This window comes from Triticum urartu, chromosome 1A, assembly GCF_056163025.1.
Source record: "Triticum urartu cultivar PI428250 chromosome 1A, HENAU_Tu73, whole genome shotgun sequence".
NCBI classification, from domain to species: domain Eukaryota; kingdom Viridiplantae; phylum Streptophyta; class Magnoliopsida; order Poales; family Poaceae; genus Triticum; species Triticum urartu.
In genome coordinates, this window is record NC_141873.1 from 93,933,089 (window position 1) to 94,005,177 (window position 72,089).

Below are 72,089 nucleotides of genomic sequence, written 5' to 3' on the forward strand. Positions count from 1 at the left end.
ATAGTCTTGATCACGAGGGTGCGAGATTGCTGAGTCCCTGTGGCTCACAGATTACTATTACACCAGATGCAGGGCCTGATGATTCCGCTCCAGGAGACGCGTACGAGCTCAAGTGGGAGTTCGACGAAGACTCTCAACGATACTACATTTCCTTTCCCGATGATCAATAGTGGTGCCCAGTTGGGGGTGATTGGGACCGTGTCGCATGTTGGGTTCTCTTTTATGTTGGCACCGTAGTCGGGCCATGAGTGTTTGGATGATGTAATGTTATTTATGTATTTGATTGACGTGGCGAGTGTAAGCCAACTATGTTATCTTCCCTTTTATTATTACATTACATGGGGTGTTTATGAAGATTGCCTAACTTGCGACATATGCCTTCAATGCGATTATGTCTCTGAGTCGTGCCTCGACACGTGGGAGCTATAGTCGCATCGAGGGTGTTACACCCAGCCTGGGTCCCATGAGGGCCTACCCCTGACGATTTCTGGGTCATGTGGGAAGGATCCCCCTATTGCCCACACTCACTTGGAGAGGTTCCAAAGGCCGTCGCGGAAAGGGGTTTTAAACCGTTTGTTTAGGACGTCGTTGTACCGGTGTTTGCTGATGCTAGAGTTGTTATGGGAAATTGTATGCGGCTACCGAAGGTTGTTCGGAGTCCCGGATGAGATCCCGGATGTCACGAGGAGTTCCGGAATGGCCCGGAGGTGAAGAATTATATATGGGAAGTCTAGTTTTAGTCGCCGGAATAATTTCGGGGGTTATTAGTATTGTACCTGGACCACCGAAAGGTGTCCGGGGGTCCACCGGGTGGGGCCACCTGCCCCGCTGGGCCAAGTGGGCTGAACAAGGGCGGGAACCAGCCCACTAGTTGGGCTGGTGCACCCACCCCCAAGGGCCCAAGGCGCCTAGGGTTGAAAACCCTAGGGGGTGGTGGCGCCTCCCACCTAACTTGGGGGGCAAGTTCCCCCCTTGGCCGCCGCCCCCTCTAGATGGATCTAGGGGGGCGGCCCCCTCTCCCTTCACCCTATAAATAGAAGGGGGGTGGGAGGGCAGCCGCACTCCTTCCCTGGCGTAGCCCTCCCCTCTTCAACACCTCCTCCTCCTCCCTCCGTAGTGCTTGGCGAAGCCCTGCCGGAGAACTGAAAGCTCCACCACCACGTCGTCATGCTGCCGAAGCTCTCCCTCAACTTCTCCTCTCCCCTTGATGTATCAAGAAGGAGGATACGTCCCCGGGCTGTACGTGCGTTGAACGCAGAGGCGTCGTCCGTTCGGCGCTAGATCAGATCTTCCGCGATTTGAATCGCCGTGAGTACGACTCCATCATCCGCGTTCCTTGTAACGCTTCCGCTTAGCGATCTTCAAGGGTATGAAGATGCACTCCCTCTCTCTCGTTGCTAGCATCTCCTAGATTGATCTTGGTGACACGTAGGAAAATTTTGAATTATTGCTACCTTCCGTAGCAGCCTGGAGTCCTCCAGCCGCTTCTCCACTATGTCCATATACTCGGCCATCACCCCTTCGCCGGCCCCTGAGCCCTTTAGCCTAATATGGACATTCGCCTACCTTTGAAGATCAGGATCTTCCTATGGTAGTGGATTCGGGGACGTCTTCCCTCTGGGGTAGAGGTCCTCAAGCGTAATGGACCAGGCGACGGGATCTGCCCCTTGTGTGGCATGGTGGAGGATGCTAATCACATCTTCTTCTCTTGCATCACAACCCAGTTCTTGTGGTCCTGCTTCCGCGAGACGGTCGGTAAACAGTGGTGCAACACCAACTTCCCCGACTTGCTTGCGGAGATCCACGCCTCCGCCCCTCGTCACTGCCATATTAGATGGTTGTGCGTTGGGGTCCTCGCCTGGACGCTTTGGACCATCTGCAACAAGCTTGTTATTCAGAAAGTTCCTCTTCGTTGTGAGACTGATGCAATCTTCAAAATGTGTGGTTACTTGCAGCTCTGATAGCCTCTTAGTCACCCTTAGGATCGGTACACCATCAACACCCTCCTCACCGATCTTCGCTCGATGGCCTTCCGCGTGGCGCCCCCGCTACCGCCCCATCCTCCAGAGCCCAATTAGCCTTACTGCTTGGGTTGTTGTGTGCGGATGTGTTTTTTGTTTTCAGGGCTTCTTGAGTTGTGCCCTCGGCACTAACCCTATTCGACACTATGTGTGTTGTGAGACTTTTGTGTGTGTGTGTGTGAACCTTGTTGGATGTTGTGGCTTGGGAGGTTTGCTTTATATACAAAGCGGGGTGAAATCCTTTTCGGAAATTGAACCATCTGCATTGACCATGGAAGATTTGGACTAGGTATAGATTTTTCCCCAATGTTTTTCTTGAGTTGACTCACATGGAAGACTGGGTGGATCTTGACATGTTATGGGAAATGCAATTTGTAAGCTGCTCTTCCTACTTTTTGAGTGATGAGAAAAGGCCCATATAGTATTTGTTCTGTAATTTTAAAGCTCCTCTAAAACCAAATATTGCTAGTCTGTAGGGAGCCATCTTCAAATAGACCAATTCTCCAACAGTAAACTCTCTTTCCATCCTCTTTTGATCAGCATATATTTTCATTCTATTTTATGTTGTCACTAAGTTTTCTTTCAACTACTCCAACATTTGTTGTTTAGCTGTTAGAAAATCTTGTGCCTCCTCATCTTCTGGTCCAGGAATAGCCAACTTAGTTATCAATGGAAGTGGTAAACCATAATGTGCTTGAAATGAAGACATCTTTAGGGCAGTGTGGTAAGTGGAGTTGTACCAGTATTCTGCCAAAGATAACCAAGAAAGCCACCTTTTAGGTTCAGTAGTAGTCATGCATTTGAGATAAGTTTCCAGTGATTAACCCTCTCTGTCGGGCCATCTGTTTGGGGGTGATATGTTGTACTACATCTTAATTCCACCTTCAGAGCAAAGAAGCTATCTTTCCACAACTTGCTAGTGAAATTTTTGTCGTTGTCAGAGATTATGAGCTTTGGAGGGGCATGTAATTGAAGGAAATATGCCCTAGAGGCAATAATAAAGTTGTTATTTATATTTCCTTATATCATGATAAATGTTTATTATTCATGCTAGAATTTTATTAACCAGAAACTTAGTAAATGTGTGAATACATAGACAAACAGAGTGTCACTAGTATGCCTCTACTTGACTAGTTCGTTAATCAAAGATGGTTAAGTTTCCTAACCATAGACATGAGTTGTCATTTGATAAACGGGATCACATCATTAGAGAATGATGTGATTGACTAGACCCGTCCGTTAGCTTAGCATTATGATCGTTTAGCTTACTGCTATTGCTTTCTCCATAACTTATACATGTTCCTATGACCATGAGATTATGCAACTCCCGAATACCAGAGGAACACTTAGTGTGCTATCAAACGTCACAATGTAACTGGGTGATTATAAAGATGCTCTATAGGTGTCTCTGATGGTGTTTGTTGAGTTGGCATAGATCGAGATTAGGATTTGTCACTCCGATTGTCAGAGAGGTATCTCTGGGACCTCTCGGTAATGCACATCACTATAAGCCTTGCAAGCAATGTGACTAATGAGTTAGTTACAGGATGTTGCATTACGGAACGACTAAAGACACTTGCCGGTAACAAGATTGAACTAGGTATGATGATACCGACGATCGAATCTCGGGCAAGTAACATACTGATGACAAAGGGAACAACGTACGTTGTTATGCGGTTTGATTGATAAAGATCTTCATAGAATATGTAGGAACCAATACGAGCATCCAGGTTCCGCTATTGGTTACTGACCAGAGATGAGTCTCGGTCATGTCTACATAGTTCTCTAACCCGTAGGGTCCCCATGCTTAACGTTTGATGACGATCTGTATTATGGGTTTATGTGTTTTGTTGTACTGAAGGTAGTTTGGAGTCCCGGATGTGATCACGGACATGACGAGGAGTCTCAAAATGGTCGAGACATGAAGATTGATATATTGGAAGGTTATGTTTGGACACCGGAATGGTTTCGGATGAGTTTGGGCATATACCGGAGTACCGGGGGGTTACCGGAACCCCCCGGGGGCTTAATGGGCCTACATGGGCTTTAGTGGAAGAGAGAGGAGGCGGCCAAGAGGTGGGGGGCGCCCCCCCCCCCCAAGCCCAATCCGAATTGGGAGGGGCCAACCCCCCTTTCCTTCTTCTTCTCTTCCCCTTCCTTCCCCCTCCTATTAGGACTAGGAAAGGGGGGAAACGTACTCCTAGTAGGAGTAGGAATCCCCCCTTGGGGCGCACCATGAGGGCTGGCCGGCCCCTCCTCCCCTCCTTTATATACGGGGGAGGGGGCACCCCATAGACACACAAGTTGATAATTGTTTTAGCCGTGTGTGGTGCCCCCCTCCAGAGATACACACCTCGGTCATATCGTCGTAGTGCTTAAGCGAAGCCCAGCGCCGGTAACTTCATCATCACCGTCAACACGCCGTCGTGCTGAAAAACTCTCCCTCGGCCTCAACTGGATCAAGAGTACGAGGGACGTCACCGAGCTGAAAGTGTGCAGATCGCGGAGGTGCCATGCGTTCGATAGTAGACCGGTTGGATCGCGAAGATGTTCGACTACATCAACCGAGTTTCTTAACGCTTCCGCTTTCAGTCTACGAGGGTACGTAGACATACTCTCCCCTCTCGTTGCTATGCATCCCTAGATAGATCTTGCATGATTGTAGGAATTTTTTGAAATACTGCGTTCCCCAACAGTGGCATCCGAGGCAGGTCTATGCGTAGATGTTATATGCATGAGTAGAACACAAAGGAGTTGTGGGCGTGGGTATATACATATTGCTTGCCATCACTAGTTGTTTCTTGATTCGACGGTATTGTTGGATGAAGCGGCCCGGACCGACATTACATGACCACGTTCATGAGACTGGTTCTACCGACGTGCTTTGCACACAGGTGGCTGGCGGGTGTCAGTTTCTCCAACTTTAGTTGAATCGGATTCAATGAACAGGGTTCTTTTTGAAGATCAAAAAGCAATCACTATACCGCGTTGTGGTTTTTGATGCGTAGGTAAGAACGGTTCTTGCTAAGCCCGTACCAGCCACGTAAAACTTGCAACAACAAAGTAGAGGATGTCTAACTTGTTTTTGCAGGGCATGTTGTGATGTGATATGGTCAAGACGTGATTATATAAATTGTTGTATGAGATGATCTTGTTTTGTAACACAGTTATCGGCAACTGGCAGGAGCCATATGGTTGTCGCTTTATTGTATGAAATGCAATCGCCATGTAATTGCTTTACTTTATCACTAAGCGGTAGCGATAGTCATAGAAGCAATAGTTGGTGAGACGGCAACGATGCTACGATGGAGATCAAGGTGTCAAGACGGTGATGATGGTGATCATGATGGTGCTTTGGAGATGGAGATCAAAGGCACAAGATGATGATGGCCATATCATATCACTTATATTGATTGCATGTGATGTTTATCCTTTATGCATCTTATTTTTCTTAGTACGGAGGTAGCATTATAAGATGATCTCTCACTAAATTTCAAGGTATAAGTGTTCTCCCTGAGTATGCACCGTTGCTACAGTTCGTCGTGCCGAGACACCACTTGATGATTGGGTGTGATAAGCTCTACGTTCACATACAACGGGTGCAAGCCAGTTTTGCACACGCAGAATACTCGGGTTAAACTTGACGAGCCTAGCATATGCAGATATGGCCTCGGAACACTGAGACTGAAAGGTCGAGCGTGAATCATATAGTAGATATGATCAACATAGTGATGTTCACCATTGAAAACTACTCCATCTCACGTGATGATCGGACATGGTTTAGTTGATGTGGATCATGTGATTACTTAGATGATTAGAGGGATGCCTATCTAAGTGGGAGTTCTTAAGTAATATGATTAATTGAACTTTAATTTATCATGAACTTAGTACCTGATAGTATTTTGGGATTTTTATTTCTGTGCCCCTGGTTCCTTAGCTCTACTCATTCATCCCCACTCTGTTAACTTTTGCTCACTTTTCCCCACTCCCTTGCCCGAAACCCTCATAACTGGTTATAACGGACGTTGTCGTCGGGTCAATGTCTTTGACCGTTAGCTGACGAGTGGGGCCGCATATACGTGGGCGCATGCAAGACCACGGTCGTGGGGTAGCACGTGTCCATGGACATGCCTGAAACATCCCATCATATAAAGAGGGCAACTACCACCATCGCCCCTACCATTTTCCCCCAAATCCACTCGCTAGCGCATCGTCTTCCTCTGCACGCCATCGTCGTCTCGCTCTCCTCCACTGCCTCCACCGCACCGTCTCACTCTCACCCACCGCATCCTCTTCCTCACCTTCATCACCTCCATCTATTAGATGGCCGACGCTCATGGCGATGCCGGCGCAGCGGCCGGAGATGTGGTGGAGCTACAGGGTCAGGGCGCGGTGACCGCGGATGTCGGTGCTACCTCTTGAGCACTGCGTTGGATTTCCTTGAAGAGGAAAGGATGATGCAGCAAAGTAGCGTAAGTATTTCCCTTAGTTTTTGAGAACCAAGGTATCAATCCAGTAGGAGGCTACGCGCGAGTCCCTCGTACCTGCACAAAACAAATAACTCCTCGCAACCAACGCGATAAGGGGTTGTCAATCCCTTCACGGTCACTTACGAGAGTGAGATCTGATAGATATGATAAGATAATATTTTTGGTATTTTTGTGATAAAGATGCAAAGTAAAATAAAAGCAAAGGAAATAACTAACTATTGGAAGATTAATATGATGAAGATAGACCCGGGGGCCATAGGTTTCACTAGTGGCTTCTCTCAAGAGCATCAGTATTTTACGGTGGGTGAACAAATTACTGTTGAGCAATTGCCAGAATTGAGCATAGTTATGAGAACATCTAGGTATGATCATGTATATAGGCATCACGTCCGAGACAAGTAGACCGACTCCTGCCTGCATCTACTACTATTACTCCACTCATCGACCGCTATCCAGCATGCATCTAGAGTATTAAGTTCATGAAAACAGAGTAATGCCTTAAGCAAGATGACATGATGTAGAGGGATAAATTCATGCCATATGATAAAACCCCATCTTGTTATCCTCAATGGCAACAATACAATACATGCCTTGCTGCCCTACTGTCACTGGGAAAGGACACCGCAAGATTGAACCCAAAGCTAAGCACTTCTCCCATTGCAAGAAAGATCAATCTAGTAGGCCAAACCAAACTGATAATTTGAAGAGACTTGCAAACATAACCAATCATACATAAAAGAATTCAAAGAAGATTCAAATATTTTTCATAGATAATCTTGATCATAAATACACAATTCATCGGTCTCAACAAACACACCGCAAAAAAGAAGATTACATCGAATAGATCTCCACAAGAGAGGGGGAGAACATTGTATTGAGATCCAAAAAGAGAGAAGAAGCCATCTAGCTAATAACTATGGACCCGAAGGTCTGAGGTAAACTACTCACACTTCATCGGAGAGGCTATGGTGTTGACGTAGAAGCCCTCCGTGATGGATGCCCCCTTCGGCGGAGCTCCGGAACAGGCCCCAAGATGGGATCTCATGGATACAGAAGGTTGCAGCGGTGGAATTAGGGTTTTTGCTTCGTCTCTGATCATTTGGGGGTACGTAGGTATATATTGGAGGCAGGATTACGTCAGTGGAGCAACAGGGGGCCCACAAGGGTGGAGGGCGTGCCTGGGGGGGTAGGCGCGCCCCCCTACCTCGTGGCTTCCTCCTTTATTTCTTGACATAGGGTCCAAGTCTCCTGGATCATGTTCGGTGAGAAAATCACGTTCCCGAAGGTTTCATTCCGTTTGGACTCCGTTTGATATTCCTTTTCTTCGAAACCCTAAAATAGGCAAAAAAAATAGCAATTTTGGGCTGGGCCTCCGGTTAATAGGTTAGTCCCAAAAATAATATAAAAGTGTATAATAAAGCCCAATAATGTCCAAAACAGAATATAATATAGCATGGAGCAATAAAAAATTATAGATACGTTGGAGATGTATCAAGCATCCCCAAGCTTAATTCCTGCTCGTCCTCGAGTAGGTAAATGATAAAAAAGATAATTTTTGATGTGAAGTGCTACTTGGCATAATTTTAATGTAATTCTTCTTAATTGTGGTATGAATATTCAGATCCGAAATATTCAAGATAAAAGTTTAATATTGACATAAAAACAATAATACTTCAAGCATACTAACAAAGCAATCATGTCTTCTCAAAATAAGATGGCCAAAGAAAGTTCATCCCTACAAAATCATATAGTTTAGTCATGCTCCATTTTCGTCACACAAGAATGTTCTCATCATGCACAACCCCGATGACAAGCCAAGCAATTGTTTCATACTTTAGTAATCTCAAACCTATAAACTTTCACGCAATATATGAGCGTGAGCCATGGACATAGCACTATGGGTGGAATAGAATATGATGATGATGGGGGTTATATGGAGAAGACAAAAAATGAGAAAGTCTCACATCAACGAGGCTAATCAATGGGCTATGGAGATGCCCATCGATTGATGTCAATGCAAGGAGTAGGGATTGCCATGCAACGGATCCACTAGAGCTATAAATGTATGAAAGCTCAACAAAAGAAACTAAGTGGGTGTGCATCCAACTTGCTTGCTCACGAAGACCTAGGGCACTTGAGGAGGCCCATTGTTGGAATATACAAGCCAAGTTCTATAATGAAAAATTCCCACTAGTATATGAAAGGGACAAAACAAGAGACTCTCTATCATGAAGATTATGGTGCTACTTTGAAGCACAAGTGTGGCAAAGGATAGTAGCATTGTCCCTTCTCTCTTTTTTCTCTCTCTCTCTTTTTTGGGCCTTCTATTCTTTTTTATGGCCTTTCTCTTCCCCTTTTTTTTAATTCCTCACTTGGGACAATGCTCTAGAAAATGATGATCATCATACTTCTATTTATTTACAACTCAATGATTACAACTCGATGCTAGAACAAAAGATGACTCTATATGAATGCCTCTGGCGGTGTATGGGATATGCAATGAACCAAGAGTGACATGTATGAAAGAATTATGAATGGTGGCTTTGCCACAAATACTATGTCAACTACATGATCATGCTAAGAAATATGACAATGATGAATGTGTCATGATAAACGGAATGGTGGAAAGTTGCATGGAAATATATCTCGGAATGGCTATGGAAATGCCATAATAGGTAGGTATGGTGGTTGTTTTGAGGAAGATATAAGGAGGTTTATGTGTGAAAGAGCGTATCATATCACGGGGTTTGGATGCACCGGCGAAGTTTGCACCAATTCTCAATGTGAGAAAGGGCAATGCACGGTACCGAAGAGGCTAGCAATGATGGAAGGGTGAGAGTGCGTATAATCCATGGAATCAGCATTAGTCATAAAGAACTCACATACTTATTGCAAAAATCTACAAGTCATCAAAAACCAAGCACTACGTGCATGCTCCTAGTGGGATAGATTGGTAGGAAAAGACCATCGCTCGTCCCCGACCGCCACTCATAAGGAGGACAATCAAAGAACACCTCATGTTTCAAATTTGTTACATAACGTTTACCATACGTGCATGCTACAGGACTTGCAAACTTCAACACAAGCATTTCTCAAATTCACAACTACTCAACTAGCACGACTTTGATATTATTACCTCCATATCTCAAAACAATCATCAAGCATCAAACTTCTCTTAGTATTCAAAACACTCATAAGAATTTTTTTACTAATCTTGAATACCTAGCTTATTAGGATTATTTAAGCAAATTGCCATGTTATTTAAGACTCTCAAAATAATCTAAGTGAAGCATGAGAGATCAATAGTTTCTATAAAACAAATCCACCACCGTGCTCTAAAAGATATTAGTGAAGTACTAGAGCAAAACTATATAACTCAAAAGATATAAGTGAAGCACATAGAGTATTCTAACAAATTCCAAATCATGTATGGCTCTCTCAAAAGGTGTGTACAGCAAGGATGATTTTGGTAAACTAAAAATCAAAGACTCAAATCATACAAGACGCTGCAAGCAAAACACATACCATGTGGTGAATAAAAATATAGCTGCAAGTAAAGTTGCCGATGGAAGTAGACGAAAGAGGGGATGCCTTCCGGGGCATCTCCAAGCTTTGGCCTTTAGGTGTCCTTCGATTATCTTGGGGTTCCATGGGCATCCCCAAGCTTAGGCTCTTTCGACTCTTTATTCCATAATCCATCAAATCTTTACCCAAAACTTGAAAACTTCACAACACAAAACTTAAAGTAGAAAATCTCGTGAGCTCCGTTAGCGAAAGAAAATAAAAGACCACTTCAAGGTACTATAATTAAATAATTATTTATTTATATTGGTGTTAAACCTACTGTATTCCAACTTCTCTATGGTTTATAAACTATTTTACTAGCCATAGATTCATTAAAATAAGCAAACAACTCACGAAAAACAGAATCTGTCAAAAACAGAACAGTCTGTAGTAATCTGTAGCTGGCGCGAGATCTGGAACCCCAAAAATTCTAAAATAAATTGCTGGACGTGAGGAATTTATCTATTAATCATCTGCAAAAAGAATTAACTAAATAGAACTTTACAAATAAAAATGGCAGCAGTTCTCGTGAGCGCTAAAGTTTCTGTTTTTTACAGCAAGATAACAAGACTTCCCCCAAGTCTTCCCAATGGTTCTACTTGGCACAAACACTAATTAAACACAAAAACACAACCAAAAAAGAGGCTATGTAAATTATTTATTACTAAAAAGGAGCAAAAGGAAAGGAATGAAAATAAAATTGGATTGCCTCCCAACAAACGCTATCGTTTAACGCCCCTAGCTAGGCATAAAAAGCAAGGATAGATCTAGGTATTGCCATAATAGTAAGATAGATCATTAAAAATCTTTTCATATTCTCTACGTTCGGCAGCAAGTTTTCTTTGAGACAAGCAAAAGTAATCAAAAGGGCTAAATTTAATGGGACAGAAGTCCCCAAGATCAACCTTGGAGGTATAGGTTCCTCCTTTGGCCCTTTTGTTGCACAACCAATTCATCATTATAAATATTCTTTTGACAGAACTTTGTGAGCCTAAACTCAAGAGAATATCCTAGTTCATTATTTCGAATGGCCAAATCATCATTAAGTTCAGAAATTCTATCAACTAAAACATTGTTAGGAACCCTTTTTCTAAGATTTTCATTGAAAGCAACATAGTCTAGGGATTGAAAACGCATTATTTCTTCTTGATAAAAAAGGATAGCCTCTATGGGAGGACGGCAAGCGTCCATCCTATAATGTGCAAAGATTTCTTTGGCCTCTTTTATTATGAATCTGAACTCATGAGCCAAAAATATCGTAGCGGCACGCTTAACAGAAGAATGCTCAATATTAGAAAATTCTAGAAAAATCCTTTGTATGCAAGGGTGCATGTGCATGAATTGTCTTTCAAGTTCAACTACAAGCATGGCAATAGCGTCTGCAAGACTACTAGTTCTATGAAGGATAGAACTACCCATAGAAGGCAAAGCACCGGCACAAGTAAATAAATCTTGGATAACTCCTTTTCCAATAATATTACCACTACCAATACGGAATTTTTTTGTATGTAATATAGGGGGTTCTTCAGCAGGAGCATTAGAATTTTTCATGATAGTATTATTGTCCATATCGACAATAATTTCCCCAATTTTAGACATAATGGCAGAAAGTGCAAAAGTAAAAAAGAGGCAAATAGAAAAAGAGAGGGAGGATAGAGAGAGAGGGGGGGCGAATAAAACGGCAAGGGTGAAGTGGGGGAGAGGAAAACGAGAGGCAATGGCAAATAATGTAATGCGGGAGATAAGGGTTGTGATGGGTACTTGGTATGTTGACTTTTGCGTAGACTCCCCGGCAACGGCGCCAGAAATGGCTCGTTGTCGGGAGTCAAATCTCGACTTGCGCGAACCTCCCCGGCAACGGTGCCAGAAATCTTCTTGCTACCTCTTGAGCACTGCGTTGGATTTCCTTGAAGAGCAAAGGATGATGCAGCAAAGTAGCGTAAGTATTTCCCTCAGTTTTTGAGAACCAAGGTATCAATCTAGTAGGAGGCTACGCGCGAGTCCCTCGTACCTGCACAAAACAAATAACTCCTCGCAACCAACGCGATAAGGGGTTGTCAAACCCTTCACTGTCACTTACGAGAGTGAGATCTGATAGATATGATAAGATAATATTTTTGGTATTTTTGTGATAAGGATGCAAAGTAAAATAAAAGCAAAGTAAAAAGCAAAGGAAATAACTAAGTATTGGAAGATTAATATGATGAAGATAGACCCAGGGGCCATAGGTTTCACTAGTGGCTTCTCTCAAGAGCATAAGTATTTTACGGTGGGTGAACGGACTACTGTTGAGCAATTGAAAGAATTGAGCATAGTTATGAGAATATATAGGTATGATCATGTATATAGGCATCACGTCCGAGACAAGTAGACCAACTCCTGCCTGCATCTACTACTATTACTCCACTCATCGACCGCTATCCAGCATGCATCTAGAGTATTAAGTTCATGAAAACAGAGTAACGCCTTAAGCAAGATGACATGATGTAGAGGGATAAATTCATGCAATATGATAAAAAAACCATCTTGTTATCCTCGATGGCAACAATACAATACGTGCCTTGCTTCCCCTACTATCACTGGGAAAGGACACCGCAAGATTGAATCGAAAGCTAAGCACTTCTCCCATTGCAAGAAAGGTCAATCTAGTAGGCCAAACCAAACTGATAATTCGAAGAGACTTGCAAAGGTAACCAATCATACATAAAAGAATTCAAAGAAGATTCAAATATTGTTCATAGATAATCTTGCTCATAAACCCACAATTCATCGGTCTCAACAAACACACCGCAAGAAAGAATATTACATCGAATAGATCTCCACAAGAGAGGGGGAGAACATTGTATTGAGATCCAAAAAGAGAGAAGAAGCCATCTAGCTAATAACTATGGACCCGAAGGTCTGAGGTAAACTACTCACACTTCATCGGAGAGGCTATGGTGTTGATGTAGAAGCCCTCCGTGATGGATGCCCCCTTTGGCGGAGCTCCGAAATAGGCCCCAAGATGGGATCTCGTGGATACAGAAGGTTGCGGCGGTGGAATTAGGGTTTTGGCTCTGTCTCTGATCGTTTGGGGGTACGTAGGTATATATAGGAGGAAGGAGTACGTCGGTGGAGCAACAGGGGGCCCACGAGGGTGGAGGGCGTGCTTGGGGGGGTAGGCACGCCCCCCTACCTCGTGGCTTCCTCCTTTATTTCTTGACGTAGGGTCCAAGTCTCCTGGATCATGTTCGGTGAGAAAATCACGTTCCTGAAGGTTTCATTCCGTTTGGACTCCGTTTGATATTCCTTTTCTTCGAAACCCTAAAATAGGAAAAAAACAGCAATTCTGGGCTGGGCCTCCGGTTAATAGGTTAGTCCCAAAAATAATATAAAAGTGGATAATAAATCCCAATAATGTCCAAAACAGTAGATAATATAGCACGGAGCAATCAAAAATTATAGATACGTTGGAGACGTATCAGTCGGCGGTGCGGGGAAACTCGCAACCGCTGCGAATGTGGCAGGCTCCGCCTCATCGCTGCAGAAGGTGACGGTGTCGAGCGGTGCAGTCCATCCCGATGCCCCCATTGTGCCGCCTGTCGTGGAGGAGCAGGTATTCATTTGCACTTGCTTAACTTGTAGAGTTAGTTCGATTGTGATTCATATAGCAGTTCAGATGGTTAGAGTAATTGGTTTGACGGATGGGCCGGGTTTTTTTGTATGGGTTGGGGTGATGGGGGTTTTTGGACTAGGGTTTGTTAGATAAATTGGTTGCAAAAATGCTAGCTAGATGTTGTGAACTATGATTTTAGGTGCTGCAATGATTGGGGTTTTCAGATTTGTTTTTAGATTTGGATAAATTCATTGCAAAAATGCTAAATGTTGTGAACAGATTGGGGTTTTTAATGCCATGATGCTTATTAGATTTGTTTTTAGTGCTCAAAGATTGGGTTTTTTAATGCTACTCAAGTTATTTGGTTCAAGTTATATTAGCTCTGTTGTTCACAATATGTCCACAATATGTAGTTATATCAGCTATGTTGTTCAATGTGTGTGCATGATAACCCACAAGTATAGGGGATCGCAACAGTTTCCGAGGGTAGAGTATTCAACCCAAATTTATTGATTTGACACAAGGGGAGCCAAAGAATATTCTCAAGTATTAGCAGCTGAGTTGTTAATTCAACCACATGTGGAAACTTAATATCTGCAGCAAGGTATTTAGTAGCAAAGTAATATGATAGTAGTGGTAACGATAGCAAAAGTAATATTTTTGGGTTTTGTAGTGATTGTGACAATAGCAACGGAAAAGTAAATTAGCGAAGAACAATATAGGAAAAGCTCGTAGGCATTGGATCGGTGATGGAGAATTATGTCGGATGCGATCGATCATGTAACAGTCATAACCTAGGGTGACAGAGAACTAGCTCCAGTTCATCAATGTAATGTAGGCATGTATTCCGAATATAGTCATACGTGCTTATGGAAAAGAACTTGCATGCCATCTTTTGTCCTACCCTCCCGTGGCAGCAGGGTCCTATTGAAAACTAAGGGAGATTAAGGCCTCCTTTCAATAGAGTACTAGACCAAAGCATTAACACATTGTGAATACATGAACTCCTCAAACTACGGTCATTGATACGTCTCCAACTTATCTATAATTTTTGATTGTTCCATGATGTCGGTGTACTAAAGTAGGGGTACCCTTAGTACCCCGAACTTGTGCACGGGCAGTCGCAGCGTCCCGCGGCAAGGCCTGCTAGGTCACCGCCAAGATCCTCCGTGGTCCCTTTGAAGACCATTCAAGAACAAAGTACTCAAGACAAGACCCCGGCAAGAGGAGCTTGCCGGGAAGAAGGCAAGACCCCGGCAAGAGGAGCTTGCCGGGAAGGCCACCAGAAGCGTCCCAAGGCCCCGGCAGGAGGCGCTTGCCGGGAAGGCCATCCAAGGCATTCCAAGGAACTTGCCGCGGCGCGCTACGCGCCCCGACAAGGCCCGGTGAGCGACAAGCTCCCGGAAGCGACAAGTCGACGGCCGCGGCAAGGCGCTTGCCGCGGCAAGCCCCCACTCCACGCCCGCGCTCCAACACATCCACCCACGTGTTGCTCTGGGGCTCCTCCCAAGCGCACGTGGCAGGAGGTTGTGCAGCTAGGGGCGTGCGGTGGCACGCAGGCGCTGACAAGACAACCATCGTGGCAAGACGGTGGCGTCCCTAGCGGTCCCTTTCGGTGATGTCTAGGTGACACAGACGGACATTTAATGCCCTTGTCCCCTGCCGTCAGGGTTAGGTATGATAACACTGTAGCGGGTAGCTGTGTCTACTACAGCACCTAGCTGCACCTATCCACGGCACCCTTTCCATTTTTGCCCTTGGCCCCCGTTGCTCTATGTCGGTAACCCCTTGAGTATAAAAGGAGGCCCGTGTGCAATGTAGAGGGGGATCGGCCATTTTGAGAGCCTTCGGGAGGAGGCCATTCCAACGCCCACAGTCTCGCTAGTCGCCGGTGTGCACTGTAGCACCCCGCGCTCCCGAGCTAGAAATCAATACCAAACCACAAAGCAGGAGTAGGGTTTTACGCATCCGTGCGGCCCGAACCTGGGTAAATCGCTCGCGTGCTTCGCCCCGATTTACTCCTCGCGCGACCAGCCGCCCGCGTGCTTCGCCTCGATCTGCTCTTTGCGCAACCTCCGCCCCCCGCCGAACCAAAAGGGACCCGGTCCGCCGGTCCCATAGGTGTCCATGGATCAGAAACCCCGGCATCTCTGGCGCGCCAGGTAGGGGGGCGTCGAAGTTGTGTGAATCAGATCCGGCGTTCTCGCGGGCTAGATCTTCATCTTCTTCATCGATCTTCACCATCTTCATCAACATGCCGCCGAAGAAGAAAGTTTCGGAGGCAGCTGCTCCGTCCGCGCCGAGCCACCCACCGCCGGAGCAAACGGATGGTGGGGCAGGCACCGGCGGAAGGGCACGCATCGACGAGGGAACTCACGGTGCTGCCAGGTCCCAGGGCAAGGCTGCGCTGCCCATCGGTGGCGTGGCTGGCTCCCACAACGACCGGGCGCACTCCAAGACCTCGGCGTCCGTGCATGCACCGCGCCCATCTCAGGAGGCGCGGGACCGGCAGCGTCATGGTACTCACGGTACCATGCGCTCGCTGGATCAAGATCGAGCTGGTGGATCCCGGAGCGCCCAGGTCCACCATGCGCGTCAACAAGCCGGCGCGAGCGAGACGCGGTCGCCTGGACGAGATACTGCTCCTTCTAACATAGTTAGAAGTCCGAGCTTATCCCGCTCCTCGCACCGTTCGCTACCGCCGCCCGCCACCGCAGCCGAAGCTCTGGCGCGAGCTCAGCTGCTCCTAGACTACCCTCCAGCGCCGGACAAGATCGACGACTGGAGGGCCACTATCCAGAGTCTCATCGGCTTTGCCAACGGCGACACTCCTCGGCAGCCGACCACATCGCAGCCGCAGCGAGTCAGCCGGGCACGAACCGGTGACGACAAGACCGGTGGGGGTGCAACCTCCGTGCACTCCCCACCCCGAAGGCCAAGATTGCCGACCCGCCGGATCCACCTCGACGGCGACTCCACCGCGTCGTCGGGTCCGCGAGCTCGTCGCGATCAACGCCAGGTTCTTCAAGAACGACAGCAGGAAGATGCTCGCACTCGTATCGAGCGTCGAAGAGAGGCGCGATGTCAGTCAGACCAGCACGCTGGGCCCTCTGTCGACATGCATGCGCCGGGAACCAGGCGACTTGCCGTACACGGTAGGTTGCCCTGCTTCACTCGTGAGCTGCGGCAAGTCCAGTGGCCCAGTACGAAGAACTTCAAGCCGGATGTGCCGGAGAAGTATGACGGCAAGTCGCATCTGTCAGAGTTCCTCAGCATCTACACCATCGCGGTGCAGGCTGCTGGGGGGCGGGACGACAAGATCCTTGCCAATTACTTCCCGTTGGTGCTCAAGCCCAACGTCAGGTCCTGGCTCATGCACTTGCCGGACAACTCCATATCCTCCTGGGCTGAGCTGTGCCATCAGTTTGTCGGCGCCTTTACAGGCGGTCACAAACCTCATGGCCAAGAGAGCGATCTCCATCTGCTCGTCCAGAAGGAAGGGGAGCCCCTGCACAAGTACATCCAAAGATTCAGCCGTGTACAGTACAACATCCCAGACGTCCACCCCGCCGCGGTCATCAGCGCATTCCATCAGAACATGCGTAACCGCAGGATGCGGGAGGAGATGGCGATGTGCCGGATTAGGGACGTCAGGGAGCTGTACGCCCTGGCCGACAAATGTGCGCGTGCTGAGGAAGGGAGGAGACTCCCCGGAGAAAAGACTGGAGCGGAAGGATCTGACAGTGAAGATGCTGCCCCAGCAAAGAAAAGCCGGCGGCGCAACAACAGGAAGAAGCAGAACAAAGAGCTGCTAGTCGTTGAGTAGTCCGGCAGCGAAGGTGGCGCCAAGAAGGCTACAGTTGGTAGCTCCGGCAAGGAGGTTGCCGCATGCACCAACTGCCAGGCCGTGGCCGCCGCCGACAAGCAGGACGGCTCCGACAAGCAATACTGCAAGATTCACCGCACCAAGGGCCATGACCTCCAGAGCTGCAAGAAAGTCGAGCAGCTCGTCCAGCAACAGAGGGCTGAGTACGAGCGGCGCGACAAGGAGAGAGCCCAAGGGCGTGCCGAGAAATCCGGCCAGAAGCGCACCGTCCAGGGAGAACGCCGCGGCAAGGCCAAGCAGCGGCAAGGAGACAGGCCTCCCCGCGGTCGCGACAAGGATGAAGACGACGACGACAGCGACGAAGACCTGGATGATGTCGAGACCAGCGAGCAGGAGTTTCAGAAAGCCACAGAGGTCTTGTGTGTTGACGGTGGTGCTTCTCTGCATACCTCGCGCCGCCGACTCAAACAGTGGGTGCGGGAGGTTAATGCAGCAGAACCACCTATCGAATCACGCAAGCTTCTGAAGTGGTCCAGCACGCCTATCATCTTCGACATTGAGGATCACCCCGATCGCACAACCGCAGTCGGGTGCTTGCCGATGTTGGTGTCACCAACTATCCGCAACCTCAAAGTCACCAAGATGCTAGTTGACGGCGGGGCCGGCTTGAATCTGATCTCCTCCGCTGTGCTCCAAAAACTCCAGATCCCCGACAGCGAGCTCGAAGAGACCGGCACATTCCAAGGGATCAATCCGGGAAGGAGCAAGCCGAAGGGGAAGGTCACGCTACCGGTAACATTTGGCAGCCAGCTGAACTTCAGGACTGAGAGGGTCACGTTCGACGTTGCCGACATCCCATTGCCTTACAACGGGATACTTGGCCGTCCAGCACTCGCCAAGTTCATGGCGGCCTCTCATTATGCATACAACATACTGAAGATGCCAGGCCCGATAAGCGTCATCTCTGTCCCTGGCGACAGGAAGGATGTGCTTATCTGTGCTGACAAGATCTACCGGGAAGCAGCAGCCACGGCAGATCGCCGTCCACTTGTCGGTGAAGCTCCCGGGGGCAAGAAGACCAAGGCCGGCAAGAGCTCTGATGCCCACTCCGGCAAGCGCACCTCTTCGGAGTGCTGTGCTGCCGTCGAGGACACACCATCGAGCTCCACCAGCAAGAAGACCAAGTCCGGCAAAAGCTCTGATGCCCACTCCGGCAAGCGCGCCTCTTCGGAGTGCTGTGCTACCGTCGAGGACGCACCATCGAGCTCCACCGGCAAGCACAAGAAGACGATGGCGGCTCCACCAGAGACGAAGAAGGTGTCCGCCAAGGAGGATGGCACTGGTGGTACCTTCACCATCAGTGCCGCGCTTGATCCTAAATAGGAAGGCGTGCTCGTTGCTTTCCTGCGGGCGAATGTCGACGTGTTTGCATGGCAACCGTCTGACATCCCCGGTGTTCCCAGGAAAGTGATTGAGCACCACCTTGCCGTTTGTCCTCATGCGCGGCCCGTCAAGCAGAAAGTCCGGAAGCAGGCGGTGGAGCGCCAAGAATTCATTGCGGAGGAAATCAAGAAACTGGAAGCAGCAGGCCTCGTCAGAGGAGTGCTCCATCCCACGTGGTTGGCCAATCCTGTAGTCGTGCGCAAGGCAAACGGGAAATGGAGGCTTTGCATCGATTTCACTGATGTTAACAAAGCTTGTCCCAAAGACCCATTTCCTTTGCCGCGCATTGACCAGATTGTTGACTCCACAGCTGGGTGTGATTTGCTTTCATTTCTTGATGCATACTCCGGGTATCATCAGATCTTCATGGCAGAGGAGGATGAAGAGAAGACCGCATTTATTACTCCATGTGGCACGTACTGTTTCGTACGGATGCCTTTCGGATTAAAGAATGCTGGTTCGACATTTGCAAGAGTAGTCCATATTGCTCTTGAGCCACAAATACACAGAAATGTGGAAGCCTACATGGATGATATAGTGGTCAAGAGCAAGGACAGAGCAACCCTGATCCAAAACTTGGACGAGACCTTCGCAAATCTGCGCAAGATCAGCCTCAAGCTCAACCCAGAGAAGTGCGTGTTCGGAGTTCCCTCCGGCAAGCTTCCCGGGTTCTTCGTGTCTCAGCGGGGAATTGAAGCCAACCCCGACAAGATCAAGGCCATTGAGCAAATTGAAGCACCAAAGCGCGTCAAGGATGTAAAGAAACTTGCCGGTTGCGTGGCTGCTCTCAGCAGGTTTATTTCTCGGTCTGCCGAGCGCGCCCTGCCGTTTTTCAAATTATTGAAAAAGGCAGGTCCAATGAAATGGACTCCGGAAGCGGAGGCTGTGCTGCAAGACCTGAAGAGATACCTGTCCTCCCCTCCAATACTTGTCGCGCCTAAGCTGCAAGAGAAGTTGCTGCTGTACATAGCGGCAACCAATCAAGTGGTTAGTGCTGCGTTGGTAGCAGAGAGGGAGGCAGATGATGAGCCAGCAACCGCGGCGAGCACATCCAGCGACAAGCAGGGGACTTCCTTGACAAGCTCTGGTCCCGACAAAGATGGATCTGCGCAGATGCATGAGGAGGCGCGGAAGAAAATGGTGCAGCGCCCAGTTTACTTTGTCAGTTCCCTCCTGCAGGGGGCTAGGTCAAGGTACTCTGGTGTGCAGAAGCTGCTTTTCGGCCTTCTCATGGCCTCGAGAAAGCTGCGCCATTACTTCCAAGCACATGAGATCACAGTTGTCACTCGCTTTCCGCTGAAGAGGATACTGCAGAATCCAGAAGCGACGGGCAGGATTGTTGAGTGGGCACTGGAACTGTCAGGCTTTGGTCTCAAGTTTGAAAGCACTTCAACTATCCAGAGCAGAGCATTGGAAGAATTCATAGCGGAATGGACGCCAACTCCGGATGAAGAAATTCCGGAGACGAGCATCCCCGGCAAAGAAGCAAGCAGAGAGTGGCTGATGTACTTTGATGGTGCCTTCTCGCTGCAAGGCGCCGGCGCTGGTGTGCTGCTTATCGCGCCCACCGGAGAGCACCTCAAGTACATAGTCCAGATGCACTTTCCCAAGGAGCAAGCAACGAACAATACTGCAGAGTATGAGGGATTGCTTGCCGGTCTCAGGATCGCGGCAGACCTTGGGATCAAGAAGCTCATTGTCAGGGGTGACTCACAGCTTGTCGTCCGCCAAGTAAACAAGAATTATCAGAGCCCGTTGATGGAAGCTTACGTCGACGAAGTGAGAAAGCTAGAAGAGCGCTTTGACGGCCTACAAATGGAGCACGTTCCGAGATCTCAGAACGCCCTTGCTGATGGCCTGTCAAAGTGCGCCGCACTTAAGCTACCTGTGGAACCAGGGACCTTTGTGCTCAAGCTGACCCAACCGTCCGTAACACCATCAACTGGACAAAGCAAGAAGAGGAAGTTGACTCCTGGTGACTACCTGCCGGCAGAGCTTCCCGAAGCCGCCGCCAAGAAGGTCCCCAAGATCAACACCGAAGGCGCTGAGGAGTAGTCTGCTCCGGCAAGCCCTAGGGCTTGTTCCGTTGAAGCAGAAGCTCCCGGCAAGTTTGTCGCGGAATGTCACGCTCCGGCAGAGACACAACTTCTCGCCGTAGAAGCGGATATTCCCGCAGCAATCTCCAAGATCAACGCCAAGAGCGCCGGGGAGCAAGATGCTCCGGCAAGCCCCAGGGTTTGTTCCGTTGAAGCTGAAGCTCCCGGCAAACTTGTCGGGGAACGTCAAGCTCCGGCAGAGACACAGCTTCTCGCCGTAGAAGCGGATGTTCCCGCGGCAGCAGAGTTGCCTTTAGTCCTTGTTGTCGAGCCACAGGCTCCAACGTGGGCGCAGCAGATTGTCCGTTTCCTTCAGACAGGAGAACTTCCCGAAGAGCAAGAAGAAGCCGAAAGAGTAGCCCGGTAGTCAAGTATGTACCAGTTCGTCGACAAGACACTGTACAGAAGAAGACTCAACGGTGTGAAATTGAGGTGTATTCCCCGGGAAGACGGACAAAAGCTGTTGGCAGAGATACATGGAGGCATATGTGGACACCACATTGGCGCAAGAGGACTCGTCGGCAAAGCGTTCCGGCAAGGTTTCTTCTGGCCAACAGCCCTCCAGGATGCAACTGCACAAGTAACCAAGTGTGAAGCGTGCCAGTTCCATTCCAAGCAGATACACCAGCCAGCTCAAGCTCTCCAGACGATCCCTTTATCCTAGCCATTTTCGGTCTGGGGGCTCGACATCCTCGGCCCCGTCCCCCGAGCTGTCGGGGGCTTTGAGTACTTGTACGTCGCAATCAACAAGTTCACAAAGTGGCCGGAAGTGGAACCAGTGAGGAAGGTGACCGCACAGTCAGCCGTCAAGTTCTTCAGGTCGATTGTCTGCCGCTTCGGGATCCCTAACCGGATAATCACCGACAACAGCACACAATTTACGAGCCACACCTTCATGCAGTACGTCCAAGATCTCGGCGCCAAGGTCTGCTTCGCTTTTGTTGCTCACCCGAAAAGCAACGGTCAAGCGGAGAGGGCAAACGCCGAGGTGCTGCGCGGGCTCAAGACCAGAACTTTCGACAGGCTGCACAAGTGCGGAAGAAGCTGGATCGAGGAGCTACCGGTGGTTCTTTGGTCGATCAAAACGACGCCAAATCGAGCCACTAGACAGACACCCTTTGCTCTAGTCTATGGAGCAGAGGCAGTTACCCCCACGGAACTCGTATACGGGTCACCTCGAGTGCTCTCTTACGATGAGCTTGAGCAAGAGCGGCTGCGGCAAGATGACGCGCTGCTCCTTGAGGAAGATCGTCTCCAGGCTGCTATGCGAGCTGCTCGCTACCAGCAAGCTCTGCGCCGCTACCACAGCCGCAGAGTCAATGCCAGGAGTCTCGAGGAAGGCGACCTTGTTCTTCGGCGCGTTCAGTCGGCCAAGAATTCCAACAAGTTGACGCCGAAGTGGGAAGGCCCTTACCGGGTGAAACGAGTCACAAGGCCTGGCGCTGTCCGCCTTGAGACCGAAGATGGCATTCCAGTGAGCAACTCCTGGAACATCGAGCATCTTCGTAAGTTTTACCCGTAAGGCGCGGTTGTCGGACCCTGTCCGGCAACCACCTTTCTGTACAAGTCTTGCCGCTGTTGCATGTAATCCTTTGTACAGAGCCAGGCGCAGACCCTGAGCACCAGAGAATGAAGCGCTGCATACCCCGGGGTTATAGCATGCATGCTAGGTTGAGTCTCGTCCTTGGTTAGGGTCAATAGTCCCTAACAGCGGCTAACCCCTAGCTTAGAGGTCGAGTGTCCGTCCCTTTGCTTTTCCTTCGTTCGCAGGGCTCGCACGTCCTGGCCAGACCACCTGGAGACGAAAAGGAGAAGAAGGGCGCGCCGGCACCTGGGCCCCGGCAAGAATGCCGGGGGCTGCGAATGCCAAGATGTCACCCCCGGCAAGCCAGAGTTGCTGGGGGCTGCAATATCAGATAAGTCTTTCATCCCTCTTCATGCATCCTCTTATAGACTGGGGAATGCGAGCCCGCGTTTCTTCCCGAAAACTGCCGTGCTCCCTCGCTCTAGGCCCTGGAGCTAGTTCCCGGGGCCAAGTTTGGTCGTAGTCGCGGCAGCAAAGGGATGAAACGAGGAGGCCACACCCACCTCGTTCCCGCCTCCGTCAAAGGCGTGAGAACGGTTGAAGCGACGTGGGAAGGTGGCGGGGCTTGTTCTCGGGGAATGGAATGCCTGTCCGAGAGATACCAAGGGTCTGTTCCTTGGCGTGGGTTCAACCCGCGAGGCAAATAACCCAGCAAACATCCCCTTTTCATTAAAAAACATCCCATACAGGTATAGTCCATAGAGGATGAAAAACATGAAGAGAGGATTACAAGTTCTAGATACAACTAAGGCCCAAAGGCTTACAATTAAAAAGATAAGGTGCCCGTAATCCCTTTCCTGTCCCCCTCTTCAGGAGGTAGGTCAAGGAGGCGAAAGGGGGAAAGGGGCGCCAAGGCGAGCTACAGGTGCCAGAAGACACCAAGAGAACATCCCGGGGGCCGGACGGTGATGGCGACGCCGGGAGAAGGGTGCGAAGGAGGGGCGGCAGGACGTCAGCGCGCTGTCGAGGGCACCATGCCATCGTACTCCGACCTGACGGCCTTGTCGCCAGCCCTCTTCCCCTTCCGCGGCCTCCCTACGCCAGCCGCCCAAGGAGACGCCCCCGGGGAGTTCAAGAAGCCGGCGGCGCGGATGGTGGGGTCGCCGGTGCCGCACAAGACGGCGCCCGACACCTAGTCGGAGCCGCCATCCTGCCGCCCGCCACCCTCACCATCACTGCCGCTCTCCTCCTCGTCACTCTCGCTCGAGGAGGAGCCTTCGCTATCGGAGGAGCTGTCCACGCAGCACTTCGCCCGGGTGCCGAAGCACCCGAAGACCTTGACGGAGAGGAGATCGCCCTCCACCAGCTTAAAATGGAGGGTGAACCCCTCCATCAGGCTGTGGATGTGGGCGAACGTCTTCCACCCTCGATCGAGATACATCACACTAGGGGCTGGGAGCACCACGCGGACTCGCATGCCGCTGATCCCACAGCCCCTCATGTGTAATCTCAGAGTTTCGGGCGGGTCCGACTCCATCGCGCTCGCGAACGGAGCTGGAAGCCGGAGGCGACGACGAGACGCCCGGTGCAGCTTGACGAAGAAATCGCAAGGGTTGTCCCCTATATGGACCGCCGCGGGGGGAGGAGCCGCCGGCGGGGGCGAAGCTGGCGCGTCGCCCCATCCGCCTCTTCCCCGAGCGCCTCGACCTCGTCCTCGACCTCGTCCACGACCTCGCCCCCTCCCTCTTCCCCTTATGGCTGGCTCTGCCACCACGAGCAAGGAAGAGGGGAGGGTGCGCTGTCTAGCGGCGACCCTCGCCGCCACCGATGAAGGCCCAGGATTCCCTTTCTCCATGACGAATGAGAGAAAGGGGAGCAGAAGCTGAAGAAAGGAGGAGACGAGAGAGTGCAGGCTTCGGTGCTCCCTTCCCGCTCCTTATAAAGGAGCGAAGTGGGAGCCCAGCCGCCACGCTCAGCGAATCAAGGCACGGGAAGAGCAGGGAGGCGGGCCGACCCGCCATCTCTGCTCGCAACGGCCCAGGTTCCCGCTCCCACCGTCCGCGATCCCAAGTGCATGGGAGCCGTGTGGCGGGGATGCAGAACTGAGGCGACGGATGGGGCGGCCTCGCCCTACCCCATAATCTCAGGGAGTGGGCGCTTCGAAAACCGCGCACCGGCCCCGTCCAGTAAATGCGCCACGCCCCCACGCCTACCTCTGTTTGGAGAAGAGGGCGTGGGCCGTTCCCCTTCATCATGGCTTGACGCATGCTCGCGGGGCTTAGCCCCGCGCGCGCGTCGCCCACGTCACCCACGACGCCGCGTTTGACGCGTGCCGTTCCGGGCGTGCGCGATGGAAGCGGAGAAATATACGGCGTGACCCAGGCCGCGCATGCCCGTGCAGTGCTCTGGGCCTGGCCCAACAGCGCTCGGCACCGTGTTTGGCCCAGGCCCGGGGGCTCCTGTCGGTGTTCTACAGTAGGGGTACCCTTAGTACCCCGAACTTGTGCACGGGCAGTCGCAGCGTCCCGCGGCAAGGCCTGCCAGGTCACCGCCAAGATCCTCCGTGGTCCCTTTGAAAACCATTCAAGAACAAAGTACTCAAGACAAGAACCCGGCAAGAGGAGCTTGCCGGGAAGAAGGCAAGACCCTGGCAAGAGGAGCTTGCCGGGAAGGCCACCAGAAGCGTCCCAAGGCCCCGGCAGGAGGCGCTTGCCGGGAAGGCCATCCAAGGCATTCCAAGGAACTTGCCACGGCGCGCTACGCGCCCCGACAAGGCCCGGTGAGCGACAAGCTCCCGGAAGCGACAAGTCGACGGCCGCGGCAAGGCGCTTGCCACGGCAAGCCCCCACTCCACGCCCGCGCTCCAACACATCCACCCACGTGTCGCTCTGGGGCTCCTCCCAAGCGCACGTGGCAGGAGGTTGTGCAGCTAGGGGCGTGCGGTGGCACGCAGGCGCTGACAAGACAACCATCGTGCCAAGACAGTGGCGTCCCTAGCGGTCCCTTTCGGTGCTGTCTAGGCGACACAGACGGACATTTAATGCCCTTGTCCCCTGCCGTCAGGGTTAGGTATGATAACACTGTAGCGGGTAGCTGTGTCTACTACAGCACCTAGCTGCGCCTATCCACGGCACCCTTTCCATTTTTGCCCTTGGCCCCCGTTGCTCTATGTCGGTAACCCCTTGAGTATAAAAGGAGGCCCGTGTGCAACGTAGAGGGGGATCGGCCATTTTGAGAGCCTTCGGGAGGAGGCCATTCCAACGCCCACAGTCTCGCTAGTCGCCGGTGTGCACTGTAGCACCCCGCGCTCCCGAGCTAGAAATCAATACCAAACCACAAAGCAGGAGTAGGGTTTTACGCATCCGTGCGGCCCGAACCTGGGTAAATAGCTCGCGTGCTTCGCCCCGATTTACTCCTCGCGCGACCAGCCGCCCGCGTGCTTCGCCTCGATCTGCTCCTTGCGCAACCTCCGCCCCCCGCCGAACCAAAAGGGACCCGGTCCGCCGGTCCCATAGGTGTCCGTGGATCAGAAACCGCGGCACATGCTATTATATTATCTGTTTTGGATGTTTATGGGCTTTATTAAACACTTTTATATTATTTTTGGGACTAAACTATTAACCGAGAGCCCAGTGCCAGTTTCTGTTTTTTCCCTTGTTTCAGTGTTCCGCAGAAAAGGAATATCAAACGGAGTCCAAACGGCATGAAACCTTCGGGAGCATGATTTTTGGAATGAACGTGATCCAGGAGACTTGGAGTTGAAGTCAAGAAAGCTTCGAGGTGGCCATGAGGCAGGGAGGCGCGCCTGCCCCACCTGGACGCGCCCCCCACCCCCGTGGGCCCCTCATGGCTCCCCTGACCGACTTCTTTCGCCTATATATATCCATATACCCTAAAAACATCGAGGATGAGAATAGATTGGGAGTTCCGCCGCCAGAAGCCTCCGTAGCCACCGAAAACCAATCTAGACCCGTTTTGGCACCCTGCCAGAGGGGGAAATCCCTCTCCGGTGGCCATCTTCATCATCCCGATGCTCTCCATGACGAGGAGGGAGTAGTTCTCCCTCGGGGCTGAGGGTATGTACCAGTAGCTATGTGTTTGATCTCTCTCTCTCGTGTTCTTGAGGTGGAACGATCTTGATGTATCGCGAGCTTTGCTATTATATTTGGATCTTATGATGTTTCTCCCCCTCTACTCTCTTGTGATGAATTGAGTTTCCCCTTTGAAGTTATCTTATCGGATTGAGTCTTTAAGGATTTGAGAACACTTGATGTATGTCTTGCATGTGCTTATCTGTGGTGACAATGGGATATCACGTGATCCACTTGATGTATGTTTTGGTGATCAACTTGCGAGTTCCGTGACCACATGAACTTATGCATAGGGGTTGGCACATATTTTTGTCTTGACTCTCCGGTAGAAACTTTGGGGCACTATTTGAAGTTCTTTGTGTTGGTTGAAGAGATGAATCTGAGATTGTGTGATGCATATTGTATAATCATACCCATGGATACTTGAGGTGACATTGGAGTATCTAGGTGACATTAGGGTTTTGGTTGATTTGTGTCTTAAGGTGTTATTCTAGTACGAACTCTATGATAGATTGAACGGAAAGAATAGCTTCATGTTATTTTACTACGGACTATTGAATAGATCGATCAGAAAGGATAACTTTGAGGTGGTTTCGTACCCTACCATAATCTCTTCGTTTGTTCTCCACTATTAGTGACTTTGGAGTGACTCTTTGTTGCATGTTGAGGGATAGTTATATGATCCAATTATGTTATTATTGTTGAGAGAACTTGCACTAGTGAAAGTATGAACCCTAGGCCTTGTTTCCTAGCTTTGCAATACTCTTTGTGCTCACTTTTATCATTAGTTACCTTGCTGTTTTCATATTTTCATATTAAAAAAACCATTATCTACTATCCATATTGCACTTGTATCACCATCTCTTCGCCGAACTAGTGAACCTATACAATTTACCATTGTATTGGGTGGCAACCCAATTTTATTTTCGCTCCTTGCTTTTTGTTCCTGTTTAGTAATAAATTAATCATCTATCCTCTGTTATGATTGTGTTTTTTATGTTTTAATTAGTGTTTGTGCCAAGTAAAGCCTTTAGGATCTTCTTGGGTGATTGTTATTTGATCTTGCTGTAAAAAACAAAAAGTATGCGCTCACGAGAATAATTTTCATTTTTTACCAGAGAGCGATAAAATACCAATTCCACTTGCACTAGATTAATAAAAAAAATTCCTAGGACTTACTAATTTACCAGGATTTTTCGAGTTACATAAGTATTCGGAACCTACAGCTTACTACAGATTGTTCTGTTTTTGACAGATTCTGTTTTCTATGTGTTGTTTGCTTATTTTGATGAATCTATGAGTAGTATCGAAGGGTATGAACCATAGATAAGTTGGAATACAGTATATATTACACCAATATGAATTTAGAATGAGTTCACAATAGTACCTAAGTGGTGATTTATTTTCTTATACTAACGGAGCTTACGAGTTTTCTGTTAAGTTTTGTGTTGTGAAGTTTTCAAGTTTTGGGTAAAGATTCGATGGACTATGGAATAAGGAGTGGCAAGAGCCTAAGCTTGGGGATGCCCAAGGCACCCCAAGGTAAATCCAAGGACACCAAAAAGCCAAAGCTTGGGGATGCCCCGGAAGGCATCCCCTCTTTCGTCTTCGTCTATCGGTAACTTTACTTGGAGCTATATTTTTATTCACCACATGATATGTGTTTTGCTTCGAGCGTATTGTATGATTTGAGTCTTTGCTTTTCAGTTTACCACAATCATCCTTTCTGTACACACCTTTTGAGAGAGACTCACATGATTTGAAAATTTATTAGAATACTCTATGTGCTTCACATATATCTTTTGAGCTATATAGTTTTTTCTCTAGTGCTTCACTTATATCTTTTAGAGCACGGTGGTGGATTTGTTTTATGGAAACTATTTTTCTCTCATGCTTCACTTAAATCATTCTGAGAGTCCTTTAGAAAAACATGGAAATTTTCTTTTAGGAATAATATAAAAGCCATAGAAGTGCATTGAATACTATGAGAAGTTTGATACTTGATAATTGTTTTGAGATATGGAGATGGTGATATTAGAGTCATGCTAGTTGAGTAGTTGTGAATTTGAGAAATACTTGTGTTGAAGTTTGTGATTCCCGTAGCATGCACGTATGGTGAACCGTTATGTGATGAAGTCGGAGCATGATTTATTTATTGATTGTCTTCCTTATGAGTGGCGGTCGGGGACGAGCGATGGTCTTTTCCTACCAATCTATCCCCCTAGGAGAATGCGCATAGTACTTTGTTTCCATAACTAATAGATTTTTGCAATAAGTATGTGAGTTCTTTATGACTAATGTTGAGTCCATGGATTATATGCACTCTCACCCTTCCACCATTGCTAGCCTCTCTAGTACCGCGCAACTTTCGCCGGTACCATAAACCCACCATATACCTTCCTCAAAACAGCCACCATACCTACCTATTATGTCATTTCCATAGCCATTCCGAGATATATTGCTATGCAACTTTCCACCGTTCCATTATTATGACATGCTTCATCATTGTCATATTGCTATGCATGATCATGTAGTTGACATTGTATTTGTGGCAAAGCCACCATTCATAATTCTTTCGTACATGTCACTCATGAGTCATTGCACATCCCGGTACACCGCCGAAGGCATTCATATAGAGTCATATCTTGTTCTAAGTATTGCCTTGTAATTCTTGAGTTGTAAGTAAATAAAAGTGTGATGATCATCATTATTAGAGCATTGTCCCATTGAGGAAAGGATGATGGAGACTATGATTCCCCCACAAGTCGGGAGGAGACTCTAGACGAAAAAAAGAGGCGAGAAAAAAGAAGGCCCGAATAAAAAAATGAGAGAAAAATAGAGAAGGGACAATGCTACTATCCTTTTTCCACACTTGTGCTTCAAAGTAGCACCATGATCTTCATGATAGAGAGTCTCCTATGATATCACTTTCATGTACTAGTGGGAATTTTTCATTATAGAACTTGGCTTGTATATTCCAATGATGGGCTTCCTCAAAATACGCTAGGTCTTCATGAGCAAGCGAGTTGGATGCACACCCACTTAGTTTCTTTTGTTGAGCTTTCATATACTTATAGCTCTAGTGCATCCGTTGCATGGAAATCCCTACTCACTCACATTGATATCTATTGATGGGCATCTCCATAGCCCGTTGATACGCCTAGTTGATGTGAGACTATCTTCTCCCTTTTTGTCTTCTCCACAACCACCATTCTACTCCACATATAGTGCTATATCCATGGCTCACGCTCATATATTGCGTGAAGATTGAAAAAGTTTGAGAACATCAAAAGTATGAAACAATTGCTTGGCTTGTCATCAGGGTTGTGCATGATTTAAATATTTTGTGTGGTGAAGATAGACCATAGCGAGACTATATGATTTTGTAGGGATAGCTTTCTTTGGCCATGTTATTTTGAGAAGACATGATTGCTTTGTTAGTATGCTTGAAGTATTATTGTTTTTATGTCAATATTAAACTTTTGTATTCAATCTTTCGGATCTGAACATTCATGCCACAATAGAGAAAAATACATTGAAGAATATTCTAGAAAGCATTCCACATCAAAAATTCTATTTTTATCATTTACCTACTCGAGGACGAGCAGGAGTTAAGCTTGGGGATGCTGATACGTCTCCAAGGTATCTATAATTTTTTATTGTTCCATGCTATTATATTATCTATTTTGGATGTTTATGGGCTTTATTAAACAGTTTTATATTATTTTTGGGACTAACCTATTAACCCAGAGCCCAGTGCCAATTTCTGTTTTTCCCTTGTTTCAGTGTTTCGCAGAAAAGGAATATCAAACGGAGTCCAAACGGAATAAAACCTTCGGGAGCATGATTTTTGGAACGAACGTGATCCAGGAGACTTGGAGTTGAAGGCAAGGAAGCATCGAGGTACCCTACCATAATCGCTTCGTTTGTTCTCCGCTATTAGGGACTTTGGAGTAACTCTTTGTTGCATGTTGAGGGATAGTTATATGATCCAATTATGTTATTATTGTTGAGAGAACTTGCACTAGTGAAAGTATGAACCCTAGGCCTTGTTTCCTAGCATTGCAATGCCGTTTGTGCTCACTTTTATCATTAGTTACCTTGCTGTTTTTATATTTTCAGATTACAAAAACCATTATCTACTATCCATATTGCACTTGTATCACCATCTCTTCGCCGAACTAGTGCACCTATACAATTTACCATTGTATTGGGTGTGTTGGGGACACAAGACTCTTTGTTATTTGGTTGCAGGGTTGCTTGAGAGATACCATCTTCATCCTATGCCTCCCATGTATTGATAAACCTTAGGTCATCCACTTGAGGGAAATTTGCTACTGTCCTACAAACCTCTGCACTTGGAGGCCCAACAATGTCTACAAGAAGAAGGTTGTGTAGTAGACATCAAGCTCTTTTCTGGTGCCGTTGCCGGGGAGGTTAGCGCTTGAAGGTATATATTTAGATCTTGCAATCGAATATTTTAGTTTCTTGTTTTATCACTAGTTTAGTCTATAAAAATAAAATTACAAAAAAAATGGAATTAAGGTTACCTCATATGCTTCATCTTTTTAATGTCTTTCATGAAAATAAGGATTCCGATAATTGTGCTCAAATTTTAGAAGAAGAATGCATTAGAATGTTTGGCACTAATTTTTTGAATGATGAGCATGATTGCAATGTTTTTAGTATGAATTCTTTGGATATCCATGATGATAATGATATGCAAAGCCACAAGCTTGGGGATGCTATGTTTGATGAAGATGATATTTTTTGTCCCCCAAGTTTTGTTGAGCAAATTTATTTTGATGATAGCATGCCTCCTATTTATGATGATTATATTGATGAAAGTGGGTTTGAAAGAGTGTCAACTTTAGGAAGTAATGATCCCACTATTTTGGAGGGTGTTGAATCTTATTGTGATAATTATGAAAGTGGGTTTGGAGAGGTCATGACATTAGTTAATGTTAATCCCACGATTTTGGAAGAGTATCAACTTTGCATGCTTATAGATCATGAAAAGAATGCTTTATGTGATAGTACTAGGGATCAATCATGGCACTCGGGACCTAGTGACAAGCATTAAGCATAGCAAAGTCATAGCAACATCAATCTCAGAACATAGTGGATACTAGGGATCAAACACTAACAAAACTAACTCGATTACATGATAAATCTCATCCAACCCATCACCGTCCAGCAAGCCTACGATGGAATTACTCACGCACGGCGGTGAGCATCATGAAATTGGTGATGGAGGAAGGTTGATGATGACGATGGCGACGGATTCCCCTCTCCGGAGCCCCGAGCAGACTCCAGATCAGCCCTCCCGAGAGAGTTTAGGGCTTGGCGGCGGCTCCGTATCGTAAAACGTGATGAATCCTTGTCTCTGATTTTTTTTCTCCCCGAAAGTGAATATATGGAGTCAAGGTGGACGTCGGTGGAGCATCAGGGGGGCCACGAGGAAGGGGGGCGCGCCCAGGGGGTAGGGTGCGCCCCCCACCCTCATGGACGGGGTGTGGGCCCCTGACGTGGATCTTTCTTCCAGTATTTTTTATATATTCCAAAATAATTCTCCATTGATTTTCAGGTCATTCCGAAGAAGTTTTATTTCTGCACAAAAATAACACCATGGTAATTCTGCTGAAAACAGCGTCAGTCCAGGTTAGTTCCATTCAAATCATGCTAGTTAGAGTCCAAAACAAGGGAAAAAGTGTTTTGGAAAAGTAGATACGACGGAGACGTATCAACTCCCCCAAGCTTAAACCTTTGCTTGTCCTCAAGCAATTCAGTTGATAAACTGAAAGTGATAAAGAAAAACTTTTACAAACTCTATTTGCTGTTGTTGTTATAAATATGTAAATCCAGCGTTCAGGTTTTCAGCAAAGATTATGAACTAACCATATTCACAATAACACTTAGGTCTCATGTTTACTCATATCAATGGTATAATCAGCCAGCGAGCAATAATAACAAATCTCGGATGACAACACTTTCTCAAAATAATCATGATATGATATGATAAGATGGTATCTCGCTAGCCCTTTCTGAGACCGCAAAACATAAATGCAGAGCACCTTTAAAGATCAAGGACTGACTAGACATTGTAATTCATGGTAAAAGAGATCCAGTCGCAGTCATACTCAATGTAAACTAACAGTACTGCATGCAAATGACAGAGGTGCTCTCCAACTAGTGCTTTTTAATAAGAGGATGATGACTCGACATAAAAGTAAATAGATAGGCCCTTCGCAGAGGGAAGCAGGGATTTGTAGAGGTGCAAGAGCTCGGTTTTGAAATAGATAAGAATAATATTTTGAGCGGTATACTTTCATTGTCAACATAACAACCGAGAGATCTCGATATCTTCCATGCTACACACATTATAGGCGGTTCCCAAATAGAATGGTAAAGTTTATACTCCCCGTCCACCAACAAGCATCAATCATGGCTTGCTCGAAACAACGAGTGCCTCCAACTAACAAGAATCCCGGGGGAGTTTTGTTTGCGGTTATTTTGATTTTATTTGCATAAAGCATGGGACTAGGCATCCCGGTGACCAGCCATTTTCTCGTGAGTGAGCAGCGGAGTCCACTCCTCTTGAGAATAACCCGCCTAGCATGGAAGATACAGACAGCCCTAGTTGATACATGAGCTATTCGAGCATACAAAACAGAATGTTTATTTGAAGGTTTAGTGTTTGGCACATACAAATTTACTTGGAACGGTAGGTAGATATCGTATATAGGTAGGTATGGTGGACTCATATGGAACAACTTTGGGGTTTATGGAATTGGATGCACAAGAAGTATTCCCGCTTAGTACAACTGAAGGCTAGAAAAAGACTGGGAAGCGACCAGCTAGAGAGCGACAACAGTCATGAACATGCATTAAAATTAATCAACACCGAATGCAAGCATGAGTAGGATATAATGCACCATGAACATAAATATCATAGAGGCTATGTTGATTTTGTTTCAACTACATGCATGAACATGTGCCAAGTCAAGCCACTCGAATCGTTCAAAAGAGGATACCACCCTATCATACCACATCACAACCATTTTAATAGCATGTTGGCACGCAAGGTAAACCATTATAAACTCCTAGATAATTAAGCATGGTATAAGCAACTACAATCTCTAATTGTCATTGCAAACATGTTTCTTTCATAATAGGATGAATCAGGAACGATGGACTGATCATATTTACAAAATCAAGAGAGGTCAAGTTCATACCAGCTTTTCTCATCTCAATAAGTTCATCATATAATCATCATTATTGCCTTTCAACTGCATGACCGAATAGTGTGGATAATAATAATAGTGCACATGCATTGGACTAAGCTGGAATCTGCAAGCATTCAATTCAAGAGAGAATACAAGGTAATATGGGCTCTTTGTTAGATCAACAGTAATGCATATGAGAGACACTCAACATTTTCATTATGGTCTTCTACTCTCGACCCCCAAAGAAAAGAAACAAAACTATTTACACGGGAAAGCTCCCAACAAGAAAAAGAACAACGAGAAATCTTTTTGGGTTTTCTTTTTAATTACTACCACTACAGGCATGGAAGTAAACTAACTAAAAGCTACAACTATTTTTTTTGTTTTTTCTAAGGTTTATCAAACACACAAGAAGAAAGCATAAAAAGGGAAATAAACTAGCATGGATATTACAATGAAAAAGTATGAGCACTGACAACTAGCATCAGTGTGTGAACATGAATGTAATGTCGGTGAGAGATACATACTCCCCCAAGCTTAGGCTTTTGGCCTAAGTTGGTCTATGGCCACGGCTGGCCTGGCGGATATCCAAAGTTGTAGCTGGGGTCGTACTGAGATGCAGCGGCAATTGCCTGATGAGCTGCAGCTTGGAGGCGAGCTATCTTCGCCCTTATTTCATACTCGGTCGCCTCCTCCCTGGTTATAAAATATCTCCCCTTTGCCTGAAAGTCAAAGAAAGTGGGAGCAGGGAGAGCGACGTGATAGGTGCGCTGTCTGTCAAAGATTAGTCAGTACTGGAGGGACTGGTCGTTCCTCTCAACAAACTGATGATGAACCATAGCATCATAATCTACATAAGCAGGAGGCAACTCAATATCATATCCACATATGGGTATCTCAAGAAAGTTAGCTATACGGGTTGCATAAATTACACCAAAGAAATCTCCATGAATACGATTATTATGCAACCTACGTGCAACAATGGCCCCCAAGTTATATTGTTTATCTCCTAATACAACACTCTTGAGAACACTAAGATCAGGGACACACATGTGACATGCTTCATCCTTACCATTTATGCATCTACCTATGAAGAGAGCAAAATAATGTATAGCAGGAAAATGAATGCTCCCTATGGTAGCTTGCGTGATTTCCCTAGATTCCCCCACAGTTATACTAGCAAAAAAGTCTCTATATTCAGATTTACGAGGTTCACTAACATCACCCCACTGTGGAAGTTTACAAGCAGTGTTAAGTCCATGGTATAAGATTTATCATAAAGATCAAATAGGACAGTGTGAGAATTGCGTGAAGATGAAAATTTGAACCTTCTCACAAAGGAATCAGTTAGGTGATAGTATTGAGGGCACTTATCTAGCATGAAGCCCTTGAGTTCAGCATTACGCACATATGCATCAAATTCATCCTTAATTCCTCCTCAGACCATGAAATCGTCTGACGGCCATTCACAGGGCCGCACTTGAGCTTCTCTTGGTGGTTCCTTGTCCGCATCGCGTATTGCGGGTCTGGGTCCTTGTTTTATTGAGGAACCACCTTGGTACATTTTCCTAAACATATTTCTTCCTTTGAAAAATTTCTGAAATTTTTAGTAACTCAAAATAAAAGTAAACCAAATTCAACAATATTGATAGCAACTACTCCTACAAGTGCCTAGAGGCAATATCATGCATTAAAACTACTTTGGACCATATAAATTTGACATGCAAGCTCAAGAACAGGGTCACCTAAGCAGCAAAAATTTGCAATAAATAAAGCACTAGAACAAAAACTAATTGAACCATTGGAGGAGTCACATACCAAAGAACAATCCCCCAAAACAGTTTTGTGAATGGAGCTTTGAGCTAGGAGATCAAAAATGGCAGCAAGATGAGCTAGAACTCGTGCTTGAGCTGGTTGGTGATTTTTTTGGGGAGGAATAAGGAGTGTGTGGTAGCTGGAATAAGTGGAGGGGAGCCACCATGGGCCCATGAGGCATGGGGCGCGCCCAGGGGGTGGGCGCGCCCTGGACCCTCGTGGCCCTGGTGTGTTCTCAGTGCCAGATATTCTCAAATATTCTAGAAAAAATCATATTTAATTTTCAGGGCATTTGGAGAACTTTTATTTTCGGGGTATTTTTCATTGCATGGATAATTCAGAAAACAGACAGAAAAATACTATTTTTGCTTTATTTAATATAAATAACAGAAAGTAAAAAAAGGGTATAGAGAGTTGTGTTTTCTAAATTCATCCATCTCATGCTCATCAAAAGGAATCCACTAACAAGGTTAATCAGGTCTTGTTAACAAACTCATTTCGAATAACATGAAACCAGAGAATTTTCAAATAACACTAGGTTATCTCAACGTGGATATGCATGTCCCCAACAATAAGAATATCATATTTCTTTTTGACAGTAGGAAGAGGAAATTCAAAACCTCCAATAGTAATTGTTGAAATTTTTCCAATAGAATTGATATTGTGGACTTGAGGTTGTTTCCTCGGAAAGTGTACCATATGCTCATTACCATTAACATGAAAAGTGACAATGCCTTTGGTGCAATCAATAACAGCCCCTGCAGTATTTAAAAAGGGTCTTCCAAGAATAATAGACATACTATCGTCCTCGGGAATATCAAGAATAACAAAGTTCGTTAAAATAGTAATGTTTCCAACCACAACAGGCACATCCTCACAAATACCAACAGGTATAGCAGTTGATTTGTCAGCCATTTGCAAAGATATTTCAGTAGGTGTCAACTTATTCAAATCAAGTCTATGATATAAAGAGAGAGGCATAACACTAACACCGGCTCCAAGATCACATAAAGCAGTTCTAACATAGTTTCTTTTAATGGAGCATGGTATAGTTGGTACTCCTGGATCTCCAAGTTTCTTTGGTATTCCACCCTTAAAAGTATAATTAGCAAGCATGGTGGAAATTTCAACTTCCAGTATCTTTCTCTTATTTGTAACAATTTCCTTCATATATTTAGCATAAGGATTCATTTTAAGCATATCAGTCAAACGCATATGCAAAAAGATAGGTCTAATCATTTCAGCAAAGCGCTCGAAATCTTCATCATCCTTTTTATTGGATGGTTAAGGATGGAAAATTTACCCATGGGTACGGGTACTCGCGGGTACCGTACCCGCATGGGCAGGGTATGGGAACAATTTTATACCCACGGGTTCAATCCATACCCTACCCGCTAATTCATGGGTATGGCATTGGTATAGCCTTTTACCCATGGATATACCCATATTCTACCCATTTATAATGACATGTGAAACTTACCCATGATTCACAAGTGTACATATGTTAAAATTGTGAGCTATTGAACCAATGATAAAGTTCTCACCAATTGTAAATTTAAATTGAGATAATTGGCATGTACTCGTATATCTGTTATTGAGTTGAGATCAATGTTCTTTTGTCAAATGTGTTATAGATGAATGTAACGCGAATAACTTGTGTACTGTTTGATCTACCCATTGGGTACCCAATGGGCACGGGTACCCATCGGGTATGGGTATGGGTAAAGTTTCATACCCATGGGTACGGGTATGGGTAGAATTTTGTACCCTTAACTACATGGGTATGGGTATGGTATTGCTCTACCCGCCCATACCCTACCCATTTCCATCCTTATGGATGGTTTAGGAGGAAAAGGCATGGGTTTCTGAACCCATGGTTCTCTTTCTTTACCGTGCTTCCTAGCAACAAAGTCTCTCTTATCATAACGTTGATTCTTTGATTATAGGTTATCAAGATCAACAGCAGGTTCAATTTCTATATCATTATTATTGCTAGGTTGAGCATCAACATGAACATCATTATTAACATTATCGCTAGGTTCATGTTCATTACCAGATTATGTTTCAGCATCAGAAATAGAAATATCATTGGGATTCTCAGGTGTGTCAATAACAGGTTCACTAGAAGCATGCAGAGCCCTATCATTTTTCTTTCTCTTCCTTTTAGAAGGACTAGGTGCATCTATAGTAGTTCTCTAAGAATCTTGCTCAATTCTCTTAGGATGGCCCTCAGGATACAAAGGTTCCTGAGTCATTTTACCACCTCTAGTCATAACTCTAACAACATTATCATTATTCTTACTATTCAATTCACTGAGCAAATCATTCTGAGCTTTAAGTACTTGTTCTACTTGAGTGGTAACCATAGAAACATGTTTACTAATAAGTTTAAGTTCACCTTTCACACTAGCCATATAATCACTCAAGTGTTCAATCATATAAGCATTATGTTTCAATTGTCTACCAACATAAGCATTAATATCATCTTGCTTAACCATAAAGTTATCAAATTCATCCAAACATTGGCTATCAAACTTAGCAGGAGGGATTTCAGCTTTATCATATCTATAGAAAGAATTTACCTTTACTACCTGTGTCGGATTATCGAGACCGTGTGTTTCTTCAATAGGTGATGAATTAAGACCATGTATTTATTCAACAGGAGGTAAATTCTTAACATCTTCAGCTTTTATACCTTTTTCTTTCATAGATTTCTTTGCCTCTTGCATATCTTCAGGACTGAGAAATAGAATACCCATTTTCTTCGGAGTTGGCTTAGGAGTTGGTTCAGGAAGTGTCCAATTATTTTCATTAGTCAACATATTATTCAATAGGATTTCATCTTGATCAACTGTTCTTTCCCTGAAAACACAACCAGCACAACTATCCAGGTAATCTCTGGAAGCATCGGTTAGTCCATTATAAAAGATATCAAGTACTTCATTTTTCTTGAGAGGATGATCAGGCAAAGCATTAAGTAATTGGAGAAGCCACCCCCAAGCTTGTGGGAGACTCTCTTCTTCAATTTGCACAAAATTATATATCTCCCTTAAAGCAGCTTGTTTCTTATGAGCGGGGAAATATTTAGCAAAGAAGTAGTAAATCATATCCTGGGGACTACGCACACAACCAGGATCAAGAGAATTAAACCAAATCTTAGAATCACCCTTTAACGAGAACGGAAATAATTTAAGGATATAATAGTAGTGAGTTTTCTCATCATTAGTGAACAGGGTAGCTATATCATTTAATTTAGTAAGATGTGCCGCAACAGTTTCAGATTCATAGCCATAGAAAGGATCAGATTCAACCAAAGTAATTATATCAGGATCAACTGAGAAATCATAATCCTTATTAGTAATAAAGATAGGTGAAGTAGCATAAGAAGGATCATATTTCATTCTAGCATTCATAGATTTTTCTTTAAGCTTAGCTAATAGGTTCTTAAGATCACTTCTACCATTGCAAGCTAAGAAGTCTCTAGCAGTTTCTTCATCCATAACATAACCCGCAGGAACAACAGGCAATTCATATCTAGGGGGAGAATCTTCATCATCACTTTCATCAATATTATCGGTTTCAACAATTTCATTCTCTCTAGCCCTAGCAAGTTGTTTATCGAGAAATTCACCTAGTGGCACAGTAGTATCAAGCATAGAAGTAGTTTCATCATAAGTATCATGCATAGCAGAAGTGGCATCATCAATAACATGCGACATATCAGAATGAATAGCAGGTGTAGGTGTCGCAAGTTTACTCAAAACAGAGGGTGAATCGAGTGCAGAGCTAGATGGGAGTTCCTTACCTCCCCTCGTAGTTGAGGGAAAAATCTTGGTTCTTTGATCTTTCAAGTTCTTCATAATGATAAGTAGATATAAATCCCAAGTGACTCAAAGAATAGAGCTATGCTCCCCGGCAACGGCGCTAGAAAATGTTCTTGATAACCCGCAAGTATAGGGGATCGCAACAGTTTTCGAGGGTAGAGTATTCAACCCAAATTTATTGATTCGACACAAGGGGAGCCAAAGAATATTCTCAAGTATTAGCAGCTGAGTTGTCAATTCAACCACACTTGGAAACTTAATCTCAGCAGCAAGGTATTTAGTATCAAAGTAATATGATAGTAGTGGTAACGATAGCAAAAGTAATATTTGGGGGTTTTATAGTGATTGTGACAATAGCAACAGAAAAGTAAATAAGCGAAGAACAATATAGGAAAATCTCGTAGGCATTGGATCGGTGATGGAGAATTATGTCGGATGTGATCGATCATGTAGCAGTCATAACCTAGGGTGACACAGAACTAGCTCCAGTTCATCAATGTAATGTAGGCATGTATTCGGAATATAGTCATATGTGCTTATGGAAAAGAACTTGCATGACATCTTTTGCCCTACCCTCCCGTGGCAGCGGGGTCCTATTGGAAACTAAGGGAGATTAAGGCCTCCTTTTAATAGAGTACCGGACCAAAGCATTACCACATAGTGAATACATGAACTCCTCAAACTACGGTCATCACCGGTAAGTATCCCGATTATTGTCACTTCGGGGTTAACGGATCATAACACATAATAGATGACTATAGAATTGCAAGATAGGATCAAGAACTCTCATATATTCATGAAAACATAATAGGTTCAGATCTGAAATCATGGCACTCGGGCCCTAGTGACAAGCATTAAGCATAGCAAAGTCATATAAACATCAATCTCAGAATATAGTGGATACTAGGGATCAAACCCTAACAAAACTAACTCGATTACATGATAAATCTCATCCAACCCATCACCGTCCAGCAAGCCTACGATGGAATTACTCACGCACGGCGGTGAGCATCATGAAATTGGTGATGGAGGAAGGTTGATGATGACGATGGTGATGGATTCCCCTCTCCGGAGCCCCGAACGGACTCCAGATCAGCCCTCCAAAGAGAGTTTAGGGCTTGGCGGCGGCTCCGTATCGTAAAACACGATGAATCCTTCTCTCTGATTTCTTTTCTCCCCGAAAGTGAATATATGGAGTCAAGGTGGACGCCGGTGGAGCATCAGGGGGCCCACGAGACAGGGGGCGCGCCCAGCGGTGTAGGGTGCGCCCCCCCACCCTCGTGGACAGGGTGTGGGCCCCCTGACGTGGATCTTTCTTCCAGTATTTTTATATATTCCAAAATAATTATCCGTTGATTTTTAGGTCATTCCGAGAACTTTTATTTCTGCACAAAAATAACACCATGGCAATTCTGCTGAAAATAGCGTCAGTCCAGGTTAGTTCCATTCAAATCATGCAAGTTAGAGTCCAAAACAAGGGCAAAAGTGTTTGGAAAAGTAGATACGACGGAGACGTATCAGTGCATGACAATGGAAAATGCAAATAGGATCATAGTATATTAGCCCTATGATCAAGTGTGCATATCTAAATTTCAATATGTAGTTATATTAGCTCTTTTGTTCAATGTGTGTGCATGACAATGGAAAATGCAAATAGGATCATAGTATATTAACCCTATGATCAATGTGTCATCTGTGCATATCTAAATTTTCAATTGGCTTATGTATTTACTAGTGATGGATGTAATTGTATATTCAGGAGGATGATGGTAAGGGGAAGAGGATGAAGATAGACTATACTTTTGACGACCCGTACGATCCAGCATATGGTGACGACGAAGAGTATGAGGTAAGCCTACTAGAAATTTAGATTGTTCATTTAGTTCGTTTGACATGGTGTATTCCCATGAATCTATAATGTACTAATGTAATTCATTCGTGTGTGTAGTATGTCTTTGGGGAAGATGTGAATGTGGACCGCGGCAACTTCGCCTCCTTCAAAGAGAAGGAAGAGGAGAAGATCAGGATCAAGGGTGTGGATTACTACTACAAGAGCAAGACCAAAACTTGGCGCTGCCCCTACTGTACCACCAAGCCAAAGCCAAAGTCCGGCCACTTCGTTCACCTTCAAGCTCATGCAGCAGATGTCGCCATCCACGCCGATGACTACAAGATCATGGGGCAGCATGCTGCCCTAGCAAAAGTCTTGTCTCCCCCCATTCCCTGATGTTATGATGTTATGATGTGTTTTAAGTACTTTAGGTTGTTTTCTGAACTATGTGGGTGAACTATGTTTGTGAACAGGATGTGGGTTACCTTTTGGTGGTTGGATGAATTTTATATGCATGTGGCTATCTATGTTGGGTATTTTTGTGTTTTTAAATTTATCTGCTATGATTTGTTTCAGTGTTTTGAAAGTTCAGGTGCTGCAATGATCACACATATGCTGCAAATCTTCATATGTGTGAAGGTTTCTTATGAAAAATTATCTGCTATTATTTGTTTCAGTGTTTTGAAAGTTTAGGTGCTGCAAAGATCACACATATGCTGCAAATCTTCATAGTTCAAAACACTGAAACAAGATTTCATAGAGTGTTTTATCAAGGGTTCCCTTTTATCAAATATTCCAATAACAGAGCAAAAAACAACATTTTAATGAAGATGTATTATCAACTATCTATGTTTGTGTAGGAGATCATGTGTGCAAAATTTGAGGTGATTTAGGGGAGGTCAAAGAAATTTGAACTCTATGAAATCTTGTAGGTGATAGCTCATATGTGTGAATTACTCTTCATATTTTTACATTTTCTTTTGAAAACATATGCTTTAATATAAAACTATTAAAAACATGTTTTGAAATATAAAAACTATTAAAAACATGTTTTGAAATATGAAAATGGAAAACTAACTTTAGATCCTTCTTATTCACTTTAAAATAAAGCTTTAGTGATTTTTTTGATTTTTTTTCAAAAACAGAAGGTAACACCACCTCCTCTCCTTGACTCTATGAAATCATGTACATGATAGCTCATAAGTGTGAAGGTTTTCTCATGAAAATGACCATGGAGCAAGTTTATGATTTTTGGTTGGTAACATGTCACATAAGACAACATTGTGAGCATGTTTTATATATTTTTTAAAATTAATGGTGCTCATTTGACCTCGATCGGGCCAGCTAGGGTTTTTTTCATGAAAATGACCATAGACCAAGTTTAGTATTTTTCCTCGTTAGTTTGTCTTATAAAACGACGAACAGCGAAGGTTTCATATTTTTTTGATTTTTCTAATTAGTTATACTCAGTCAAAGCCTTCGAAACCCCATTGACCAGCTCAAAACCCCTCTAAACCCCGCAGGGTTTCGCCTAACCCTAGCTCCCAACGTCACCCGTCCGATCATACCCTCGCGCCAAGCAACAACCCTTAGATCTGGCCTTCTAGAAGGAACTAGGTGGGCTGGCTGTGTGCAGGCTCTGCGTCGTTGGATCACAAGGACGGCTCCGCATCGTTGGATCGTGGGGCAATCCGCGAGAGGCGATCCTATTGGTTGTGCTCGGCTGCTCGCCCACCACTGACTCCGTGAAAAAAAAACGTTGTTATTGGGCCCAAAAGGAAACCAAGCTCGGGTTGGGCCGTCGAATTGCATCATTTTTTGCATCGTTAGCTCTATTTTTTGTGAACGTGCTGGCTTTGTATTTTTGCATCGTTTTTTGCATCGTTTGCTCTGTTTTTGCATCATTCTTTTTGTTCTATACAAATGTAAAATGACCAAATTTATAAGGGCTAAATTTATTTTTATCATGTAAAATGGCCACAAACTATCAAAAATGGGTAAGGGCCAAATTATTTTTATCATTCAAAATGGCCACAATCTCTTCAAAAATTGTCTCTTTTTGTTCATATAATATCGGGTTTGACCATGGATTCCCACGCGTGCAATTAGCTTGTGTTTTTCTTCTTCTTTTCAAACCACATTTTCCCACGTGTGTACACTCCCGATGTTGCGGTGGGTTTGAAAATGGGCTACTAACTTCACATTTGACCCCGTTATTGCCATGGCCAAATAACACGTAGCACTACGACTATTTAAGCCACCCTCTGCCTCTGCCATCCCTCATCCATCTGCCCTTCTTGCTCTTCGACCCCTTCTCCGTCTTCTACACATCCCTCAGCCATGCAGTACACCGGTCCAACCTACCTCTTCCCACCCACCGTGCCAGAGAGGCTCTACCCTACCGGCGTGTACGTTGATCGCACACTACGTGTGTGGGCGATATCAAGGCTGAGGACCGCAAGGAACTTCACCGAGTTCTTCCTCGCGTCCGGCTACCACCACCTCCCGAGGGGATCTCCAACGATGTTCCGCGTCGAGGAGGTCATCCAAAACAGGGTGGTGGCTGCTCTCCTTGCCCACTTCACCAACACATTCCACGCCTTCTACCTCCTCGGCCGGGTGTTTTGGTGTGGCTCCGAGTTCATCGCTTTCACCACCCACAACAGGTTCACGGAGTACAACATCTTCCCCACCGTGACGCGCACGCACACTCTTTTGTACCCCATCGACAACACCCCGGAGGAGCAGTGAAAAGGGCGCCCGAAGGAGGAGCGAGGTGGAGAAGGCGGCGGCTAGGGTTCTAAACCCTCTATCGTTTTTAGTCTATGTTATGTTAAGTTGTAATTGAACTATGTTGGAGTTGCTTTGGGCTTGTTGGCCCTTTTCTTAAATTCTATTATTAAGTTTTCTATCTATTCTATTATTAAGTTCTTCCTAGTTTGAGCTATGTGATCGTGCTATGGGCTTGTTGGCCCTATATACATATTGGTACTACATATTTGTTGATTATTTTCTTAGAGAGCTCGACTTGTTAGTAGGGTTCCCTTGTTAGTAACCACCTAGTGCATGCAAGCAAGCTTGTTAGTAGGGATGAATGAGTACAACGAAGCAAGGGAGTGGCTCTTTTTTTACACAAGCCACAAATATGTAGCCACCTAGCTAGAAGAGAGGAACCAGTGGCAGAGACCGTCGCTGCATCCGTGGCGGCTGGCGTGCAAAAAGCTGCTCGATCAGTGCATCGTGGCGGACGCATCGACGCATGTAGGCTCGGTCGGCGCATGCAGGCTCAGTTGGCGCATCGTGGGATCGTGGCATCGGCGCATGCAGGCTCGATCGACGCGGCAGGGTTTGTTGGGTGCATGCACAACAGGCTTCTGTCCTGGCGGCGCGCGCAGACGTTTAATGCAAAGGACGGCCCAATGGTCGAACATCAACACCACCCAATGCGGCCCCACTTGTCAGGTCGAAGGGATGACACAGCCCAGCATGGCCCCACTAGTCAGAGTTAACTGTCAAGCCTTTGACCCGACGGCAACGTCTATTGTGCCCAGTTATGAGGGTCTCTGGCAAGAGAGTGGGGAAAATTGAGCAAAAGTTAAGAGCGTGGGGATGAATGAGTAGAGCTAAGGAACCAGGGGCACAGATGTAAAAAACCCTAGTATTTTGCATGTCTATGTTGTTGTAGATAAATGGTCCGTGATGTTGTTCCGTTGAATTTTAATGCGTTCCTAGAGAAAGCTAAGTTGAAAGATGATGGTAGCAACTACACGGACTAGGTCCGTAACTTGAGGATTATCCTCATTGCTGCATAGAAGGATTACGTCCTGGAAGCACCGCTAGGTGCCAAACCCGCTCCAGGAGCAACGCCAGATGTTATGAACACCTGGCAGAGCAAAGCTGATGACTACTCGATAGTTCAGTGTGCCATACTTTACAGCTTAGAAATGGGACTTCAACGATGTTTTGAACGTCATGGGGCATATGAGATGTTCCAGGAGTTGAAGTTAATATTTCAACCAAATGCCCGGATTGAGAGATATGAAGTCTCCAATAAGTTCTACAGCTGCAAAATGGAGGAGAATAGTTCTGTCAGTGAACACATACTCAGAATGTCTGGGTACCACAATCACTTGACTCAGCTGGGAGTTAATCTTCCGGTTGATAGTGTCATTGACAGAGTTCTTCAATCACTACCACCAAGCTACAAAAACTTCATGATGAACTATAATATGCAAGGGATGGGTAAGACAATTCCCGAGCTCTTAGCGATGCTAAAGGCTGCGGAGGTAGAAATCAAGAAGAAGCATCAAGTGTTGATGGTCAATAAGACCACCAGTTTCAAGAAGAAGGGCAAAGGGAAGAAGGGGAACTTCAAGAAGAACAGCAAGCAAGTTGATGCTCAAGTGAAGAAGCCCAAGTCTGGACCTAAGCCTGAGACTGAGTGCTTCTACTTCAAAGGGACTGGTCACTGGAAGCGGAACTGCCCCAAGTATTTGGCGGATAAGAAGGATGGCAAAGTGAAAGGTATATTTGATATAAATGTTATTGATGTGTACCTTACTAATGCTCGCAGTAGCGCCTGGGTATTTGATACTAGTTTTGTTGCTAATATTTCCAACTCGAAACAGGGGCTATGGATTAAGCAAAGATTGGCTAAGGACGAGGTGACGATGCGTGTGGGAAATGGTTCCAAAGTCAATGTGATCGCCGTCGGCACACTACCTCTACATCTACCTTCAGGATTAGTTTTAGACCTGAATAATTGTTATTTGGTGCCAGCGTTAAGCATGAACATTATATCTGGATCTTGTTTGATGCGAGACGGTTATTCATTTAAATCAGAGAATAATGGTTGTTCTATTTATATGAGTAATATCTTTTATGGTCATGCACCCTTGATGAGTGGTCTATTTTTACTAAATCTTGATAGTAGTGATACACATATTCATAGTATTGAAGCCAAAAGATATAAATTTAATAATGATAGTGCAACTTATTTGTGGCACTGCCGTTTAGGCCATATTGGTGTAAAGTGCATGAAGAAACTCCATGCCGATGGGCTTTTGGAATCACTTGATTATGAATCACTTGATGCTTGCGAACCATGCCTCATGGGCAAGATGACTAAAACTCCGTTCTCCAAAACAATGGAATGAGCAACAGACTTATTGGAAATAATACATACTGATGTATGCGGTCCAATGAGTGTTGATTCTCGTGGCGGGTATCGTTATTTTCTGACCTTCACAGATGATTTGAGCAGATATGGGTACATCTACTTGATGAAACATAAGTCTGAAACATTTGAAAAGTTCAAAGAATTTCAGAGTGAAATGGAAAATCATCGTAATAAGAAAATTAAATTTCTACGATCTGACTGTGGAGGAGAATATTTGAGTTATGAGTTTGGTCTTCATTTGAAACAATGTAGCATAGTTTCGCAACTCATGCCACCTAGAACACCACAATGTAATGGTGTGTCCGAACGTCGTAACCGCACTTTATTAGATATGGTGCGATCTATGATGTCTCTTACTCATTTACCGCTATCATTTTGGGGTTATGCTTTAGAGACGGCTGCATTCACGTTAAATAGGGCACCATCGAAATCCGTTGAGACGACACCTTATGAACTGTGGTTTGGCAAGAAATCCAAGTTGTCGTTTCTTAAAGTTTGGGGCTGTGATGCTTATGTGAAAAAGCTTCGACCTGATAAGCTCAAACCCAAATCAGAGAAATGTGTCTTCATAGGATACCCAAAGGGGACTGTTGGGTACACCTTCTATCACAGATCCAAAGGCAAGATATTCGTTGCTAAGAATGGATCCTTTCTAGAGAAGGAGTTTCTCTCGAAAGAAGTGAGTGGGAGGAAAGTAGAACTTGATGAGGTAATTGTACCCGCTCCCTTATTGGGAAGTAGTCCATCACAGAAATCAGTTCCAGTGATTCCTACACCAATTAGTGAGGAAGCTAATGATGATGATCATGAAACTTCTTATCAAGTTACTACCGAACCTCGTAGGTCAACCAGAGTAAGATCCGCACCAGAGTGGTATGGTAATCCTGTTCTGGAGGTCATGTTACTTGACCATGACGAACCTACGAACTATGAGGAAGTGATGATGAGCCCATATTCCGCAAAATGGCTTGAGGCCATGAAATCTGAGATGGGATCCATGTATGAGAACAAAGTGTGGACTTCGGTTGACTTGCCCGATGATCGGTAAGCCACAGAGAATAAATGGATCTTCAAGAAGAAGACTGACGCTGACGGTAATGTTACTGTCTACAAAGCTCGACTTGTTGCAAAAGGTTTTCGACAAGTTCAAGGAGTTGACTACGATGAGACCTTCTCACCCATAGCGATGCTTAAGTCCGACCGAATCATGTTAGCAATTGTCGCATTTTATGATTATGAAATTTGGCAAATGGATGTCAAAACTGCATTCCTTAATGGATATCTTAAAGAAGAGTTGTATATGATGCAACCAGAAGGTTTTGTCGATCCAAAAGGTGCTAACAAAGTGTGTAAGCTCCAGCGATCCATTTATGGACTGGTGCAAGCATCTCGGAGTTGGAATATACGCTTTGATAGTGTGATCAAAGCATATGGTTTTATACAGACTTTTGGAGAAGCCTGTATTTACAAGAAAGTGAGTGGGAGCTCTGTAGCATTTCTGATATTATATGTGGATGACATATTGTTGATTGGAAATGATACTGAATTTCTGAATAGCATAAAAGGATACTTGAGTAAGAATTTTTCAATGAAAGACCTCGGTGATGTTGCTTATATATTAGGCATCAAGATCTATAGAGATAGATCAAGACGCTTAATTGGACTTTCACAAGGGACATACCTTGATAAAGTTTTGAAGAAGTTCAAAATGGATCAAGCAAAGAAAATGTTCTTGCCTGTGTTACAAGGTGTGAAGTTGAGTCAGACTCAATGCCTGACCACTGCAAAAGATAGAGAGAAAATGAAAGTCATTCCCTATGCTTCGGCCATAGGTTCTATCATGTATGCAATGCTGTGTACCGGACCTGATGTGTGCCCTGCTATTAGTTTAGCAGGGAGGTACCAAAGTAATCCAGGAGCGGATCACTGGACAATGGTCAAGAACATCCTGAAATACCTAAAAAGGACTAAGGATATGTTTCTCATTTATGGAGGTGACAAAGAGCTCGTCGTAAACGGTTACGTCGATGCAAGCTTGAACACTGATCTGGATGACTCCAAGTCACAAACCGGATATGTATTTTTATTGAATTGTGGAGCTGACATTTGGTGTAGTTCTAAGCAAAGCGTCGTGGCGGGATCTACGTGTGAAGCGGAATACATAGTTGCTTCGGAAGGAGCAAATGAAGGATTCTGGATGAAGGAGTTCATATCCGATCTAGGTGTCATACCTAGTGCATCGGGTCCAATGAAAATCTTTTGTGACAATACTGGTGCAATTGCCTTGGCAAAGGAATCCAGATTTCACAAGAGAACCAAGCACATCAAGAGACGCTTCAATTCCATCCGCGATCAAGTCAAGGAGGGAGACATATAGATTTGCAAGATACATACGGATCTGAATGTTGCAGACCTGTTGACTAAGCCTCTCTCGCGAGCAAAACATGATCAGCACCAAGACTCCATGGGTGTTAGAATCATTACAATGTAATCTAGATTATTGACTCTAGTGCAAGTGGGAGACTGAAGGAAATACGCCCTAGAGGCAATAATAAAGTTGTTATTTATATTTCCTTATATCATGATAAATGTTTATTATTCATGCTAGAATTGTATTAACCGGAAACTTAGTACATGTGTGAATACATAGACAAACAGAGTGTCACTAGTATGCCTCTACTTGACTAGCTCGTTAATCAAAGATGGTTAAGTTTCCTAACCATAGACATGAGTTGACATTTGATAAACGGGATCACATCATTAGAGAATGATGTGATTGACTTGATCCATCCATTAGCTTAGCATTATGATCGTTTAGTTTATTGCTACTGATTTCTCCATAACTTATACATGTTCCTATGACTATGAGATTATGCAACTCCCGAATACCGGAGGAACACTTAGTGTGCTATCAAATGTCACAACGTAACTGGGTGATTATAAAGATGCTCTACAGGTGTCTCTGATGGTGTTTGTTGAGTTGGCATAGATCGAGATTAGGATTTGTCACTCCGATTGTCGGAGAGGTATCTCTGGGCCCTCTCGGTAATGCACATCACTATAAGCCTTGCAAGCAATGTGAGTAATGAGTTAGTTACGGGATGTTGCATTACGAAACGAGTAAAGATACTTGCCAGTAACAAAATTGAACTAGGTATGATGATACCGACGATCGAATCTCGGGCAAGTAACATACCGATGACAAAGGGAACAACGTATGTTGTTATGCGGTTTGACCGATGAAGATCTTCGTAGAATATGTAGGAACCAATATGAGCATCGAGGTTCCGCTATTGGTTATTGACCGAAGATGAGTCTCGGTCATGTCTACATAGTTCTCGAACCCGTAGGGTCCACACGCTTAACGTTCGATGACGATCGGTATTATGAGTTTATGTGTTTTGATGTACCGAAGGTAGTTCGGAGTCCCGGATGTGATCACGGACATGAAGAGGAGTCTCGAAATGGTCGAGACATGAAGATTGATATACTGGAAGGTTATGTTTGGACACCAGAATGGTTTCGAATGAGTTCAGGCATATAGCGGAGTATCGGGGGGTTACCGGAACCCCCCGGGGGCTTAATGGGCCTACATGGGCTTTAGTGGAAGAGAGAGGAGGCGTCCAAGAGGTGGGGGCGCGTCCCCCAAGCCCAATCCGAATTGGGAGGGGGGCCGGCCCCCCTTTCCTTCTTCTTCTCTTCCCCTTCCTTCCCCCTCCTATTAGGACAAGGAAAGGGGGGAAACCTACTCCTAGTAGGAGCAGGAATCCCCCCTTGGGGCGCACCATGAGGGCCGGCCGGTCCCCTACTCCCCTCATTTATATATGGGGGAGGGGGGCACCCCATAGACACACAAGTTGACAATTGTTTTAGCCGTGTGCGGTGCCCCCTCCACAGATACACACCTCGGTCATATCGTCGTAGTGCTTAGGGGAAGCCTTGCGTCGGTAACTTCGTCATCACCGTCAACACGCCGTCGTGCTAACGAAACTCTCCCTCGGCCTCAACTGGATCAAGAGTACAAGAGACGTCACCGAGATGAACGTGTGTAGATCACGGAGGTGCCGTGCGTTCGGTACTAGATCGGTTGGATCGCGAAGACGTTCGACTACATCAGCCGCGTTTCTTAATGCTTCCGCTTTCGGTCTACGAGGGTACGTAGGCATACTCTCCCCTATCATTGCTATTCATCCTAGATAGATCTTGCGTGATCGTAGGAAAATTTTTGAAACACTGTGTTCGCCAACAGTAATCTGATAATGTGATCCACAAATGCTTGAGCCACTATCAACACGGTATAGGGGTGAGAAAATGGTATGAAATGGGAGTATTTAGTAAACCTATCTACCACCACCACGATCACTTCCTCGCCTTGAGATTGGGCAACCTTCAATGATATCCATTGATATGTGTTGCCATGCCATGTCTGCTACATGTAGAGGTTCTAGCAAACCAGGTTGTAAACAAATTTCATGCTTGGCTCTCTAGCAGATAGGGCAAGCTACAATAAAATTTTCAACCTTTGTTTTTAACCCAGTCCAATGGAAAATACTTTTAACTCTGTGATATGTAGCTCTCATTCTTGAATGTACACCCACTGGAGAGCTATGCAGAGTTACTAGCAGTTGGTTTCTCAATTCAGGGTCATTGCCAACCACTACTTTCCCTTTATATCTGATAATGCCAGCCTTCATAGTATACTCGGAGGGAATATTTGGCTTTTGAAGTAGCAGTTGTTCCATTAGTTCCTTGTGTATTGTGTCTTTCTGATGGCTCTCTATAAATCTTGAGCCCACACAGGGGTAGGAGCGGAAATGGCCATCAAGCAGGTAATACTCTAGAAAGAGCATCAACAACTCTATTTGTTGTCCCCTTTTTGTACTGGATCTTGAAGTTGAACTCCAAAAGTTTCATCATCAACTTGTGTTGCACCCCTTCAGGAATTTTATGGTTTGTAATGAATTTCAAGGACCGATTGTCTGTCTTGATCAGTAATTCATTTCCATTTCCAAGTAAGTAGTGTCTCCATTTCTTTAAAGCTTCCAAAATGGCCAATGCTTCTTTCTCATATGTGGACATAGCAGCATTTCTAGGACACATTGAAGAGCTGTAGTATAAAGTTGGTCTGCCTTGTTGCATTAATACAACTCCAATTCCCTTGCCCGGTGCACCAGTTTCCAACACAAACGGCTGAGAAATTTTTGGTAAAGCTAAGACATGGGCTAAAATCATAGCTTCCTACAGTTGTGCAAAGGTTGTATCATGTTCATTTTTCCAAGAAAAAATATCTTTATTAAGGAGTTCATGTAATGGTCTGCAAATAAGACCATAATATTTAATGAATCTCCTATAATACCCTGCCAAGCCTAAGAAACTTCTCAACTTAGTGACACTATCTGGTGTTGGCCATTGAGAAATTGCAGATATCTTTGGTGGGTCAGTTGCCACTCCTTCAGCAGATATGGCATGTCCCAGATACTCTACTTGTTGCACATGAAACATACATTTTGATAGTTTAGCAAACAACTTGTTATCTCTCAAAACTTGCAACACAATCTTCAGGTGTTCTATATTTTCCTTCAGATTTTTGCTGTATACTAAGATATCATCAAAGAATACCAACACAAAAATTCTCAGATATGGACCAAATATCTTGTTCATTAATGCTTGGAATATACCAGGATGATTGGGTAATCCAAATGGCATTACGAAGTATTCAAAATGGCCTAAAAAGTTATGAAAGCAGTTTTGTGTATGTCTTCAGGGTGCATTCTTATCTGGCGATAACCTGACCTCAAATCTAGTTTGGAAAAGTACTTAGCCCCATGCACCTCATCCAAAAGATCTTCTATGACACGTATGGGAAATTTATTTTTGATTGTCAATGCATTTAACCTCCTGAAATCAGTACACAACCTCTTGGACCAAGATCACTGAAGCTGCATATGGACTTTGACTATGTCTTATCAAATGAGTAGCTAAGAGCTTGTTGATTTGATCTTCCATTTCCTTTTTTGGTGCTGAGGTACTCTGTATGGTCACACTTGTGAAGGTGTAGCTCCTGGAATTAAAGGAATAGTATGATCCAAGTCCCTATGCAGAGGAAGTGTTTTTGGTTCTTCAAATAAGTATGCATATTCCACCAGTAGCTTTTGCACTTGGGGAGGAGTTTTAAAACCCTCAGGAGCATTCATGATTATGTTATGTACCTGTAACAAAAACCCTTCCACTCCTTTATCCAAGAGTTTGTTCATTTCCTCAGCTAGAACTTCCTTACCACTCTCCACGGTTTTAAAAACTTACCTTTGTTTCTACTTGTTTGCCCTCTGAAGTGAAACTGGATGTTTTCTTTGGAACATCAAAAGAAACTAGACACACCTTGGAGAACCAATCAAATCCCAATATCACATCGTGACTAGGTAGATTAAGAACTTTCAAGTTGTGAGACAACTTAAGTTTTGCCATTTGAAATTCACAATTGGGAACTACTGATGTTGATAATAACTTGTTTCCACCAGCCACCACAATAGTTCTTAGTTTTACTAGCAGTAACTGACAATTTGCCATAACTGCAAAGTCTTGATTGATGAAAGAAGAAGTGTTGCTTGAGTCTAACAATGCTAAAGCTCTTTTGCCATTGATGTGTATTACTACTGTGGGTGTTGGTATGGCGGGTGTTGGTACGGCTAGTTGGTCTCCCATAGCAAAGGCAAAAATAAACATGGCTCACTCATTTTCTCCAGTCTTTTCCTCTTGTTCCCGCTCCTCACTTTGCATAGCAATTTCCTCAGTTAGTTCTTGTTGTAACATGTGTACATTGGGCACTAATTTACATTTGTGTACATGCATCCACTTGTCTCCACATCTCCAACATTCTCTCACTTTCCTGATTTTCTGAACATAGCATGTAGAATTCTCAGCTTGTCTGACAGGTAACTGTGGTAGGGCTGACTTTGTTCTGAAACCCAACTCTGTTTTTCTGATAGTAGTTACTATAAGGAACTCCTTGTTTCTTAGGAACTGTGCGTACTGGAGGATGGTTGGCTTCCACATCTTTTGCCAACCAATAAGCATCAGTAAGTGTTTGAGGTCTTAGAGGTCTAATTTGGAATTTAATTCCCTCCTTTAAGCCATTGAAATAGCATCTGACAAACCATAGCTCTCCTAGTTCAGTATTTTCTTCTTGTACATCAGCCATTAAATCTTCAAAAGACTTGGTGTATTCAGACACTGTGTTGTTCAGTTGTTTTAGAGAGTTGAACTTTTCTGTTAAGTCATAGGGGTCTTGCTGAGAAAATCTCTTCACTACTTCAACACAGAACTATTTCCAGGATAATTGTTTCTTCAATAACCCAGATCTTCTTAACCAAATATCAGGATCCTCTCCTTCAAATCTAGGAAAATCCATCTTAGGGCCCTTGGTCAAAGACTTCATGAATTGGGCTTGCATATCTTGCTCATAGGTCCTGATTCTTGCCACTGTGTGTGTGTGCACGCGTGTGCGTGTGCGTGCGTGTGTGTGTGTGTGTGTGTGTGTGTGTGTGTGTGTGTGGGCGCGCGCGCAAATGCATCTCTTCAATTTGTTTACATTTTTCCTTTTCTGCCTCTAATTGTTTCCTTAGTTGCTTCGTTCTATTCGGCTGGTCATGCACTTGCTCTTGTTGTAGTGTAGGAGATTTCACCAATTGACTAGAACTGGAAGGAATTTCATTATGTGGGTTGCTGTTCATTGGTTTCACTAGTGTCTGAAGCACTGAACTGATTGTTAAGAGTTGCTTGCTGAGATCTAGCACAACCTTCTGCACACTACCCACTTGTACTGATATTTCCCCATGTTTACTACTGATGGACTGCACTTCTTCTTGTAATTTAGTGACCCTTGACTGCATCTGGGCATTATATTTCTGCAGAACATCAAAATCCTCACACACAGAGAGTAAATCCTGCATATCCGCCTCATTAATAGCTTTAGCACGTCCCATCGCCTTGATCTGAGGTCGAGGTAAGGAATTTTACCACTGGAGTCCCCCAGCAACCTATCCCCAAACCTCCAATCCTTCCGCCGCCTCGATCCACACCTCCTTGGCACACGGATTAGCGCTTGAACGCGGGATTTTACAGATCGGGCAAGGCAACGGAACAACCGCTCCTGCACGGCTAATCTGCGCCCGAACAATTCACCGCCTCCAACGCCTACACCCCGTCACCAATTACCTCCAACCCCACCACCATACACCTCCAACAATCATCGTCGCCTTCAGAAACACGGGTGGGAGAAAGGGTGAGAATCATCGATCTGGAAAATAAATTGTTCCCAGAGTACGCTCTCGCTGAGTATCGCTTGCTCATGATATCAATTTGTCAGGTCCCGGATGATCTACTAGCTATGGGAGTGTAGAATTATTGGGGAAAAGTATGAATCGGGTCAGATATGAGTATAATTGGAGAGCAAGTAAGGATGTATGTATTGTCTATGAGCCATGATGGCAATAGGAATGAATCCAGAAATGCATAATGGTCTTCCCAGCCACATCCCGGCTGTTATATAGGAGAGGGGTTTAACCCAACAGTGAAAGTAAAAACGAGATGTGCTACAGTAAAATGACTACCAGTCGAAGACGCAGGAGTCACTGTGAACCGTTGGATCACCCGAAGCGGTATTGTAGGTCAAGCTACAGTTAACTGAACCCATCGGCGGTGTTAACTGAAGATATACCTTCAGTAACCTGGCAGCCTCGCGGACGCGTGCTCGTGGGACCACGGAGAGAGAGAGAGAGCTTCCATGGCCGGCGGCGATTATTCTCCCGTGGCGGCGGCGGCTGCGGTGAGGAAGTGGGACCACGAAGAGTATCGGTTCCAGACGCCGGAGGAGGATTCCTTCGACCCGCGATTCAGCGAGTACGACCCCAAGCAGGGTTGTTTCATATACGTTCGCTACTTCTTCGACGGCGACAAACTCGACCTCGACGAGGAGTGTACGTTCCAATCCAATCCAATTCCCCTTATTCTAGTTCATGATTATGTTCGGTTGAACCTCTTTTGGAGGGGATTGAGGTGGATTTTGATCTATAGCGGATTTAATCCTCCCCAATCCACTCAAATCCCCTCCCCTTGCAACAGAACAAGCCCTTATCAATCCTTGTTGCCTTCGTTATGCATGTCTAGTTCATGAACACCAGTCAGTCAGTATCACTTCGTTCGTCAAAATCAATCTGAAGGTTACTTTCACTTCCTACTCGATTTATTCAGAAGCAAAGGCAGCCACTTTCATATTTATTTGTCAATTAGGCTCGGTTTGGACACGCACTACTTTTTTTTAAAGGAGGAAGACCCCGGCCTCTGCATCGCATGCAGCCACTTTATTAATTATTCACAAAGACCTTACAAAATGAGCATCACTAGGCGCCGGCGCACCGGCCGAACGTTTCGGCCGGTCCTACCGTAGCCGCCCGATCGGCCCCTCCCAAGCCGCTAGATCCTTATCCATCCAGGCCATCTTCTTTCCTCAGGCTTGCGAGAAAAGGACCGTCCGCATCTCATCAGCCCCGCGCGCTCTTCAGTGGCCATCCGCAACGCCGATCCCTACCCTCGCCGGCCGTCCCCGTCGCCGATCCCCGCCCTCGCCGGCCGTCCTCGTCGCCGGTCCCCACCCTTGCCGTCCGTCCTCGTCGCCGCCTCAACCCATGTAACAGCTGCACTAGTGGTTGCAGCTCTCGGCGGTGACGCTCGTAGCTTCGGTGGCGACGGCCGCAGCTCGCCGGCGTGCTTGCCGCTGCTCATGCCCGTCCAGTCGCAGCTCGCCGGTCACATACCTCGCGGTTGCAACCTCTTGCTCATCCCCGTTCCAGCAAAAAAATTCAGCTTTGCTTCCGGCCAAAAAAATGCATCGTGTTCGATGCAGCAAACCATGACTGCAGATGTAGCTGGATGCGACATCGGTCGTAGCAAAATCCAGGACCGCTTGTAGCATGTAGCATGAAACCCACTACTTCCATCCTCGCCAAATGTTGCTTGGACTACTCGTGGGTTGAAGCTTTTTTCAACTACAAATGAAGCTTATCCGTGAACGTTTGCAACTTTTTCCGTGGAGCAATGCCCGATTGAAAACTTTGTACATATTTTGGTTGAAGCTTTTTTCATCTAAGGTTGGAGCTTTTTTGGTAACGGTTGCAGATTTTTCAGTTTGAAAGTGTTTGTACATTGAAAAGCTTCATCCATATTCTCGAAAAGCTGCAACCGGCGAGCGTGGTGACCGCGCCGGTTACAGCTGATTGTAGCAAAATGAGAGGCTGATTGTAGCACAAACGCAACGTGGTTGTAGCAAAAAAAATGCCGGTGGTAGCCAAAAAAAACATCTTTGTCGCTGGCCCAACCCAGTCGCATCTCTGGCATGAATGGATGTAGCAAAAATTTTCGCCGGTCGTAGCAAAAACTGATGACGATTGCAGCAAAAACTCGTCTCCGCCGTCGCGGATTGTAGCTCCGCCATGAATGCATGTAGCAAAAAATGGTGCTGGTTCCAGCATGCCGCGACGCTGGTTCCAGCATGCGGCCGCCATGGTCGCAGCTCGCCGGTGGTGATTCTCCCACAGATGCATCTTCGCTGGGCTCCGGTTGCAGCTCCTTTTCCCACCCCCCATGTCGGAGCTTTTCAACGAGCGGTTTGTGGAGAAGGAGCTTGAAGACGACCACGCGGGGAAGAAGATAACAGAGGGCAGAGTACGATGCATCAGATAAGATGAGAGAAAAATAAACAATCGTGATGGGCCTAGGACACGTGGGTGGGCCGAGGAAAGGAAAAACAAACAACGGAAAACGTGGATCGGGAGACATCCTAGCGCTAGATCCCTTCGCGATCGAGGGGCGCGCGAGCGACCGACCGAAGCTTCGGCCGGTCCGCCGGTACATAATGTTTCCCTTACAAAATAGTACATCAGTAAGTCTGAAGCCACCATCTTGGCAACTTCTGTCGCTACTTCTATCCACTTGATGAAGGGGTGCCGATAGTCCGAGCCTAATACCAAACAGACTTCGCACGTAAGCCTAACATCTAAAACCGGAGGCCCCAGCCAAGCCATATATCTGGTCTAGGGCACACACCAGTCCGGCGCACTCACAGAGGCCGCCGCCATCGTCTTCCACCGATCCCTCTTCAGAGCAGGTACCGACGCCACGACCTTGCCAGATCTGCCATCGATGCCAGACAGCGGCATCCTCCTGCGCGAGTCCGTCTACACATGTCAAACACCGAGACTCCACTGCGCCACGCCGCCGAGATCCATAGTCGTCGACGCGTAAGATGAAACACCGCTCCACTAAAGATGTTATCCGCTGGTCCCTCGAGCCCGTGCACACCTCCAAGACTGACGTCCCCAAGGGGGAAACGATGCAAGAGAGCCGCTGTCATTCGATCTACCGATCTAGGGTTTCCCCCGGAAGTAACAGATAGAGGTCTGGAACTTCTCCACGGCGATGTCTTCAAGAAGAGAACGACACATAAGAGCGCCGCCATCGCCAGCCTTGCATCTAGCCGAGCGCAAGGTTTTCACCCAGATCTGTTCGAAGAACCTCCATCTAGTCTTGTGTATGGATCGCCGCCATCTCTACCGGGTTCTGAAAGTAGGATCCAGGCTGCCACCGCCTGACCAGCCAGCAGCCGTGCCGCGCGAGCAGCGGGGCTGCCCGCAAGCCCCAGCTGCGCCACCGGAGAGCCCTACAGCAGACCCCGCCGCCGGCCCAGGAGAGGACGACGCCTCGTATGCCCAGCAGCCACCGCCGTCAGCCCGTGCCGCCGCGCCCCATGCCCGCGCCGCGCCGCCACTAGAAGAAAGCGTCCCACGCTGCCATCCTCGGGCAGGAGGAGAAGAAGGCCCCCCCGCCGCCTAGGCCGAGCGGGCTTTGCCCGACGACCTGTGCCGGCGGCGGCGGCGAGGAGGGGCGAGAGGCGGCAGATCTGGGCTCCCCGCGGCCGCCCGCGGGGACGGCATGAGGAGAGGGACGAGGGGTCTGTTAAGAGGGACGAAGGGTCTGTTTCCCTCCTTTCCCAGTTATAAGATGTTCTAACCTTTTTCTGAATTGGATGTATGTAGATGTATTTTAGTGTGTTTGTTCACACATTTTAGTTCCTATGTAGTCCGTGTTGAAATATAAAAAACATTTTCTAATTCGGAACAAATGTGGTAGTATATTACTATGCAAAAGATGAGAGCACAGCCTTTTTTTTGCATAAGATGAGAGCACAGCCTGTCTGGTTCGGTTTTCAATGGTTCTGTTCCAACCAATTTACACCTACACACATACTTGTCTTGTTACCCTCTTTGATTGATTGATATGCATTTTCTTCTCATTTGATAGCACCTGTTGGTCCCATGCGACATACTGGTAAAATCTTCAAAGAGGGGTTCCGGCTCAAAAACTCGGTCAATGTTGTCTCCATCAAGATTGTTTCCTCCGACTATGGCTACCCACTCAATGTCTACGGTACCATCATAGCCAGGGACAGTTTGGATCAAAAATGTGTCTATATATTCCGGCGCGACCAGGATGATTGCCAGCTCATCACCTCAAAGGTATTACTGCCATTTGCCTCATAGCTACAGACACATACTACAATTTATCAATGTGTATTTTCTTGTACTGGTACTTTCTCATTTCAGTCCTCTGATTTACAAAAAAATTGGTGATTTTCTGACGGAGAATTTTTGACAATTTCTATAAATGATTATTTCTGAATGTTGTATATTAGTAATCCATATCTGGGTTTTGTATGTTATACTTGAATAACGGCTCTGGTTTTGTATCTGTTCCATATGATGTTTGATTTTAACGATACTTGTCTTGTAGGGTATAGTGTTAGGAGCCAGGGGTTTATCACTTGCGTGCCTCAGTTTATGGCACTACAGCAATCTGCACAATAAGAAAAGAAAGTACAAAAAATACATGACCACAGATGTAGCATAATTTTTCTGAGTCTAATTACCTTGTTTCGTCATTCAGAACATAGCTAAAAATGAACCCCGAAGCAAGGGTAATTCAATCAATCCTAGAAACAAGCTCCTGGAATTTATCTATTTAAATTGGTCTTGCAGGATGATTCATTAATTTTGACTGGCCCAAAGAGAGGATTCATGGTGTGCGATGATATATTCTTCGAAATCAACCTGAAGGTGAAGGATGTGCATGGGAGGACTGTCGATGATGATAGACTCAGTAAAGGATTGATCGAGGTGGATGCTATCCGCAGGCTGGAATTTAGTCCCAGATATGTGGTTGATACGGAAACACTTGTCAGCATGCACAGCATATTGGATTTGAACTATACATTCATTACAAGGTCGGTGGAGGGCACTGTTGAGATCAAGATCCTTGAGGGACCTGATGAATTCCATGGGAAGATTGTCGCTTCCACTACCAGCATTCCATGCGACATTGTGCTACATGATAGCAAAGTGAGTGGTGCGCTAACTCCAGGTGACAGTGGAGTCCTACAAATGGCGCGGCGCGTAGTAGGAGTCTCTGTGGATGAGATGCTGGTGTTGACTGTTGCTGCTGATGTCGGTGATGATGAGTTATCTGCCCGCACTGTTCAGTTTACTCCAAGGCGCAATGGTTACAATGATGAGAGTATTACCTGCGGGGACTACAAGTTGCTTCTGAAGGTCACTTGGTCGATTGTGTATTTCTGATGTAACTCTTAGTTATTCAGTCGTGGTAGTCTGCCAGATTCTCTAGATACTTTGGATGCAATGAAGTTTCATTATGGGAACCAGTTATAGTACATGCTAAAACAATATATGTGTTCCAGCGCGTATTGTATCTATTCTGACTCTTCTGGCTGATGTAAGCTAGTTTTACTGGAACTGCTTGTGGTACATGCATGAAATTTAAGACTCTTGTAGTATTCACGTCAGCATACTCAGGTTTACTCGGAGTAAAATTAGAAACTATCCCCAAAACTTTGACATCCTAAAAGTAATGTCTATACAAAGTTGTTCGCCTTGTCTATATAAGACGTTTTTAGTTCAAATTGAACTGCAAAAACGTCTTATATTTTGGTACAGAGGTAGTGGTAAACAGTATGTATTATCTATAAGATTTTAAGACCTGTGTTAGAATTGGATCGCCTCTTTGAATATGTTGCAAGTTCAATGTCTATGAAGAGTTGAAGACTATACGGACGCAATGTAGTATATATTCTTGGTTAGAATCAAGACTCAGTAAAAGCTTTCAGTTCTTTTGATACTTCCTCTATGTATCCAACTTGGATGTGCATTATTGTGCTAAGGAAGTAGTTCTGAATAGTATCAAATCCAAACCTATAGCAGAATTTACCCCTTTTTAATATCTTAAAATACGTTCTTTTTAAGAATTTTTGCAACTTTCGAATGCGTTTTTTGGTGCCACTAGTACATCCAATATGCACCCCACCCCTTCGAGAGCGCCCAACCGCCCATCGAAACTGGATGAACAGCATTCCCAGTGATTGCAAAGCCTGATTCATCATTTTCTTCATGCACTACACATTAATTAGAAGAAGCAAATTCTGGTTGAGCAAATATTTGACAATGAATACGTCAATGGTTTTATATATGGTTTCATCTGCTGTGTTTGGATATCCAGGAAAAAAAATTACAGTTCTACAAATGCTTGGTTTGATCAATGGACAAAGCAATATGCACTTCAGAGCAACAAGACTTGCTATCTTCAGGAGGTGTTTCAGGCTTTCAGCTAATTAGAACATAATACACATGGATCTCTTCAACAGCTCGCAGTGGGGTTCTAGTCTTTTATCCATCTCCGTTTTCCTAGGATGCCCTTGCCTCGCCATATAAAACCGGCCATAAACCCAGCTTCTTCTACGTCCAGGCAAAGATCTCTGCAAGGCAATGTCGAAAGATGAAGATATGTCATGCCTGTTTTACACTGTCACAAAATCTACATGTAGAACTGCAAAATTCACGAAAACTTGCAAATCTGAATTTAGACTCCTTTGCTGCAATAGTGTATTGATTTTGAGTGCCAAATATGGCGTAGGGGAAGGGCCTGAATGTGCATCTCTACCACTCTATCAGTGAAGAAAGTGCACGGAATGGCTGTCGAGTTCGCCACAATGCAACAACTTGATGTATGCTTGGTGTCTTACACTGTCAAGTTGATAATAGCAACATACTGTATGTGAAACACTGCAGCCCTTGTGTCTTACCAAGCATAATTCAGATTATGAAACACTGTCAAGTTACATTGCTAATCATAATTGACTAGAAACATTACATTGCTGATCATAAGTGACTACAAGTCTACAACCTTACAAGCTGCTGTATCAACTTTGACAAACAAGACGGCCGAGGTCTTCTGCTTCTTGAAAACTTGCAAATCTGAATTTGGACTCCCTTACTATTTTGAAATTTTCATCCAAGCATTTGTGCTGCAATAGTGTATTTATTTTTAGGGTCAAATATGGCATAAGTGACTACAACCATTATATTGCTATAAGCATAACTGACTACAACCATTACATTGCTGATCATAACTTCATAAGTGACTAGCACAACCTTTCAAGCTGTTGTAGCAGACTAGTATCAACTATGTATGACAAACAAGATGGCCGAGGTCTTCCGCTTCTCGATCCACCATGGCGACGCCGGCCTCCAGCCGTGCGAGCACGCGTTCGTCCTCGAGCAGCTCCGGGGTGAAGAGGCTCTTCCAGCCGGCGCACCACGCCGCGGCCTCCCCCGACGACGGCCTCGCGGACCGCAGCCAGTGACGCAGCGCGCCCTCCCATTTGCCGAAAAACTCCTGCTCCAGGATCGACACCACGTCGTCGGTGCGCACGAGAGGCGTCCACGACATCACCTCGCGGAACTTAGTGTCGCGCTGCTTCGGGGGTGTGATCTTCAGCTGTTGCAGCCATCGTGTGAGCCTGGGCAGGACGTGACGCCGGCAGAAGATCTCCCAATGCGTCGGGTCCAGGTAGTCTTTCCATGGGGAGATGACGTCGTAGCAGCCGCCGCTGATCTTGCTCTCCACGGTGCCGTAGAGGCTCTCTGGCAAGTGTCCGATCAAGGGGATCCACGGGCGTAGCCAGTGGTCGCAGCCCGGGCTCCACAACGGCTCCCACTCTCGCGCTTTCACGGCGATCCTCGGCGTGAGCACCTGCTCCACGATGTGCTGCACGGCGCAAGCAGGCAGCGCGGCCCTCCACGCCCCCAGCGCACGCTTCTTGCCCCGGAGCACCTCCTCGGACTCGAAGATCGCCGCCAGCGCCTCCGCCGTCTCCGCGCTGTCGTCGCCTTGAAGCTTCACGTCGCGCAGCAGCACAAGGGTCCTCTCGTAGCAGTCCCGTTCGAGGCGCAGGGCCCGTGAGACCGCCGCCGACTCGTGCCACTCGTCTGGGGATGGCGGTGACGGCGCCGGCCCGCCATGCAGGCCGTTCTTGTACGTCTTCTCGCGGTGGCCGATGCCGGCGGTGGAGCAATGCTGGACGGCCTTTATAGGGGCGATGATGCCTTGGCCGTGCGCGCCGAGGCCCGAGCCTTGCTTGTAGTTCCACAGCCGCATCATCTTGGCCACCGGCGCGGTGGTGCGCGCGAGGCTCCCCGGCATCTTCAACGGGTACGACGAGTCGTCGTCCTCGTCGAGCAGCGCTGCGGTGAAGCTGCGCTTCAGGAGCGCCATGCCGCCGATCGACGTTGCCAGGCGATCAAGGACCAAACAGGGAACGTCGCTGCTTGGAACTGGCCGGCGTGCTGTTCCTTCTGCTGATCGGTGCCTATGCTGTGCTATGAGAGTTTCATATATCATACATTGATACGCAACATTATATAGCTAGTAGGCAGGCTGTTAGTAGAAGCTAAGCAATCGACTCCGTTTTGGAGACGAGCCCTTGAACGCGTTTCCAATTCCGACAAAGCGTCTTATTTGCTGAGATAACTACTCTGCATAATACACCAACATTTTCCATACATATGCGCGAGCACTTTTCGGTACATAGACGGTGGAACGGGGGCTCACAACGAACTTTTGATTTTCGTAAGGCCCACCGCACGACTCCATCCTGTCCGGTGCATCCGTTTGGGATAGAACGGATGAATAGCGCGGCCTAACGCGCAGCCCCAAACGGACAAATATTCAGATTCCGTTCGTTTTTAACCCATTCCTGGTTCAAACTTGGGTCGAGTTTGGGGTGAAACGGACATCACGCAGATGGGCTCGCCGCACGCCCTTGTCCCCCCATGGCCACCTCTCGGGGACACTATCAATCCCTTCGCTTCCAACGTCTCCACCCCATCTCCCCGCCCCACCCCACCGCCGGCGCCGCCACTATTCTCCGGCCGCCTCCTCACTTCGCACCTCCCGGCCGTCCATACCAAACCACATCTCGACATGGCCGCCACCACGTCCGCGCTTTCACCGTAGTTTTGGCCGTCGCCGTCGTAGCTGGTGGCAGAGGGGATACAACCGCTGGCGACGTACCACGGCGGCCACGGCAACTTCCGACGAGTGCTGCAGAGCGGCCAGTAGCCGGCTGCCAACCACCCCTGCTGCATCGAGGTGGCAGGTTCTCACAATGATATCAACGTGCTGCAGCGTTCTCCAGTCTTCGCAAGGCTTGCAGAAGGCCATTCCCCACTTGTGAACTATGAGATCAACGACCACCAATACAACAAGGGATACTATCTAGCTGATGGTATATATCCTTAGTGGTCAACTTTTGTCAAGACAATCTCGAACCCCTATGATGAGAAGAGAAAGAGATTTGCCCAAATGCAAGAGAGTGCTAGAAAGGATGTCGAACGTGCTTTTGGTGTGTTTCAATCCCGATGGGGTATCGTTCGAAACCCTGCACTGTCATGGGATGAAGGGAAGCTTTGGGAGGTGATGACAGCTTGTGTGATCATGCACAACATGATCGTCGAGGACGAGAGTGATGACAGCATCTTCAACCAAGGATTTGATTATCAGGGTGAAAATGTTGAGCCCCTGCACCAAGAACCGGCCACGTTTGAACAGTTTGTCTCAATCCATCGTGAGTTGCGTGATTGGCACACTCATTTGGATCTTCAAAATGATTTGGTTGAGCACGTGTGGAGTCGTATTAGCAACCAATAGATGTATTGGTTCATTCAAGACAATTTCAATTTGGTTGTAAAACTATTTTATTTAAAGACAATTTCGATTGGGTTGTAAAACTATTTTTATTTTTAGACAATTAACATTTAGACGTGCAAACTTGTTTTGATATGAATATACGGGCATTTTTGGCTGTCCCGGATAGGATGGGGCCAAAGCATGCGGCCGCATGCTGGACGCACGGCCACCGCATCCCAGGACAGGCTCAGACACGACCCCATCTCCCTACCTAAATGGACCGAATCCGGGCAACACGGTCGTCTGTTTGGGGTCGCACGATGGAGTTGGCCTAACCTTGGCACCCAAGAAATATGGTGGAGTCCGAACAAGAAACTAGTTTCACATATAAAAGAACTCAACTTTGTACAACCGTTTAGCTTGAAAGCTACCCTCATTTTAGACAACCAAATTTCGGACTCTTCAAATAGATCTCATGTGTGTGCGAATTAGATTTATGGAGTTTTTTTGCACGCAAGGGGAGGGGGGGGGGGGGGGGGGTGATTTTGGTTTGGGAAAACGTCACTTAGCCAACATTACCCATATTTAGGCCTAGTTTGGCAGTGTAGTTTTTAAATACAGCAGTATTCTTTTTTGAAGAAAAGGCAGATCATGATCTACGTACCTTATGCATTTAAAACGGATAAGGACCCCAATGACCATGGTCAATTACATGAAGGTGATGTTAGCTCTGCACGGATCGTGCAGCAGGCCATCACCAAGCTTGAAATAGAGAAAACAAGTACAAGGGTGGGGGTTTTGGGAGTCAAAGAGGGCTGCTTATTCAACCGTGTCAGCCCAAGCACTTAACACAGCTCGATCAACATCCATTGGCGCTCTAAAACACCACAACCTAAGAGAGGTTGCAACTGCAGAGAAGGTTTGTGCTGATGACCATCTGGCATTGTCGAAAACCTGCGCATTACGACAATTCCAAAGTGCCACCGCACCGGCTTCAAAAAGGATGTGCCACAGTTTGCCGTACTTGTGTCTTGCAGTTTGCGAAAGAAGGAAGCCATGCAGATCGGATGAGCCCCGTGCTGAATCAGATAAGCCTAATTTCTCCCAAACTGCATCTGCAAGCCTACATCAAAGAATAATGTGGCAGTTGGATTCCACAGCTGGACATAGATCACATCCATTGTGCTGCACAAGCGTCGTCCATTGTTTTTTCATCATGTTATCCCTGGTGTTCAGCCGTCCACGGAGAGCAACCCACAAAAAAACTCGATGTTTATTGGGTATGATCTTATCCTGGACATAAAGAGCCACCGGACAGTCCACACCGGTGAAAGAAAGCAAGTTGTAGAAGTAGGCAGTGGACAGCTGGTTACCAGTACAGGTTGGGTGTCAAGCATCTCCCTTGCCCGGTTGAGGTTGGATAACATCACGATACATAAGTAGTGCCTCACACTCCTTGGCTGCAGTGGCGGAGAGGTCCGGGTGCAAATGGAGGTCCCATTGCCCATCCCTGAATTGCGATGCAACCGTGCAATATTTGTGTCTCGCATAAGAGAAAAGCACCGGGAAGGTGATCATAAGTATCCCACATTCCAGCCAAGCATCAAACCAGAAGGAGATAGTGGATCCGTTACCAATCTCACAGACCATAGCCTCCATGACGGTTTTGAAGGTGCAATTGATCCCCCTCCATATGGCAGTGTCCCGATTATGGTAGTCCAGGGAAATTTAATTCTGATAATATTGCCTTGCAAACCAATTGTAGCATGGGACTTCGTTTGACTACAGAATCTTGGAGGCTAGCTTACATATTAGTGATATGTTGTGACATCGAAGATTTCTGATCCTAAAAACCACCAGACTCTCGAGGCCGCGTGACGAAGTGTAACGTCCCAGATGTAACTTTTCATAATTGTAACTCTAACTTTTGCCATTTCCGGCTATGTGATATGTTATTTCCATCATGGTTGGGTTTTTTCTTTCGTTTTTGCATTTTGTTCATGTCATGCATTTCATCTCATGTCGTCATGTGCATTCGTGTTCGTCTCATGCATTCGGTCTTTTTCCCTGTTGTCCGTTTCGGAATCCAACACTCCCACATGCACCCGTTGCACCTTTCAGATCTCGTTTCATGAGCAGAAGAAAAACATTCTCAGAATGGGTCGAGATTTTTCGAGTGGCCTTGGTACATCATCGGTAGGCCGTCTGTCAAATTTTGTTCCATTTGGAGGTCGTTTGATGCCCCAACGGTTAACCGGGTAACCGCAAAGCCCCTCTCTTATTGCAGCCCAGCACCCCTCCAAAACAGCCCACTAGCCCATCTAAACCCCCTCCGTGCTCTCCGTCGTTGGATCACGATCGTGTGGGCGAAAACCGCACCTCTTTTGGACTCTCCTAGCTCCCCCTACTTTTAAAAAGGCCCCTTCCCCTCCATTTTCGGGCGAAACCCTAGTCCACCCTTTCCGCCACCACCAGACGCGTCCGCGATGGCCGGACACGTCCGCCGCCGCCGCCCCGACGTATCGCGTGCTGCCACGTCTCCCATGCGTGCCCACTTCACGGCGCCCCACCGCCAGGCCCGAGGCCCGAGGCCGGCCTGCCCCGGGCCAGATCTGGGCCGCGTCGCGCCACCCGTCTGCCGCCCTCCCGCTCCACCGCGCCACCCGTCCGCCGCCCTCCCGCTCCACCGCATCGTCGACCTGCGCCACCGGGGGCTCGCCGGAGTCGCCCCGCGCCGCCGTCTTCCATCGCCGCGCCGCCTCCCCGTTCGCCACCGCCGGCCACTGCCTCGACGTCGCCGTCCCTCGAAGGGACCCCCCACCCGCCTCAGATCCATCCGCCGCCGCCGCCGCAAGCTCGGAGCTCCCCACCGGATCCGGCGAGATCCGGCCGGGCAACCGCCGCCTCCGCCGTTGACCCGATCTGCACGAGGCCATCCCGCTCCGTTTCGGCCCCTGATCCAAACGGGACCTCCCCGTTTGCTGCACGACCCCGTCCACCCTCGTCCTAGGGTATAAATTTCGTAAGTCCTTTTTTTTCTGCAACATCATATATGCATCTTGTGCGGGCCCTATCTTCATGCATGTTGCTCCATTTCACGTGCATGATATACTGAAATGTTCGTCTCGTGGTGCTCTTCATGTTAGTGTCATTTGCATGTATGTTACTGTCCATATTGATGCCCTAATCTTCATTGCAAAAGTGCTATATGATATTGTCTACTGGAATTCATCACAACTTGCTGATTTGTCATTTTCGTTACCTTTTGTGTGTGAATCCTATGAGCATCATGTCTACATGTTTTAGGAGCTCCTCCATGACATCTTTACAGTGGTGCAAGCCTTGTATTTTTATGAGCTCTGTGGTGACTAGCACAAGCATGCAAAGTAGGCCACATGATGTTGCTGTTTTCAGACACAGTAATTTTTCTAAGTCTTTTCCGATTACATTATGTTGCTATGTTGTCTTGTTACCACAAGTAGATCCATGCATATTTTGATGAAGTTCAGTAAGAGTGTTTTGAAGATATTGTTATGATTTATCCATTCATGCCTCTGGTTCTAATTATGGAGTACTATAGATTGTCATTCCCATGCTCTACTTTTACTAAATAGTGTTGCTGGTAGATTGTTAACATGAATTTCATTATTGCCATGTGTTTTGCTAGTGATCCATGCACCCTATGAACTTGCACTTGCCATGTTTAGCTTCATAATTGTGTCTTCTTACTGTTGGTTACCTTGTGATGCCATGAAAAGCTTTGTGGTGAGTGGCATGAGCTTGCAAAGTTGCTATCATGAATTTGTTTCTGCCATGTCATGTTTTCTACTAAGTCTGAAACTGATCATATCACTTGCCATGTTTGCATGGGTGCTACAATCTTTTCTATGCATATTTGTGTCGGAACACGGGTTCTGGTAAACCCTTGAGGTTCGAACACTGGGGTGCGCACGAAGATCTCTCCCCCCAAATCACGTTCTCGCAACGATCTCAAAGCCTAGCTTGCCGAACCCGAGGAACAAGGGACGCAAGAGTTTATACTGGTTCGGGCTACCGTTGCGGTGTAATACCCTACTCCAGTGTGGTGTGGTGGATTGCCTTGTAGGCCGGGGATGAACAAGTACAAGGGAAGAACAACCTCCCAAGGAGAGGTGTTCTTGAGATCGATGAGCTTGTGTGGCTGGGGAGGATCCAAGTGATCCGTCTCTAGATGAGCCCTTCTCTCTCTGGATGAGCCCTCTGGCTACGGTGGTGGCTAGCCCTATTTATAGAGGCCCCAGTCCTCTCCCCAAATATTAGGCGGGAAGGGATCCCACAACGGCCAATTCAAAGGGGGACAACGAGTACAAGTTATCCTAACAAAAGGTGGTCTTCTCCTGCCAAAGGCTCTGCTGGTGACGCTGTCGTGGGCTCCGTGGTGACCTCTGTCTTGCCGTCCTGCTGGTCTTGGTCTCGTTGCACCGATATGGAAACCTTTTCTTGATGCCTCGGGAGTCCGCACCTGCGCCTGCCTCTTTAGCACCGAAGAGGAAACTGGCTCCCTGCGCCCGCTGGCACCTTCCTGGCCTTGGTCGTCATGGCTCACGTCACGGGAACCTCACCAGGTGCCCCTTGCCTTGATCTCTCCGCTCCTCGCGAGCCAGCCTAGTAAGGCTGCCCCTGAGGAGGTCTTGTGTCGTCCGCCTCACGAGGCTTGGCCAATCGCGAGGGTCTTGACCGTCGGTTGATGAAGATGGGCCTTACCAGGCCGTGGGTGGAGCCACGCCCTGGGCCACAGGCAGGCAAGTCTGGGTACCCCCGTTCCCAGGACGCCGACAGTAGCCCCTGGGCCCAAGGCGCACTCGTGCTTGGCTTCGCGGTGAAGCCAACAGGAAAGTGCGGAGCGCCGCGGGCCCCAATAGCCCGCGGACTTGATTGACGCATGGCAACTGACGGGACGTGGGCACCTCGACTTCCCCATGCAGCCTCAATTTCCACCTGGCTAGGCAACTACCGTCGTCTTCATAGCTCCTCCTTCCTTACAGGCAGCACTCTCCGCCGCTCCCTCATCTCCCAGAAGGCTACAGATCTATTTCCCTGGCCCAATCTGACACCAACTCCCCCCGCCGCCATGGCACCAAGCCGGAAGAAGAAGGGAAAGAAGGAGTCCCGTACCTCGGCCCCCGTGACACCGGTCCTCGAGCTCGCCATCGAGCAGTCGGTGGTGCTCAACCAAGAGGCGATGGGCAAGGTGCGCCCGGCGCTCACCACCGATTTCAATGAGTGGGGGCGACAGTGGCCTGGCTTGCTTCTCGTGCCGAGGTTGACATGACGGCCACCGAGGTCCCCATCCATCTCCACGCCCTCCAGGCAGGCTTGATTCCCCCCTTCTCCAATTTCTTCAATGCGGTGCTCTCGCATTACCAGATCAACGCGCTGCATCTTGATCCCCAATCCATCATCCTCCTTGTTGTCTTCGCCTTTGTCTGCGAAACCATGGTGGACATTGCCCCTTCCGTGGCTCTGCTTCGCCACTTCTTCTCTCTGCACCTGACAGACCCTCTCTAGTGCTCGGGGTGTGTATCCCTCCAGACCGTCACGGCGACGGCCGGCTCGGGGATTGACCTCGAGCTCTCGCCCGTCGTCGGAGGCTTCATGAGGAGTGGGTATTCATGGACGTTGGCATGTGCAGCCCCCTGTTGCTGCTCCCTTGGGTTCCAGCTGCCCCGAGCTCCGGTTGGGGGCACGTGAAGCTCACCGATCAACGGCTTGCCCATGTCTGGCTCCGGTTCGCCAGGTCGAAGGACCTTGGTGTGACGGCGCCCATGGTGGTGAAGGAGTTCATCCAGTGTCGCATCGCTCCGCTTCAGCGCCACTCTCGGCAAATGTGGACCTTCTCTGGCTACGGGGACCGCATGAGGCTTCAGGCTCCGGCTCTTCCTCCTGAGGCGCGTGATATGTCTCCAACGTATCTATAATTTTTGATTGCTCCATGCTATATTATCTACTGTTTTGGACATTATTGGGCTTTATTATCCACTTTTATATTATTTTTGGGACTAACCTATTAACCGGAGGCCCAGCCCAGAATTGCTGTTTTTTGCCTGTTTTAGGGTTTTGTCGTGGAGTTGACACGGCAGATGTCCTAGAGCAAGGACTTAGTCGTAGGGCCATCACACTAGGAAGCTTAAAGGGGTTAATCGGGACAAAGGACACGAGAGAGTTTTTATACTAGTTCGGCCCCTTACGATGAAGATAAAAGCCTACATCTAGTTGGGTTTGGTATTGCTGAGGTTTCGATCTCCAAGGGGCTCAACTCGCCGGCTTGGTTCTCGATCTGGTTGTTTCTTGTCCTAAGCCGCCGCCGGGTCGTCCCCTTATATACACGGGTTGATGCCTGGCGGCCTACAGAGTCCCGGCCGGCTCATAAAACGTGTCCGGCTCGGTGACCTCTTTTATATGCCTTTCTTTACATATGGCGGTTTACAATGTTGGGCCTCAAGCTGCCTTTGGGCTTAGACCTTCTACAAGACTTAATAAACTATCACTTTGAATATTACTGGGCTTCTTTTTGTAACCCGCCATTGGGGTTGACCCGGCCCCTCCTGGGCGGGTCATACCTGGTAGCTATATCCCCAACATTAGGCCCCAGGTTGACTTTGAACTTTGTTCTTTGTCAATCTTCAACACTTAGATGAAATCCATCTTCTTCTGCCTGACAAAACTCTGTCACCCGCCATGACGTCATCTCTTGGAAACGCAAAAGACTTTCATGATGTCATTCTTCAACGGATATTTTATCTTTAATGCTTCCGAGAATCGAGGCGCCTTCATAGCTAGATAGCCATTACTCGGGTCTCCCTTGATTTTCGTGCCCATCTGTTCGCACTTGTCCTTATAAATAGGCTTGCACTAGCCTTCCTCATTCTTCTCTCTCTCTCTCTCTCTCTCTCTGTCTTCTTCCTGTCGCTACCCTTCTCTGCTTCTCGAGCTCCGCCGCCGTCGTAGCACTCACCGTTACCCTCAACGCCGGCCGCTGCATCACCCTGAGTTTGTCTAGAGAGACGTGGCGACTCTTCGCAGTAGACCTGCATCTTGTACGTTCCTTCTTTCTCTCGCACCTAGATCTGTATTAGGGTTGCGAGTTCATCAGTGTTCTTCGCTGTTCATCACGGATCTTCTTGTAGTTCTTCTTCCGCAACTTCTTCTGATCCAAAAAGGAAGTATAACTCGCGCGGTAGTTGTTTTGCGTCCATTTTTTATATCAGTAGATCCCTTTTTCCTGTATAGATGCTTCATTATAGCCGACGAACTCATATGTACTAGATTTTTAGGTCTAGAATATTTTCTTTTTGGGTCGGCCATTTGATCCAAAATAATAATAACAGCTTGGTGAAACTTGTTTATGCCAAGGCTTAGCTGAATCCGCTTTCTGAAAGAATCCATAGCTATGGCGGCTTACCGCTCCAGCTTTCTTTTCCTTATATGTCATTAGCC

General features: G+C 46.5%; 3 protein-coding genes across 3 annotated transcripts; 2 read left to right on the forward strand and 1 right to left on the reverse strand.

Moving 5' to 3' along the window:
• The first annotated feature begins 6,344 nt into the window (after positions 1–6,344).
• Positions 6,345–41,743, forward strand: LOC147990206 (uncharacterized). The gene is made up of 5 exons (XM_087525052.1): positions 6,345–6,429; positions 9,221–9,229; positions 13,540–13,670; positions 41,276–41,365; positions 41,465–41,743. Exons 1-5 carry the CDS (start codon positions 6,345–6,347, stop codon positions 41,741–41,743), a joined length of 594 nt encoding a protein of 197 aa, XP_087381178.1.
• Positions 41,744–55,224: 13,481 nt separating this feature from the next.
• LOC125549621 (uncharacterized) lies at positions 55,225–60,437 on the forward strand. The gene is made up of 3 exons (XM_048712975.2): positions 55,225–55,501; positions 58,881–59,095; positions 59,615–60,437. The coding sequence occupies exons 1-3, from the start codon at positions 55,309–55,311 to the stop codon at positions 60,209–60,211; spliced, it is 1,005 nt and encodes a 334-aa protein (XP_048568932.2). The 5' UTR covers positions 55,225–55,308; the 3' UTR covers positions 60,212–60,437.
• A 1,671-nt stretch (positions 60,438–62,108) lies between these two features.
• LOC125510974 (septin and tuftelin-interacting protein 1 homolog 1-like) lies at positions 62,109–63,282 on the reverse strand. Its single transcript, XM_048676294.2, has one exon. It carries the CDS (start codon positions 63,198–63,200, stop codon positions 62,109–62,111), a length of 1,092 nt encoding a protein of 363 aa, XP_048532251.2. The 5' UTR covers positions 63,201–63,282.
• Between the last annotated feature and the right edge of the window lie 8,807 nt (positions 63,283–72,089).

Bases quoted from the DNA above. Each gene is read 5' to 3' on its own strand.
- LOC147990206 (XM_087525052.1), top strand. From the start codon at position 6,345: ATGGCCGACGCTCATGGCGATGCCGGCGCAGCGGCCGGAGATGTGGTG. The intron at 13,671-41,275 runs GTATTCATTTGC...TTGTATATTCAG, and splicing joins CGCCTGTCGTGGAGGAGCAG to GAGGATGATGGTAAGGGGAA. The intron at 41,366-41,464 runs GTAAGCCTACTA...TCGTGTGTGTAG, and splicing joins GTGACGACGAAGAGTATGAG to TATGTCTTTGGGGAAGATGT.
- LOC125549621 (XM_048712975.2), top strand. From the start codon at position 55,309: ATGGCCGGCGGCGATTATTCTCCCGTGGCGGCGGCGGCTGCGGTGAGG. The intron at 55,502-58,880 runs GTACGTTCCAAT...CTCATTTGATAG, and splicing joins ACTCGACCTCGACGAGGAGT to CACCTGTTGGTCCCATGCGA. The intron at 59,096-59,614 runs GTATTACTGCCA...TTGGTCTTGCAG, and splicing joins GCCAGCTCATCACCTCAAAG to GATGATTCATTAATTTTGAC.
- LOC125510974 (XM_048676294.2), bottom strand. From the start codon at position 63,200: ATGGCGCTCCTGAAGCGCAGCTTCACCGCAGCGCTGCTCGACGAGGAC.